At 39.8% G+C, this 72,089-nt stretch overlaps 1 long non-coding RNA gene across 1 annotated transcript; it reads left to right on the top strand.

Moving 5' to 3' along the window:
• Window positions 1-914: 914 nt before the first annotated feature.
• LOC131994207 (uncharacterized) lies at window positions 915-1,617 on the top strand. The gene is made up of 2 exons (XR_009396533.1): window positions 915-1,162; window positions 1,239-1,617. It is a non-coding gene; the product is annotated as an uncharacterized LOC131994207 (long non-coding RNA).
• The last annotated feature ends 70,472 nt before the right edge of the window (window positions 1,618-72,089 follow it).

The following is a 72,089-nucleotide window of genomic DNA, read 5'->3' as shown; positions in this document are numbered from 1 at the left end:
CACCCCTAAATCGGGCATATTTACCGACCATGTCAATGTGGAGCTTCAATGAAAGGTATTGGGGGATAGAGCAAGAATTGATACCCACTTTCGGGACCAATTTTCTGGGGGTCTACTCCTTTCCCAAAATACCCCACAAACAAATAAAGTATTTCAAGAATGTAGTACACCTTACATGCAAACTTAAATTCGTGGACCAATAAATATCATATGGGATTCAGATAAAGGCTCTTATATGGTTAAACTGTTAGTCGAGTTAGCATGGTATTTCACTAAAACATCTTTAATTGTCGAAAATAAATATTCCAAGGAATCTTTTGTTCCATATAAAGTAAAAGAAGGCGCAGCGGAGCGGGCCCGGGTCAGCTAGTAGTCACTATAAATGATGAGACGGCCCCCCTAATTATCGGGTCCCATGTTGCCGGCGCCATTCTTGTCGAAGGAACCCTGCTTTGCTTGGCAAAAAAACATAAATCAACCAACTAATGGAGTGACATTGATACCTACGAAAAATCACTACAAATAAAATCGGACATGCACACACTACCATGTTGACACCACTTGGTATTCGGCTGATGTCTGGATGCTCCCAATCGGCTGATGTCTGGTGGTATTCGGCTGATGTCTGGTGGTATTCGGCTGATGTCTGGTGGTATTCGGCTGATGTCTGGTGCTCCCTTGCGCCATATTTATGAGGACACTTCAAACACACATGTTCGATAAGTTCATCATGTTCATGTTCATTTTCATTAAAATATAAGACGGAAGTGTTCAACGTTGCAATACTTCTTACGATCTTAATTTTTTTGCATTTTGGCGATATTCAAATCTTATTAATCATACTTTCAACAAAATTAAAAATTAGGCAAATCAAAAAACAAACAATTCAAAATTCAATTCATAGATAAATCAATTTAAAAGTTTATATTTCAAATGTTATAACAGAGCCAAAAGAAAAATAATATACAATCTTTTCTGTTCAACGATCAATTAATCATTGGTTCTTCTTTCTCCAGGATTACGGGTCGTTGGATCTCTTTGAGGTCTCGCCTAGTGATGGATTGCTGTTGAAGCTGGTGTTGTCTAGCTGTAGCACCAGCCTTGGCATGTCATCGACCTTGTTTGTCGTTTACCTTATTTTCTGTCCGTCCGTCTGATAATGGTAAGTATAGTGTAGCTATAGTCTTATGTATGTATTCTTTAAATAAAAGTTGGGTCTTCTTTCTTTATTCTTATAGAACGTTGTTGGTCAACTCCTCAGCAAGGCAGATATCTATGCTGAAGCAAGGGCTCCCAAGTACTTTTACAAATACCGTCCTGGCCTAAGGGTGAGCTTATCCTAAAGCTGAAAGGGCGCTTCCTAACTTCCCGCCGCCAAATGAAATAAACGAAATGATGTCAGCCCTGAATCATCAACTATTTATTAATTGCTACTTTTTATTTTAAACCAGCTGACCCGGGCCCGCTCCGCACCGCCTTCTTTTACTTTATAAGGAACAAAATTTTCCTTGGAAACATTTATTTTCAACAATTAAACAGCTTTTAGTGAAATACCATGTTACGAAAATAGTATATCGCTTGACTAACAGTTTAACAATATAAGCGCCTTTATCTGAATCCCATATTTTCTTTATTGGTCTACGAATTTAAGTTTGGATGTAAGGTGTTCTCCATTCTTAAAATACTTTATTTCAGCCCGATATTCTCATGATATCTGAATTAGGGGTGTTTTCGGGGGTGAGTTGGTCCCCCAGATACTTGGCCCTGAAAAATATCAGCATCGTGCTCTTTTTTCAACTACCATTTATTTAAACCCCATATTGTCATTGGTTTAGGAGAGTTTACATGCGTCCCCCAAACACATGACCCCAAAAAAGGGTAATCAAATTAGGTTTCTAATCTCAAATACCTTTTATTTGAGCCACATATTGGCATGGTCGAAAAATTTTTACCCTTTGGGGGGTGTTTTGGGTAAGGGGTGATGCCCTAAATACATGGCCCTACATTTGGCTATTAAATTCGTATTTTCCTCCCAAGTACCTTTATTTGAGCCCCATATTGCGATGGTCAGTAAAAAATTGCTATTTGTGGGGTATTTTGGGAAAGGGGTATACCCCCAGAAAATTGGTCCCGAAAGTGGGTATCAATTCTTGCTCTACCCCTAATACCTTTCATTTAAGCTGCACTTTGACATGGTCGGTAAATATGCCCGATTTAGCGGTGTTTTGGGGATTGGGGTGGTCCCCCAAGCACTAAACCCGGAAAATATATCAGCAACGTGCTCTATTCTCATATAACTATATATCTTTTTCTAATCTCATTTTATTGCCCCTAAAAACTATAAATATTTAGTTCCACTCTCTTTAAGACCCAAATTGTCTTGGTGAGCAAAACCGTCCAATGGGGGGTTGTTATGGTGATGGGACGTCCCCTGAACAGTTGGCCCCTAATGTTGATATCAGATACGTGGTCTACTCCCAAATACCTTTAATTTGAGCTCCATATTTTCATAGTCGGCAAACATGACCGTTTTGGAGGTGTTTTGGGGGATGGGCGGCCACTCAGTGAGTTGGCCTTGAAAATATATATCGGATTCGTGTTCCACTCTAAAACCCTCTTATTTGAGCCTCATATTGCAAAAGTCAGCAAATACTTACTATTTGGGTGGTGTTGTGGGGGTGGGGTGGCCCCATAGACACTTTTCCCGAATATTGATATCAGATTCGTGCTTTACTCCCAAAGACCTTTCATTTGAGCCCCATATTGCTATGGTCGTAAATTTGTCCCCTTGGGGGGATGTTTTTGGGGAAAGGCGGCCCCCCAGAAACGTGGTCCCACATTTGGATATCAGATTCGTATTCTACTCGCAAATACCTTTCATTTGAGTCCCATATTGCCATGGTCGGTAAATATGTCCGATTTAGGGGTGTTTTGGGGGTTGGGGTGGTCCCCCTAGCACTTGGTCCGACACGTTTTCTTATCCTAAAGACCTTTCATTTGAGTCCCATATTGTCGTGATTGGTCTAAATATATGTTTGGTAGGTATTAGGGTGGGGCAGCCCCCCCTAGGTACCCCATCCGAAATTTGGATACCAAATTTTTATGTTTAGGGTACTGTATGAGAGCACATACAATTTCGCTTAAATCGCACAACCCATCTCCGAGATCTGGCATTTCTAAAAATTAGGGAAAGGGGTGGCTCTGCCCCCCCCTTTCAGATATCAAAAAATGTAGTACCCTATTTTTACCACGGGGTCATTATGCACCATCTGTGAAAATTTCAAGAAAATCGGTTCAGCCGTTTCTGAGTCTATAAGGAACACACAAACATACAAACAAACATACAAACCTACAAACAAACACAAATTGATTTTTATACCCTCCACCATAAGATGGGGGGTATACTAATTTCGTCATTCTGTTTGTAACTACTCGAAATATTCGTCTGAGACCCCATAAAGTATATATATTCTTGATCGTCGTCACATTTTATGTCGATCTAGCCTTGTCCGTCCGTCCGTCCGACCGTCTGTCTGTCGAAAGCACGCTAACTTAGCCGCTAAAGCTAGCCGCTTGAAATTTTGTACAAAAACTTCTTATTAGTGTAGGTCGGTTGGTATTGTAAATGGGCCATATCGGTCCATGTTTTGATATAGCTGCCATATAAACCGATGTTGGGTCTTGACTCCTTGAGAAACTAGAGTGCGCAATTCTTATCCGATCAGAATGAAATTTTGCACGACGTGGTTTGCTATGATATCCAACAACTGTGTCAAGTATGGTTCAAATCGGTCCATAACCTAGTATAGCTGCCATATAAACCGATCTTGGGTCTTGACTTCTTGAGCCTCTAGCGTGCGCAATTCTTATCCGATCAGAATGAAATTTTGCACGACGTGTTTTGTTATGACGTCCAACAACTGCGCCAAGTATGGTTCAAATCGGTTTATAACCTGATATAGCTGCCATATAAACCGATCTTGGGTCTTGACTTCTTGAGCCTCTAGAGTGCGCAATTCTTATCCGATTGAAATGAAATTTTGCACGACGTGTTTTGTTATTATATCCAACAACTGTGCCAAGTATGGTTCAAATCGGTAAATAACCTGATATAGCTGCCATATAAACCGATCTTGTGTCTTGACTTCTTGAGCCCCTAGCGTGCGCAATTCTTATCCGATCAGAATGAAATTTTGCACGACGTGTTTTGTTACAATATCCAACAACTGTGCCAAGTATGGTTCAAATCAGTTCATAACCTGATATAGCTGCCATATGACCCGATCTTGGGTCTTGACTTCTTGAGCCTCTAGAGGGCGCAATTCTTATCCGATTGGATTGGAATTTCGCACGACGTGTTTTGTTATGATATCCAACAACTGTGCCAAGTACGGTTCAAATCGGTTTATAACCTGATATAGCTGCCATATAAACCGATCTTGGGTCTTGACTTTTTGAGCCTCTAGAGGGCACAATTCTTATCCGATTTGAATGAATTTTTGCAAGAAGTATTTCGTTATGATATGCCAAGTATGGTTGAAATCGGTCTATAGCCTAATAGCTGTCATATAAACAGATCTGGGGATTTGACTTCTTGAGCTTCTAGAGGGCGCAATTCCTATCCGATTTGGCTGAAATTTTGCATAACGTATTTTATTTTTACTTTTAACAACTGTGTCAAATAAGGTTTAAATCGGTTCATAACCTGATATAGCTGCCATATAAACCGATCTGGCATCTTGACTTCTTGAGCCTCTAGAGGTCGCTATTATTATCCGATTTGCCTGAAATTTTGTACTTCGGATCCTCTCACGACCATCAACATACGTGTTTATTATGGTCTGAATCGGTCTATAGCCCGATACAGCTCCCATATAAATCGATCTCTCTATTTTACTTCGTGAGCCCCAATGGGCGCAATTCTTATACGAATTGGCTGAAATTTTACACAGGTCTCCAACATATAAATTAATTGTGGTCCGAACCGGACCATATCTTGATATCGTTTTAATAGCAGAGCAACTCTTTTCTTATATCCTTTTTTGTTTTGCCTAAGAAGAGATGCCGGGAAAAGAACTCGACAAATGCGATGGTGGAGGGTATATAAGATTCGGCCCGGCCGAACTTAGCACGCTTTTACTTGTTATATATAAGATGTTTTTATTCAGAGTATGTGGTCCAGTATCTGTCCGTCCGTCCGTGCAAGTCAATCGTATTGTTTTGTTTTAAGTATGGGAAAAAGGGATCTGATAGAGGGTACCTTAGGCGTCGGCTGACCTACTTTACCGCCTGGCTGACGGATTTTCCAGCGTTGGGACAGTGGAGGTGGAGCGTATGTCTGTGTAAGTATTTATATTTTTTATACACTACACCACTGCTGTGGTGCAGGGTATTATAACTTAGTGCATTTGTTTGTAACACCCAGAAAGAAGAGAGTGGACCCATTGATAAGTATACCGATCGACTCAGAATCACTTTCTGATTCGATTTAGCTATGTCCGTCTGTCCATGTTAATTTGTGTACAAAGTACAGGTCGCAGTTTTTATCCGATCGTCTTAAAATTTGGTGCATGCATGTTTTACCTATTGAATATATCAGTAATAATGCAATAAAATGGTCATTTGTTATCCGATTCTCTTAAAATTTGGCAGGAAGGATTTCCTTATGACTCTCGACATTACTGGTGAATTTCATAGAAATCGGTATATATATATATATATATATACATATATATCGCCCGATTTTCACTCCTAGAGCCACTGCAAGCGCATTTATTGACCAATCTCCCTAAAGCTTCGTACAAGGTACAGCTTTTCTTGACAACTTCCACAATGTCTATAAAGTTTGCTCGAAATCGGTTTAGATTTAGATATAGCTCCCATATATATGTTAGCCCGATTTTGAGAAATATTGCAGAAAGTGCTAATTTTTCAACCGATTCTCTCGAAATTTTGCAGGAAAGATTTTCTTATGACTCTAAATATTACCGTTGAATTTCATAGAAACCAGCACAGATTTAGATATAGCTGTCTTATATGTATATCGTCAGATTTTCATCCCAAGAGCCACTGCAAGCTCATTGTTTGCCCAATATTGCCAAAATTTTGCACAACGTTTTACTCGACCACTACCACATTATCTGAGAAGTATGTTCGAAATCGGTTCTTAATTAGATATAGCTCCCATATATACGTTCGTCAAATTTTAGGTAATTTGCAATAATGTAGTTTAAAATATTTGCTCGCCGAAGTACATCGAAATTGGTTCAGAATTGGATATAGCTCCCACATTGTACTTATAGGATACGCGTAGGGTATTATACGGTCGGCACCACCCGACTTTTGCCCTTCCTCACTGGTTTTTCAGGTAACTCTATTTTCCTCTTTTTTCAAGTTAATGTTTTTCTTTTCAGGTATTTAATGTTTTTCTATCTTTTCAGACTCTTAACTTTCCTTTTTTTCTTTACAGGTTTATAACAATTTTCGATATACTATATCTTTTAGAATTTTAAAGTTTTTTTCTTTTTCAGGGTTTTAAACCTTTTTGCTTTAAATTAGGGGTTAACTTCTTCTTCTTTTTCAGCGTTTGTTTAACTTTTCCTTGGATTTTAGCAACTTTTAATTATTTAATTTCCTTATATTATTTCAGGTTTTTACAACTTCACGCAGTCATTGCTTCAGCCTGTATTGCAGACTTCACTTCTTTCATTCTTCCAGCTTTAATTACACTTTTCTCTAATCGTACAATCTTTAATTGGCCCTTTGTCTGTTATGTACACAAAAGTATAGGTATTAAATAAAACGAACACTGTTTCACCGCAGTTTTTATTGTCTTTTTATTTCCCTCTTGGGGCTTGTTTCCACCTTCGATAACGTTTCTGTCCAGATCCAAAAAGGAAGCTTGGTCTCGAGGGCTCCAACCAACTTGGCTTTGGTTGACCTCCATCATGAATTTGGTCTTCCAGCCGGAACCAAAAAAAGATATGGGGGCAGCTATGATGGCAGGTTGTTGTTAGCTGGTTAACTTCCTCTGCTTGATGGGGCCAAATATGGACAGCAGATGTCGCTAGATTTTTATTAGCCAACAAAAGGCGGCGCTGTAGTGCCACTATTCGGCGCACACCACAGATAAAAACTGTGTTCGGGAACTCAAAAATGTGTGCAAAATTTCATTTCACCTTACTCCGTTATGGCCCGGCACCCAAGCGATGCGGACTTTGCCATTCTCAGAGAAGGCGTTAATCTCCTTCTTACACTGAAAGACTGTTCGTTACCTTTCCGTCATGGTTGTTATTGCCCTTATGGCAATTTTACTGTCGGTAAAGATGTTCACACACGACGTCCTCGCGTTAGCACCACACCAACTCACGCATTCCGCGATCGCCCGAATATCCGTCTGCAGGACTGTATTATGGTCAGGCAGTCTAAAACAGATCTCAGTCCCTGGGTTCTTAATATAGACCCCCAGGCCCACTTTGTCCTCTAGCTTAGATCCATCCGTGTAACATGATCTTCCAGATGGCAATACTAGGGTTCCGTCAATCCACGACTGTGCCAGTGGCAGCAGATGACTGACCTTGTCAGATATCGAAATCGTCTTATTGAGGAAACGTGGTGCGTTAAATTGGCCCACCTTCGTCTTCCTCGTGAACAGGCATATTTCAGTCTTCTCTGGGTTAACATTGAGATCTTTGCGTCTAGTCCAGTCATATGCCATATGCAAGACCCTTTCGGCCCTTCTGCATAGTTCGTTCGGATCCTTACCTTTCAGAAGTAATATAACATCGTCTGCGTAGCAGACGTGTTAAAATCCCTCCTCAGTCAGTATCCATAATAGGTCATTTATAGTGGTAACCCATAGGAGTGGCGATAAAATGTCCCCTGTGACGTGCCTTGTGCCACTTTCTCCCTTATATTTATGCCATGGGACACACAATTTATCCACCGGTTCCTTAGCATATGGGTCCACCCGGTACTGGTCTAAGGATTGGATCAGTGTGTCGGTCCGCACATTGTTAAAAGTCCCCTCTATGTAAATGCATACCGCCAGGGTGTACGTTTTGTAATCAAAGGATTTTTCTATTTTATGCACAACCTCGTGCAGGGCAGTCTCCACCTACCTTGCCTTGTCGGGCTTGGGTAAAAACACCATCCATGCCTCCTGCCAGGCTTTCGGAGCATATCAAAGTCCTAGGCACGCTGTGAGAATATTGGTCAGATGAGGCGCCAGTTAGTCTGTCTCTTTCTGTAGTAACGCCGGTCCGGGTGACTTAAATGGTTTGAAGCTCCTCGAGGATTCCTTCACCATAAATTCCGTAATTATAAACCTTCGATCAACGTCATTATTCCAAGATTCCGGTGTCTCCGTGGAAATGGGTTTTCATCAAAAGCTTCAACATGTCCTCCGTTGTCTCTGCTCTCACTCCCATGTCGTCTACTAAAGTTTCAGTTTGGACATGGGTTTTTGAGAGAAACGTTTTTATCTTGGCGGAGTCATTAACGCTATCGACCTGTTCGCAGAAAAGCTTCCAGGAGGCACGTTTTGCCGCTCTGGTAATCCTATTGTATTCCTTGAGCCGTATGTAATACACATCCTAATAAACTTCCGCTTTTTTACGACGTGATCTGTTAAAAAGTCTGCGGATTGCTTTCCCAATGTTGCGAATCTCCCCGGTCATCCAGAGCCTTTCTTGGGCTTACTTCCTTTCCCGAAGAGGACAACCGGCCGAGTACCAGTGTTGGCATAGAATAATTGGTTCGGTCCAGAAACTTTGTTCCGGGTCGTCTAAGGCTCCTGAATTAAGTCAATATGAACCTTGCCCTTCCTGATTTTCTCCATCAGAGTGTGTATAGCAGTCTCGCTTCGGTGGAGGTTTATCTGGATTACCTCAATCATTGGTCCTCCAGTAAATGGGCAGTCTGTTCTTCAGACTTCTTTGACTTTCCTGATGTCATCATTTTAGATCCTTTGCCTAGTCTAGTCTTTCGACTCTTTATAAAGTCGGTAACGGTTCCATCGTCGGGTCTTTGTTCGTTAGGCTGTATTGCTTGAACCGTTGAGTGGAGTGGACGTATTGTTATTTCACTCCGCAAGAATTTTCCTGTTACTCATAATAGGTCATTATTTTTGGGAGAAAAATTTATGACACTCAAAGATAGCTGCGATAGAGATATCCATTAGGCGGTTGATGATCTGCGTCTGTTTCCAGTGGAGCGGCAGATCTAGAGCCCGGGAGTAGGCTTAGAATGGACTTCAAAGACCAAACAGCTGCGGTGGTAGTATCAGGCCGTAGCATATTGTCTGCTACTGAAACCTCGACTGGTGGAGCGGCTGCTCCAGGCTTCACTAGCCGACAGACGACTGGTCAGCAGGGGCTTTTGACGAAGACACCTGGTTCCAGTCTAAAGTACAAGGCCGAACCTATTTCTTCTTCGCATGCCTATTATTTGGCGAGGCCATCGGCCTTTCCCGGCAAACCAACACGCTCTGTAAGAGGTTGGAATAATAGACGACGCGTCGCTCTCAGGTTTATTGAGAGGCTTGGTGCGAATGATGCTAAGATTCTCACTGATAGGGAGAGAGATTCCCCAAACTGGGCTTGGGAATTCGCTGCACAGGCTACCCCAAAGACTACACGTCTAGATTCGGAAACTGCACCGCAATCAGCCAAAAGGCTGCGGTCACCTGGAGGGCATCGCATGCCTAATAGAACTAGGGCGAACAACAGTAAGATGGGTCCAAGAACCTTTGCTAATGACGCTAGGGACAGTCTGGTGATGGCAGTAGTTGACAAAGGAGAAGAACAGGGCTGCATATCTAGGAATAATTGGAGTGGGATAGTCAATGGACTGTCATCAGTATACTCCGATGTCCTTGCGGAATTTCCTGCGTCTCTTCCAGTATGTGACGATGCAGGCTGGTATCGGGGCCAATATAAAATAATTGCCTTCGGCGATCAACGCTTAATTGAAAAGTATCGTTGTGCCCTAAAAAAGATTTGTGAGATCTGGCCAGGTGCAGCACTAGTTTTGGTCAAGAAGGAAGATATTCCGTCTCGACCAATGGCGCCGACTGTAAAATTGGTAGATTGGATGAGGCTGATGGTCACCGGAGACATGCAGTATTCGTACTAAACTCCGGCTGTCTCGCAGATCTCAACAAGTCTGAATCCTACGGATTCAACAAGTTGAAACTGAAGGTCTATAGAAGCGATGGGGTGGGGGAATCACGAGACGACTCAACAGTTGTTGCTGAACACTTGCCTGAGGAACTATCGACTACATAGCTAAAGTCGGGCGGATTGCTAAAGTCTGGCGGATTGCAGTAAACTGAGGTCTTCCTCAGGACTCTCGGCTCCATAGGTTCCACAGCTTTTTCACCTGCCCCTGGATGCGTACGGTAGCTCATCATGACAAGTTCTAACGAATCTTGTGAGGATGAACTCCTGGTGGAGTCAGAAGACGAGGATAACACAACAGTGGTGGAAGTTCTGAATCCTGACTATGGTCCGGTTTCTACAGATAAATCTCCACCATTGTAAGACCGCTTCGGCGGCACTAAAGGTCCTCCTGATGGCTGGGTGATTTGACGCGGTTATCCAGGAACCATGGGTGTGTGGAGGAATGGTACGTGAACTAAGAAATCCGGGATTTAAACTTCTCAAGGGTACGGGGAATGGAAGACACAGAGTCTGTGTTCTTGCAAAGGGTGGTGTAAATGTTTTTCTTCTTCCGTCGCTAAGCACTGAAGATTTAGTAGAAGCCAGCCTTATATATGGCACACGATTCAGAGATGCCGCCTTCAAACCTTAATTCGCTGGTTGAAGCTGCTTCTGTAGCGAAGAAAAGTTTCATTGTTGAAAGTGATGCTAATGCGCATAATGGGGAAGCTCGGATGTCAACGAAAGGGATGAGCTGCTTATTGTATCTTATGTATAAAAATCAATTGTTTGTTTGTGTGTTCCTTATAGACTCAGAAACGGCTTAACCTATTTTCCTGAAATTTTCACAGATGGTGCATAATGATGACAATAGGGTACTACTACCCATGGTGACAATAGGGTACTAAATTTTTTGATATCTGAAGGGGGGGCGGACCCTCCCCCTTACCCTAATTTTCAGAAACGCCAGATCTCGGAGATGGGTTGTGCGATTTAAGCGAAATTTTGTGTGCCCTCATATAGTACCCTAGAAATAAAAATTTGGTATCCAAATTTCGGATGGGGTACGTAGGGGGGCCGCCCCACCCTAAAACCTACCAAACATATATTTAGACCAATCACGACAATATGGGACTCAAATGAAAGGTATTTAGGATAAGATAACGTATCTGATATCCATTTGTCGAACCAAGTGCTAGGGGCACCACCCCAATCCCCAAAACACCCCTAGATCGTACATATTTACTGACCATGGCAATATGGGACTCAAATGAAAGGTATTTTCGAATCTGATATCCAAATGTGGGACCACGTTTCTGGGGGTCCACCCCTTTCCCAAAACACCCCCCAAACAGGACTTATTTACTGACCATGGGAATATGGGGCTTAAATAAAAGGTGTTTCAATGTAGAATACGAATCTGATATCCAAATATGGGACCAAGTGTTTGGGGGGCCGCCTTTCCCCAAAAACATCTCCCCAAGGGGACAAATTTACGACCATAGGAATATGGGGCTCAAATAAAATGTCTTTGGGAGTAAAAAACGAATCTGATATCAATATTTGGGAAAAGTGTCTATGGGGCCAGCCCACCCCCACAACACCACCCAAATAGTAAGTATTTTCATACTATTGCAATATGAGGCTCAAATAAGAGGGTTTTAAAGTGGAACAAATCCAATATATATTTTCAAGGCCAACTCACTGAGTGGCCGCCCATCCCTCACAACATCCCCAGCCGGTCATGTTTGCCGACTACGGAAATATGGGGCTCAAATTAATGGTATGTGAGAGTAGACCACGTATCTGATATCAACATTAGGGGCCAACTGTCTAGCGGACGTCCCACCACCATAACCACCCCCGAATACGACGTATTTGCTCACCAAGACAATTTGGGTTTTAAAGAGAGTGGAACTAAATATTCATAGTTTTTAGGGCCAATACCCCAAACCGGACATATTTGCTGACTTTTGCAATAAGGAGTTTAAATAAGATTTGAAAACGAATTTGATATCCAATTTTTAGGCCAATGGTAATATGAGGTTCAAATAAATGATATATAGATATATGATAATAGAGAACGTAGCTGATATATTTTCCGGGCTTAGTGTTTGGGGAACCACCCCAAACCCCCAAACCACCCCTAAATCGGGCATATTTACCGACCATGACAATGTGGACCTAAATGAAAGGTATTGGGGGGTAGAGTAAGAATGGATACCCATTTTCGGAACCAATTTTCTGGGGGTCTACCCCTTTTCCAAAATACCCCACAAACTGCAATTTTTGAGTGACCATCGCAATATGGGGCTAAAATAAAGGTATTTGGGAGTAGAATACGAATTTTATATCCAAATGTAGGACCATGTATTTAGAGCATCACCCATTCCCAAAACACGCCCAAAGGGAAAAAATTTTTCGGCCATGCCAATATGTGATAACATATTTTGGGGCCATGTGTTTGGGGGACGCCTCATCCTGTAAACTCCTCTTAAGCCAATGGCAATATGGGGTTTAAATAAATGGTATTTGAGAGAAGAGCACGATGTTGATATTTTTTCAGGGCCATGTATCTGGGAGTACACCTTACATCCAAACTTAAATTCGTAGACCAATAAAGATCATATGGGATTCACATAAAGGCACTTATATTGTTAAACTATTAGCCAAGCGATATACTATTTTCGTAGCATGGTATTTCACCAAAAAATCTTTAATTGTCGAAAATAAATATTCCATGGAAACTTTTGTTCCATATAAAGTAAAAGAAGCCGCAGCGGAGCGGGCCCGGGTCAGCTAGTATATTATAATGTGCAATCGGGCGATTAGTAATAAAGGGGATAAACCGACCTTTATTATCAGGAACGGGCAGGAGGTACTAGACATTACCTTTGTATCGAAAGATATAAGTGGAAGAATATACGACTGAATGACCACAGCTTCTCTGATCATCGTTATATTAGTTTTAGCCTTGGAGAAAATACTGGAGTAGTGGTCCTCCGACTAAATAGAAGAAAGGCGGATTGGGATAAATTTTGGCACAAATTCTGCACCATTATCCCTTCTAGACTAGAAAAGGAAGTGGAAACTACAGAGGATATAGATATAGTGGTCAAGCGGACCAGGAAGGCCTCGCATGTGTCAGCATACCCTAGTGCAAAGGGGCAAACAGCGACCACCATCGTGGACCCCAGAGCTGGTTGGTCTAAGGAAGGACTGCAGAAAACTCTTCAACAGACCAAAAGCCACAAGAGCACCACACGATTGGGACATCTACAAGGCTGAACTAAGAAAATATAAAGGCGAGCTTAGAAAGGCTCAGAACAAATTCTGGGTAGAATTCTGCAGCTCCGTGGAGGATACATCTGTGGCCTCTAGGCTAAGGAAGATTCTGTCCTCGAGACCTATTACGGTGGGGTATATCCAGAAGTCAGAGAATGTATGGACAATGTCTAGTGAGCAGAGATGGCCTGTCAGAAACAGTGACGTATATGACATACATTTCCGACGTATATTACATACGTCGAAAACGTCGTAAACCTAGCCAAAAAACTAGGTTTCTGACAGATAAAAAAATTCGAACGAAAATATGTCGAATTTTTGATCTGATTAACTAAAAATTTTGGCATAAGTAATTTTTTCCTCCTGGAGACGAACAATATTGAAATTGGAAAAAATCGGTTCAGAATTAGAAAAAGCTACCGTAGGTTTACACGATTTACCAATATTGCAATAATGTGGTCATTTGTTAACCGATCTTCACGAATTGTGGCACACGCAAAATCCCTCGCTAAATCCCTCTGGCTGTTGCGAGTTATTGGGTGGTTGCAACATTTTTATTTATTAATTATTTCTTATCCTTTTGCAAAATTATTTGTTTCTCCCGCTTTAATTTGCTTTTTGACAGCTGTTGACAACGACATATGTTATAAAATGAATGACATCTGAGGTAGTGTCAAGTGAAATGGTAGATGGCGTGTTAAGTATGCTAATGTGAGGTAATGTCAAGTGAAATGGAAGATGGCGTGTTAAGTATTTTATTGAATAAGTAATGTTATTTTTAAGTATTGTTATTGAATAACATAATTAACACTCCATGTGCCATTTCACTTGACACTTCCTCAGATGTCATGCATTTTTAACATATGTATGTCGTTTACAACAGCTTTCAAAAAGCAAATTAAAACGGGAGAAGCAAATAATTTTGCAAAAGGATACAAAATAATTGCAATTTCTAAATATAATTGATGAAAACTAATAATTTATTGATTTTTTGCTTCACAAGAAAATCCTTAAACGTTACTTTATAAATTGACTTGAAAATTGCGTATATTTCCAATTTATTGTGTGAAAAATGTAAATGCAAAAATTTAAAAAAAAAACTTAATATTTATTTTATTGCGAAATTTTTTTACATATAAACTCTTCTATATACAACAAATAAGTGACAATAATATTTGTTAAAAATCAAACTTTTACACTGAGTTATTAAGGTTTATGACGTTTGCGACTTTTTCAACGTTTTATACAAGTATACGACGTTTTCGACTTTTACAACTTTTTGACAGTCGGAAACCTAAAAAATCGTCTTACGGACCATCTCTGCTAGTGAGGAAACACTAGAACTACTCTTTGATACACATTTCCCGGGAAATTCTCCAACGGACAACGTGGCGCCAGAAGAGGTTGTCACTGATATGCATTCGTCGGAAGCCATTAGGGAAATTCTGTCAGAGCCGAAAATCCTTTGGGCGATAAGAAGTTTCGACTCCTTTAAGTCGCCAGGCCCTGATGATGTATCACCGGTTGAATTACAATCTGTGTCTGATAGACTCGTTCCTTGGCTTAGGGAGATATACTCTGCTTGTATAAGAATGTCATATATACCTGTTGGATGGAGGGACACGAAGGTCATTTTCATTCCGAAAGCAGGACAACCCTACCACAAAAGTCTGTCATCCTTAATGCTGAAGACTCTTGAGAGGTTGATAGAAACATATCTTAGGGCAAAGATCCCACTGAAACACCCCTTCACGACCTAGTCGGATACATATAGGGTTCTCTCGCTGCCAAGGAATATGCAATGGTAGCATTTCTTGACATTGGAGGTGCTTTCAATAACGTAAAACCGACGTAAATCATGAAGGAGTTGGAGTTTCTAGGCATCAACTCTACCGTAAGAAAAGAAAGTTTACTTACTTAAGGATGCATTACGGCTGGCTTGGGATCTGTGGATCTAAAAAGATGGGTCAGCATAGGAACACCTCTAGGAGGTGTACTGTCTCCTCTACTTTGGAATATAGTCATTAACAATATGGTATTGTTTTTGGAAGAAAATGGCGTAAAAGTGGTCGCGTATGCTGATGACGTGGCAATTGTGGTTAGGAAAAAGTTTCCCTGCACTTTAAGGGATATACTTCAGGAAGCTCTACGTGTAATAGCAATGTGGGCTACGGAAAGTGGTCTATCTATAAATCCGTGCAAGACAGAAGTAGTTCTTGCCATATACACCTGCAAGAGAGCCATTGGCATCTTATGAGAGCTTTCTCATTGGTCATGTGGCGGACACGGAAACTGTGTTATTGGAACTACGATATCCCTGGCAACAGAAGTTACATAGACTTCTATACGGATGGTTCGAAACTAAACAATCAGGACCAGACTTGAAGGGCAACGAATGGTAGATGGTAACAAAGAGGGGGCTGTGAGCATTCCAAAACTATGTGGCCTCATCTAGACTTGAAGAGGTCTACTGCTTTGCTGTCATTGGGTAGAACAGACGTCTCAATCATTGTATCCGTCATGACAGGTCCCTGTCTAATCGGAAACCATGCTGACAGACTGAAGCTGTTGGGACATCGAGGAAGAAAAGACCATAGAACACCTTCTGTGTGTGTGTTCCGCAATAGCAGTTAGAAGGAGTTCCACTTTAGGTTCTCATTTCTTTGAGAACCTGTCTGATTTAGCGGATGTGAACATTAGCAAGTAACTGGGCTTTTTTAAGCGATCTGGATGGTTCAACGGTAGGAACTAGAAGGCATCTTCCGTCCTCTGTTCCTGTGGTACCAAAATGGACGAAAACGTCTAAGTGAGTCTGATGGCAGACTGCCACTTGAACCTAACCTAATCTAGGCTGTATTGGGTTTCCATTCCTTGTACTGCCTGATGTTTTAATACTAGGATCTTTGGCTATCTTAGCCTTCCAAATCCTAAATAAATGGACTTCTTGGGAGTAGGTGATGGTATTATGATGATATTAAGATCTTTACCTATCCCAGTATTCCGAATCTTGAAGTCTGTGATGGGTTAGTTTTCCCAGAGTACTTGAAAGCGGGGAGCTCTTTTTCTTCATCAGCATTTTAGCAGTGTTATGGTTTTCGGGAGATCTGATTCTTTTTCCAGCTTCCCTAGAAGTGCTTGGAATGTCAGTTCCATCCCTTCCAGCACTCTGAACTTTTGCCCAATTGCGCTGCCGATACATACACATACATACCTCTGTCTCCTTTGTCGTGCACCGGATTGCTTTCTTGGTCTGCTTGTAAGCTTAGCAAAGCCATCGCTCACTTATGCCGTCATCCCGATGCCCTCATCCCTCGATTCGGCTGCGAAGACTGTTTTATTGACACCGTCGTTGTCTGAATCCGAGTCAGAAACACCACCTTTACTTAAAAGCTGGGGACGAACTGTGCATCCCTCTGGTTTATCCGTCTCTTCCTCATTAATTGGTCTGACGACTATTTGTGCACTTGAAGCATTACTCTCGACGACAGGTACCAAAGCACCTATAGGAGGGGAGGACAACACGCTACGGTCTGACGCCACCACCGCAAATGTTGAGTCTTTGGAGTCCATTTCTAGCCTACTCCTAAAGGCTTTAAAATTTTTTCGCAATAGGTAGTACCTATTCCGAGATACGGATATATTCTTTTTTATACCCTCCACCATAGGATGGGGGGTATACTAATTTCGTCATTCTGTTTGTAACTACTCGAAATATTCGTCTGAGACCCCATAAAGTATATATATTCTTGATCGTCGCGACATTTTATGTCGATCTAGTCATGTCCGTCCGTCTGTCCGTCCGTCCGTCTGTCTGTCGAAAGCACGCTAACTTCCGAAGAAGTAAAGCTAGCCGCTTGAAATTTTGCACAAATACTTCTTATTAGTCTAGGTCGGTTGGTATTGTAAATGGGCAATATCGGTCCATGTTTTGATACAGCTGCCATATAAACCGATCTTGGGTCTTGATTTCTTGAGCCTCTACAGTGCGCAATTCTTATCCGATCAGAATGAAATTTTGCACGACGTGTTTTGTTATGATATCCAACAACTGTGCCAAGTATGGTTCAAATCGGTCCATAACCTGATATAGCTGCCATATAAACCGATCTTGGGTCTTGACTCTTGAGCCTCTAGAGTGTGCAATTCTTATCCGATCAGAATGAAATTTTGCACGACGTGTTTTGTTATGATATACAACAACTGTGCCGAGTTCGGGTCAAATCGGTCCATAACCTGATATAGCTGTCATATAAACCGATCTTGGGTCTTGACTTCTTGAGCCTCTAGAGTGCGCAATTCTTATCCGATTAGAATGAAATTGTGCACGACGTGTTCTGCTATGATATCCAACAACTGTGCCAAGTATGATTTAAATCGGTCCATAACCTGATATAGCTGTCATATAAACCGGTCTTGGGTCTTGACTTCTTGAGCCTCTAGAGGGCGCAATTCTTATCCGATTAGAATGAAATTTTGCACGACGTGTTTTGTTATGATATTCAACAACTGTGCCAAGTATGGTTTAAATCGGTACATAACCTGATATAGCAACCATATAAACCGATCTTGGGTCTTGACTTCTTGAGCCTCTAGAGGTAGCAATTATTATCCGATTTGCCTGAAATTTTGTACAACAGATCCTCTGATGACCATCAACAAACGTGTTTATTATTGTCTGAATCGGTCTATAGCCCGATACAGCTCCCATATAAATGAATCTCTCTATTTTACTTTTTGAGCCCCCAAAGAGCGTAATTTTTATTCAAATTGGCTGACATTTTACACAGGTCTCCAACATATAATTTAATTGTGGTCCAAACCGGACCATATCTTGATATCGCTCTAATAGCAGAGCAAATCTTTTCTTATATCCTTTTTTTGCCTAAGAAGAGATGCCAGGAAAAGAACTCGACAAATGCGATCTATGGTGGAGGGTATATAAGATTCGGCCCGTATGAACTTAGCTCGCTTTTACTTGTTTTCTTCGAGAAGCGAAATAAAAACATGTCCGCTCCACTCAACGGCTACAATACAAACTCTTCCTGTCTTTAATCGCAAGGATTTCCGCTTGATACACACCATAGCGGTCGGGTAACCTTCTCGATATAACCAATCCAAGTTCTTCCGAGTACACCCAAAAGCCCACTTGGCCGTCTAGTTTGAATCCATTCATATAGAAGTCGATATAACTTCGATTACCAGGAATACTCGTATCGTAGTTCCAATCGGTTCTATCAAGAATAGTTGTACAGTACTTTTTGTCAAAAAGCGGGGTGTAATCCACATTACCTTGAACATCGGACATTAGCACAGTGTCCACAGCCGCTACAGTGCCGCTGAGATGCACAAAGTAGCTATTCTTTGTATCCGGCTGAGTATTCAACAGTAGGTGGACTTTTGAAGCGCCGTCCACCAGATCACAACATTATATGACATTAAAGATCTGAAAACTGCAGTATATACTAGTATATAACACGCGGTTTGCACTGGTTATACACTGCCAGTACAAACCGCGTTTTTGCCAAAGGCTCTTTTGCACGTGTAGAGGGCACAGTTGCCTTTGTTGCTCTTTTCGAAATGTTTGAAATGAAGCAGTGGTGCACAAAATGAAAAGGAGATTGTATGCGTGAATTACTCTTCATAAGCTTTATAATACTCTCGATGAATGAGGGTTAATTTATCTAACAAAAAAAATTGAAGTTTTTGAAAAGAAACCATAATATGAAAAAAAAAAAGAATTTTTATAATATCCACTAATTTTGCCATTCCGTTTGTAACTCATCGAAATATAGATCTGAGACCCAATAAATTGTATATATTCTTGATCGTTTTGATGTTAACGGGGATTGGGCTCACCCCACATTCTTTCAAAATTGAAAACGGTAGATATACCTAAATTTTTTTTTGAAAATTGTGGTCGCTTTTGGGTTCAGGAATTTAACCATAGGCCGTGGCATTTGGCCATAAAGTCAGAGCTCAATTTCGTACTGATTGCCAACACACTAGTTATAGGTTGATCCTCATCTTTCATAGATTTCAAAATGGGTGTCTTTGCGAATATCTTAGTTTTATAGAGAAACTAGCTGACCCGGGCCAGCTCCGCTGCCCCTCCTTTTACTTTATATGGAACAAAAGTTTCCATGGAATATTTATTTCCGACAATTAAAGATTTTTTGGTGAAATACCATGCTACGAAAATAGTATATCGCTTGACTAACAGTTTAACAATATAAGTGCCTTTATGTGAATCCCATATGATTTTTATTGGTCTACGAATTTAAGTTTGCATGTAAGGTGTACTCCATTCTTAAAATACTTAATTTCAGCCCGATATTCTCATGATGTTTGATTTAGTAGTGTTTTCGGGGGAGAGGTGGTCCCCAGATACTTGGCCCTGAAAAAATATCAGCATCGTGCTCTTCTCTCAAATACCATTTATTTAAACCCCATATTACCATTGGCTTAAGAGGAGTTTACAGGATGAGGCGTCCCCCAAACACATGGCCCTAAAATAGGTTATCAAATTCGTTTTCTAATCTCAAATACCTTTTATTTGAGCCACATATTGGCATGGTCGAAAAATTTGTTCCCTTTGGGGAAGGGGTGATGGCCTAAATACATGGTCCTACATTTGGATATCAAATTCGTATTCTACTCCCCAATACCATATTAGACCCCCATATTGCGATGGTCACTAAAAAATTGCTGTTTGTGGGGTATTTTGGGAAAGGGGTAGACCCCCAGAAAATTGGTTCCGAAAATGGGTATCAATTCTTGCTCTACCCCCCTAATATCTTTTATTTAAGCCCCACATTGACATGGTCGGTAAATATGCCCGATTTAGGGGTGTTTTGGGGAGTGGGGTGGTCCCCCAAATTCTAAGCCCTGAAAATATATCAGCAACGTACTCTATTCTCATATATCTATATATCATTTAATTGAACCCCATATTGCCATTGCCCTCAAAATTTTATATCAAATTCGATTTCTAATCTTCATTTCAACTCCTTATTGCAAAAGTCAGCAAATATGTCCGGTTAGGGGTATTGGCCCTAAAAACTATAAATATTTAGTTCCACTCTCTTTAAGACCCAAAAAGTCTTGGTGAGCAAATACGTCCTATTTGGGGTTGTTATGGTGGTGGGATGTCCGCTAGACAGTTGGCCCCTAGGTATGTGTGCCTACTCCCACATTCCTTTAATTTGAGCCCCATATTTCCATAGTCGGCAAACATGTTTTGGGGGATGGGCGCCACTCAGTGAGTTGGCCTTGAAAATATATGACGGATTCGTGTTCAACTTTAAAAACCCTCTTTTTATACCCACCACCGACGGATGGGGGTATATTCATTTTGTCATTCCGTTTGCAACACATCGAAATATCCATTTCCGACCCTATGAAGTATATATATTCTTGATCAGCGTAAAAATCTAAGACGATCTAGACATGTCCGTCCGTCTGTCCGTCTGTCTGTTGAAATCACGCTACAGTCTTCAAAAATAGAGATATTGAGCTGAAACTTTGCACAGATTCTTGTTTTGTCCATAAGCAGGTTAAGTTCGAAGATGGGCTATATCGGACTATATCTTGATATAGCCCCCATATAGACCGATCCGCCGATTTGGGGTCTTAAGCCCATAAAAGCCACATTTATTGTCCGATTTTGCTGAAATTTAAGACAGTGAGTTGTCTTAGACCCTTCGACATCTTCCGTCAATATGGCTCAGATCGGATCAGATTTGGATATAGCTGTCATATAGACCGATCCTCCAATATAGGGTCTTAGGCCCATAAAAGCCACATTTATTATCCGATTTTGCTGAAATTTGGGACAGTGAGTTGCCTTAGGCCCTTCGATATCCTCCGTCAATATGGCTCAGATCGGTTCAGATTTGGATATAGCTGCCATATAGACCGATCCGCCAATTTAGGGTCTTGGCCCATAAAAGCCACATTTAATATCCGATTTTGCGGAAATTTGGGACAGTGAGTTGTGTTAGGCCCTCAACATTCTCCGTCAATTTGGCTTAGATTGGTCCAGATTTGGATATAGCTGCCATATAGACCGATCTCTCAGTTTTTAGGTTTTGGAGCCAATAAAAAACGCATTTATTGTCCGATGTTGCCGAAATTTGGGACAAAGAGTTATGTTAAGCCCCATCCACATATTTCTGCAATTTGGTCTAGATCGATCAAGATTTGCATATAGCTGCCATATAGACCGATCTCTCTATTTAAAGTCTTGGCCCCATAAAAGGCACATTTTTACTCCGATTGCACTGAAATTTGATACACTGATTTAAATTATGCTCCTTCGACATCCGTGTCGTATATAGTTCAGATCGGTTTATTTTAAGATATAACTTCTAAAAAGTCCAATATTTTTGTTATATACAATTGAACAATAACTTTTACTTATTAGTATTTGGTCTAAATCGGAACATGTATTGATATAGCAGCTATGGATCATAAGGTATGCAATTTTCACCGAATTTTGATGAAAGGTGGTTTACATATATACCCGAGGTGGTGGGTATCCAAAGTTCGCCCGGCCGAACTTAACGCCTTTTTACTTGTTTGAGCCTCATATTGCAATAGTCAGCAAATATTCCTATTTAGGTGGTGTTGTGGGGGGTGGGGTTGGCCCCATAGACACTTTTCCCGAATATTGATATCAAATTCATGGTTTACTCCCAAAGACCTTTCATTCGAGCCCCATATTGCTATGGTCGTAAATTTGTCAATTGGGGGGAATGGTTTTGGTGAGAGGCGGCCCCCCAAACACATGGTCCCATATTTGGATATCAGATTCGTATTCTGCTTTAAAATACCTTTTATTTAAGCCCTTTATTCTCGTGGTCAGTAAATTAGTCCTGTTTGGGGGGTGTTTTGGGAAAGGGGTGGACTCCCAGAAACGTGGTCCCACATTTGGATATCAGTTTCTTATTTTACTCGCAAATGCCTTTCATTTGAGTCCCATATTTCCATGGTCGGTAAATATGTCCGATTTAGGGGTGTGTCCCGCTAGGGGTGGTCCCGCTAGCACTTGGTCCGACAATTGGATATCAGATACGTTTTCTTATCCTAAAGACCTTCCATTTGAGTCCCATATTGTCGTGATTGGTCTAAATATATGTTTGGTAGGTATTAGGGTGGGGCAGCCCCCCTGGTACCCCCATCCGAAATTTGGATACCAAATTTTTATGTTTAGGGTACTGTATGAGAGTACACAAAATTTCGCTTAAATCGCACCACCCATTTCTGAGATCTGGCGTTTCTGAAAATTAGGGTAAGGGGAGGGTCCGCCCCCTCTTCAGATATCAAAAAATGTAGTACCCTATTTTCACCACGGGGTCATTATGCACCATCTGTGAAAATTTCAAGAAAATTGGTTCAGCCGTTTCTGAGTCTATAAGGAACACACAAACATACAAACAAACAAACAAATCTACAAAACAAACACAAATTGATTTTTATATATAAGATACATAGATAGCTGAGCCCGGCCCGCATCATTGTGCCTTCACTTTCACCACGCGAAAAAAATGTTCCTTATTCTTACTCTAAAATGTTGACATTTTAACTAATAAGATTTTTCTGCAAAATTTTTTTCTTCTTAGAAATTTTTTTGTATTTATATCTACTTTTTTCTATGGCAAAGGTTGGCAATTAATCTACCTTAAACACCGTCTTGGATGGAAAAATAATACCGCAAACAACCGCAATGAAATTCCTATATTTTATTTTTCTTTATTCAAAAGACTGATAGGTTGTCTTAACAAAGATACACGCTAGATGATTAATTTTTACCACTCTGCCTTCTCTCTGTTCATGTTGGGTTCTCCATATTAGCGTCATATACTGGCTGTTTTCAATTGGATCATCTAAATCCAATTGTATCAAGTTAATCCAATTGGATCAAGTTAATCCAATTGAAGACAGTCAGATGGCGCTTATTTAAATGTTAGTGCTACTATCTTAGAGTGGATCATCATATGATGGTTGTCTATGAATAGTCATTCATAGACAACGACCATACCATATGCATACCTATTAAATAACCATCATTTTGTCATGATTGGTGTATACAGCCGTTTGGTGGAGGGCGTTTATTTGAGAATTGTGCACCACACTGCCACTTGAGCACAAATTTGAGTGACGCAAATTAATTGGTCAAATAACCTATTGGAAGCGATTTAATTTGGAGTAAAGCACCACCTAGATTCATGGACACAAAGTTTAATATCATATTCGTAATCTGCTCTCAAATGCCTTAGACATAATTTTTTATGTCATATTCGTAATCAACTCCCGAACACATTTCATTGGAGTCCCATATTTATATGTACGTCCAATATGTTTGTTTGGAGAACTTTTGGGGATGGAGTGTCCTCTGGGTTCCTTGGACTCAACTTTTAATACCATATTCGAATTCTACTCCCCAATACCTTTCATTTGATACACATATTGTCCCTATCGGACCACTTTTGATTTTAAGTTGTGTTTTTTTGGGTAACGGGGGAAGGTCCGCCCCCTTCCAATATCAAACTAACTAAAAACCCTTTTCCTCCTTCCTGACAATTTTCGTAATCTACTTCCGAATACCTTTCATTCGAGTCCCATATTGTCACTATCGTCCAATAAACCTATTTTAGGGGATTTTGGTGTCGGGGTGACCCTCAATTACTTGGATCCAATTTTTAATGTGAAATTCGTAGTCTACTGCTGAATACAAACAAACAAACACAAATTCATTTATATATATATATATATAGAAGAAGAAGATAGATGATAGATTTCAACATGTTGATGGCAACATTGTCAAATTTCGTATTAAATTGCGGCGGAAAGTAGCTGTTTACAATAAATTTTGGTTTAAATTTTTTAAAGGTGTTGTGGTTTTCGTATTGTTATTAGTTTGTGTAGAGATATCTTATATATAAAAATCAATTTGTGTTTGTTTGTAGGTTTGTTTGTTTGTATGTTTGTGTGTTCCTTATAGACACAGAAACGGCTGAACCGATTTTCTTGAATTTTTCACAGATGGTGCATAATGTGGTGAAAATAGGGTACTACATTTTTTGATATCTGAAGAGGGGGCGGACCCTCCCCCTTACCCTAATTTTCCGAAACGCCAGATCTCGGAGATCTCCAAATTTCGGATGGGGTACCTAGGGGGCTGCCCCACCCTAAAACCTACCAAACATATATTAAGACCAATCAAGACAATATGGGACTCAAATGAGGTATTTAGGATAAGAAAACGTATCTGATATCCAATTGTCGGACCAAGTGCTAGGGCGACCACCCCAACCCCCAAAACACCCCTAAATCGGACATATTTACCGACCAAGACAATATGGGAATCAAATGAAAGGTATTTGCGAGTAAAATACGAATCTGATATCCAAATGTGGGACCACGTTTCTGGGTGTCCACCCCTTTCCCAACACCACCCAAACAATACTTACTTACTGACCATAGGAATATGGGGCTTAAATAAAAGGTATTTGAAAGCAGAATACGAATCTGATATCCAAATATGGGACCAAGTGTTTGGGGGGCCGCCTTTCACCAAAAAATTCCCCCAAGGGGACAAATTTACGACCATAACAATATGGGGCTCAAATGAAAGGTCTTTGGGAGTAAAGCACGAATTTGATATCAATATTCAGGAAAAGTAGTAAGTAGTAAGTATTTTCTTACTATTGTAATATGAGGCTCAAATAAGAGGGTTTTTAAAGTTTAACACGAATCCGATATATATTTTCAAAGCCAACTCCCAGAGTGGCCGCCCATCCCCCAAAACACCCCCCAAGCAGGTCATGTTTGCCGACTATGAAAATATGGGGCTCAAATTAAAGGTATGTGGGAGTAGACCACGTATCTGATATCAACATTATGTAACCCACAACATTGTTGTATTCTACTTGTTGTAACCACATTTACGTGTGAAGGTAGCGCTTCTCGTCAAGTTAATATATTGGGTTGCCCAAAAAGTAATTGCGGATTTTTCATATAGTCGGCGTTGACAAATTTTTTCACAGCTTGTGACTCTGTAATTGCACTCGTTCTTCTGTCAGTTATCAGCTGTTACTTTTAGCTAGCTTTAGAAAAAAAGTGTAAAAAAGTATATTTGATTAAAGTTCATTCTAAGTTTTATTACTTTTGGGCAACCCAATAGCTCGTTCCAGTCCATACGACCGAGGGAACGTGATATTCATTAGTTACTTAAAGGCGCCAATAACTCATCTTGTCATATCGAGCATCATACACACTAAGTATTTAAGCAAGATTCGGTGCCGCCCGACTTAACGTTTTACTTTTTGCTGAAAGGACTCGTTGGCTATGTCTGCTAAAAGTGGGGCATGGCGATATGCATGAAAAAGGTCAGAGATTTCCTAATATTGTTGCAGTCATACGCAATGGCCACATTTTCGTAAACATCACAAGCGTGGATAACATAATGCATTGTGGGTGAAATTTTTAAGGTTATGGCATCAGCAGCACTTGTACATTCGGCTTCCAAATACATGTGAGTTTTTGTGCAGAAATAATTTCCTCAAGCACTGCCAATTCGGGATAGCCCACCGTGGTGACATCGTGTTGTATAACATCACAAGGTTCTGAATTTCTCCTTGCAATGCGGGATATAGGCAGAATTTCTCTTGTTTGCCAGGCAGGTCAATTTCTTCAGCTGTAATGTAATATTCAAGGATTACATGTACCCGTTAGCTGTTCACCGTATCCGTTTGTTGATTTTAATCTTCTTTAACACGGATAAGTTGTATAAGAATTAAAAAATTCCAATATTGTGGAAAAATTGTTTTTGTTTTGTTTGACAATCATATGGTCACAATGATGTCAACATATAACTGTTTACTATAAAAACAACGCTTTACAAGCCAAATATAAACGTTTAATTACAACTAAAGCAAGAAGTAAAATAGAGAGATCGATTTATATGGGAGCTGTATCGGGCTATAGACCGATTCAGACCATAATAAACACGTATGTTGATGGTCATGAGAGAATCCGTCGTACAAAATTTCAGGCAAATCGGATAATAATTGCGACCTCTAGAGGCTCAAGAAGTCAAGTCCCCAGATCTGATTATATGACAGCTATATCAGGTTATGAACCGATTTGAACCATACTTTGCACAGTTGTTGGATATCATAACAAAATAATACGTGCAAAAATTCATTCGAATCGGATAAGAATTGCCCACTCTAGAGGCTCAAGAAAATCAAGACCCAAGATCGGTTTATATGGCAGCTGTATCAAAACATGAGCCGATATGGCCCATTTACAATACCATCCGACCTACACTAATAAGAAGTATTTGTGCAAAATTTCTAGCGGCTAGCTTTACTCCTTCGGAAGTTAGCGTGCTTTCGACAGACAGGTATCAAATGAAAGGTATTGGGGATTAGAATACGAATATGGTATTAAAAGTTGGGTCCATGGAACCCAGAGGCCACTCCAACCCCAAAAGTTCCCCAAATAAACATATTAGACGTACGTATAAATAAGGGACTCAAATGAAATGTATTCGGGAGTTGATTACGAATATGACATAAAAAATTATGTCTATGTATTTGCGGGTCGCCTCACCCCCAAAAAGCCCCCCAAAAAGGAATTTTACTCGATCATAGCTATAAAAGCCTCAAATGAAAGGCATTTGATACAAGATTAGGAATATGACCATGAATCTAGGTGGTGCTTTACCTCCTAAAATCGCCTCCAATAGGTTATTTGACTTATTAATTTGGGTCATTCAAATTTGTTCTCAAGTGGCAGTGTGATACACAACCCTCATATAGACGCCCTCCACCAAACGGCTGTATAAACCAGTCATGACAATATGGGGTTAAATTAAAGGTATAAGGTTGTAAACTGCGAATCTGATCTCATTATTCTGCTCATATATCTAGCGGACCACCTCCCCCCAAAACAGTCGTTCAATTATAATGACCTAACGGAACACTCTATGATTTAATTAATGTGTGGGGACACAAATAAATGCAGGCGGCCACAGCCCCGAAATTGTGACATTCAGCATGATAACAGGAGTTGCAAACCTTAACGTTAAGGTTACAACCATTTTTAGCTCATCGATAGACAAGACCAAACGACGTGTTGATGTGCAAGATTTCTTTATTCAAAAGTTTTACATGTTTTAACAGTAAGAACTCTCGCCACCGCACCAAATATATAGACTGGCAAATTAGTTCTTTACTACAGAAAATCGTTTAATATGGCAATTTGATTTGATTAAAAAAAGACTAAATGATGACTATTTAATAGGTAGTCATATGGTATGGTGGTTGTCTATGAATGACTATTCATAGACAAACACCACTCTAAGAGAGTAGCAATAACATTTAAATTAGTGCCATCTGGCTGTCTTCAATTGGATTTACTTGATTCATTTGGATTTAGTTGATTCAATTGAAAACAACCAGTAAATGGCACTAATTTGGAAAAGCCAACATGAACAGAGAGAGGGCAGATTGATAAAAATTAATCATCCAGCATGTATCTTTGTTATGACAACCTATTGGTCCTTTGAATAAAGAACAAATAAGATCGTGCTAAGTTCGGACGGGCCGTATCTTATATACCCTCCACCATGGATCGCATTTGTCGAGTTCTATCACCGTTATCTCTTTTTAGGCAAACAGAGAATATTGAATAAGAACTGTTATGCTATTGGAGCTATAGCAAGTTATAGTCCGATTCGGACCATAAATGAATGCTGAACATTGTAGAAGTCATTGTGTAATAGTGTAATATTTCAGTTCATTCGGATAAGAATTGCGCCATTTCTTGAGCGCCTAGCTCAAGAAACACAATCGGGAGAAAGGTTTATATGTGAGCTGTATCAAGCTATTGATCGATTCAGAGCATATTAGACACGTATGTTGAAGGTTATGAGAGAAGCCGTTGTACAAAATTTCTGCCAAATCGGATGAGAATTGCGCCCTCTAAGAGCTCAAGAAAATTGAGATCCCAAATCGGTTTATATGGCAGCTATATCAGTTTATGTACCGATTTGCACCATACTTAGCACAGTTATTGAAAGTCATAACAAAATACTTCATGCAACATTTCAGCCAAATCGGATGAGCATTTTTAGGTCTATTGGCTCAAAAAGTCAAGATCGGTTTATATGATAGCCATACCAGATTATGAACCGATTTAAATCATACTTGGCACAGTTGTTGGAAGTGATACCAAAACACCACGTGCAATATTTCAGTCAAATTGGATAAGAATTGCTCCCTCTAGCGGCTCAAGAAGTCAAGACCCAAGATCGCTTTATATGGCAGCTATATCAAAACATGGACAGATTTGGCCCATTAAAAATCCAAACAGACCTTTACAAATGAGAAGTATTTGTGCAAAATTTCAAGCGGGCGGCTAGCTCTACTCCTTCGAAAGTTGTCGTGCTTTCGACAGATAGACGGATGGACATGGCTAGATCGACTGAAAATGACATGAGGATCAAGAATAAATACTTTATGGGGTCTCAGACGCATATTTCAAAGTGTTACAAAGGAAACGACGAAATTATTATACCCCCATCCTATGGTGGAGGGTATAAATATAACCGCCTGAACCGATTTTCTTGAAATTTTTTGCTGGTGGCGCATAACGATCCTGTGCTGAAAGTAGGGTACTACATTTTTTGATATCTGAAGGGGGAGCAGACCCTCGCCCTTACCTTAATTTTCAGAAACGTCCGATCTCGGAGATGGGTGGTACGATTTAAGCTAAATTTTCTGTGCTCTCTTAAAGTAACCTACAAACAAAAATTTGGTATCCAAATTTCAGATGGGGTACCTAGGGGGGCGACCCACCCCAAAAACCTACCAAATATATAAATAGACCAATCATGACAATATGGGACTCAAATGAAACGTACTTAAAAGTAGAAAATGTATCTGCTATCCAATTGCCGGACTTAGTGTTTGGGGGACCACCCCTACCGCCAAAACACCCCTAAATCGGACATATTTACCGACCTTGGCAATATGGCATTCAAATGAAAGGGTATTTGCGAGTAGAATACGTATTTGGTATCCAAATGTGGGACCAAGTTTCTGGGAGTGCACCTTTTTCGCAAAATACCCCCAAACAGGACTTATTTACTGATCATGGCAATATGGGGCTCAAATAAAAGGTATTTAAGTGTAAAATACGAATCTGATATCCAAATGTGGGACTCCCTTTCAAAAACAACCCCCAAAGAGGATAAATTTACTACAATAGGGGGCTCAAATGAAAGGTTTTTGGGAGTAAAGCACGAATCTGATATCTATATTCGGGAAAAAGTGTGTATGGGGCCACTCTACACCCATTACACCACCGATATAGGACGTATTTGCTGACCATTCCAATATGGGACTGTAATAAGAAGTATTTTAGAGTAGAACACGAATCCGATATATATTTTCAGGGCCAAGTCACTGAACGGCCGCCCCATTCCCCAAGACACCTCCGAACCCGGTCATTTTGCCGACTATAGAAATATGAGGCTCAAATGAAAGGTATGTGGGAGTAGACCACGAATCTGATATCAATATTCGGGACCAACTGGGACGTATTTGCTCACCATAACAATTTTGGGTCTTTAAGGGAGTGGATCTCGATATTGATAGTTTTTAGGATCCATACCCTATACCGGATATATTTGCTGACTTTTGCAATACGGGGTTTAAATGAAAGGTATTTGAGATTAGAAAACGAATTTGATATCCAATTTTGAGGCCAATGGCAATATGGGGTTCAAATAAATGATATTTGAGAGTAGAGCATGATGCTGATATATTTTCAGGGCCAAGTGTTTGGGGGCCACAAACTCCCGAAAACACCCCCAAATCGGGCATATTCACCAGCCACGTCAATGTAGGGCTCATATGCAAATATTTGAGGACGCCTCATCCCATAAACTCCCCTTAAACCAATAGCAATATGGGGTTTAAATAAATGGTATTTGAGAGAAGAGCACCATGCTGATATTTTTTCTGGGCCAAGAGTCTAAGGGACCACCTCACCCCTGAAAACACCCCTTAATCGGACATCATGACAATACACAAACGTTAATGATTCTAAACCCTGCGAGCGAATTCATAAACCAGTAAAGATCATATGGGATTCAGATAAAGGCATTTATATTGCTATGCTTTTGAGATATACAAATATTATTTTCGTAGCATGGTATTTCACTAAAAGTTCTTTAATTGTCGAAAATAAATATTCAAGGATAATTTTGTTCCATATAAAGTAAAAGAAGTCGCAGCGGAGCGGTCCCGGTTCAGCTAGTAGGATATATAATCGGAAAGAGTAGGCAGGAGAACTCAATAAAACCGAAAAGACAAATGTTAAATTATCTCAGTGTACCATTTATTATCAAGCTGACCGAGAACAGAACTCTTAAACAAATGATAACAACAACTAACATTGCGCGAACACGAATCAGATATCAGAAAAGGAAAAGACAGCACAGCATTGGCACATCACATTAATGATGTGCGGATTTAAAGAACGTAAACATACTGGACAAAGAGGGGATTGAAAACAAACGATATATATTGGAAAGCTTACTGATTCAAGAAAGAATACAAATGTCAATCAACACCGAAGTGGACAAAGAAAACGCCAAACTAAAGGGTGATTTTTTTGAGGTTAGGATTTTCATGCATTAGTATTTGACAGATCACGTGGGATTTCAGACATGGTGTCAAAGAGAAAGATGCTCAGTATGCTTTGACATTTCATCATGAATAGACTTACTAACGAGCAACGCTTGCAAATCATTGAATTTTATTACCAAAATCAGTGTTCGGTTCGAAATGTGTTCATTCACCGTAACGTTGCGTCCAACAGCATCTTTGAAAAAATACGGTCCAATGATTCCACCAGCGTACAAACCACACCAAACAGTGCATTTTTCGGGATGCATGGGCAGTTCTTGAACGGCTTCTGGTTGCTCTTCACTCCAAATGCGGCAATTTTGCTTATTTACGTAGCCATTCAACCAGAAATGAGCCTCATCGCTGAACGGTGAATGAACACATTTCGAACCGAACACTGATTTTGGTAATAAAATTCAATGATTTGCAAGCGTTGCTCGTTAGTAAGTCTATTCATGATGAAATGTCAAAGCATACTGAGCATCTTTCTCTTTGACACCATGTCTGAAATCCCACGTGATCTGTCAAATACTAATGCATGAAAATCCTAACCTCAAAAAAATCACCCTTTACAATACTTGATTGCAATTGCTTAAAGTGAAAATACATTCTGTGATACTACAATAGATTAAGTTTATTTTCACATTTAATTATTTATTTATTTATTATACCCACCACGGAAGGATGGGGGTATATTCATTTTGTCATTCCGTTTGCAACACATCGAAATATCCATTTCCGACCCTATAAAGTATATATATTCTTGATCAGCGTAAAAATCTAAGACGATCTAGACATGTCCGTCCGTCTGTCTGTTGAAATCACGCTACAGTCTTTAAAAATAGAGATATTGAGTTGAAATTTTGCACAGATTCTTTTTTGTCCATAAGCAGGTTAAGTTCGAAGATGGGCTATATCGGACTATATCTTGATATAGCCCCCATATAGACCGATCCGCCGATTTGGGACCGATCCTCCGATTTGGGGTCTAATGCCCATAAAAGCCACATTTATTATCCGATTTCGCTGAAATTTGGGACAGTGAGTTGTCTTAGGCCCTTCGACTTCCTTCGTTAAATTGGCCCAGACTGTTCAGATTTGGATACAGCTTCCATATAGACCGATCATCCGGTTTAGGGTCTTAGGCCCACAAAAACTACATTTATTATCCGATTTTGATGAAATTCGGGACAGTGAATTGTGTAAAGCCCATCGACATGCTTTGTTAATTTGGCTCAGATCGGTCCAGATTTGGATATAGCTGCCATATAGATCGATCCTCCGATTTATGGTGTAAGGCCTATAAAAGCCACACTCATTATCCGATTTTGCTGAAATTTGGGACAGTATGTTATGTTAGGCATTTTGATATATTTCTTTAATTTGGTCCAGATCGGTTCCGATTTGGATATAGCTGCCATATAGACCGATTTCTCGATTTAAGGTTTTGGTCCCACAAGAGGCGCATTTATTGTCCGATGTCGCCGGAATATGGAACAGTGAGATGTGTTAGGCCCTTTGACATATTTCTTCAATATCGCACAGATCGGTCCAGATTTGGATATAGCTGCCATATAGACCGATATCTAGGTTTTAGGTTTTGGGGCCATAAAAGACGCATTTATTGTCCGATGTCGCTGAAATTTGAGACAGTGAAATTGGTTAGGCTCTTCGACGTCCTTCTTCAATTTTCGGTCCAGATTTGGATATAGCTGCCATATAGACCGATCTCTGGATTTAAGGTTTAGGGCCCATAAAAGAGGCATTTATTGTCCGATATCGCCGAAACTTGGGACAGAGCTTTGTGTTGGGCTCTTCGACATGTTTATGCAACTTGGCCCAAATCGGTCTAGATTTGGATATAGCTGCCATGTAGACCGATATCTCGATTTAAAGTCTTCGCCCTATAAAAGGCGCATTTACAATCCGATTTCACTGAAATTTGACACAGTGACTTATGTTCGGCTTTTCGACATCCGTGTCGTATATAGTTCAGATCGGTATGAGGTATATAAGTATAAGGTATGAAATTTTCACCGAATTTTGATGAAAGGTTGTTTACATATATACCCGAGGTGGTGGGTATCCAAAGTTCGGCCCGGCCGAACTTAACGCCTTTTTACTTGTTTTTTATATAAAATGTGTGTTTGCGCAGTCCCATTTTTATACCCTCCACCATAAGATGGGGGGTATACTAATTTCGTCATTCTGTTTGTAACTACTCGAAATATTCGTCTGAGACCCCATAAAGTATATATATTCTTGATCGTCGTGACATTTTATGTCGATCTAGCCATGTCCGTCCGTCTGTCCGTCCGTCCGTCCGTCCGTCTGTCTGTCGAAAGCACGCTAACTTTCGAAGGAGTAAAGCTAGCCGCTTGAAATTTTGCACAAATACTTCTTATTAGTGTAGGTCGGTTGGTATTGTAAATGAGCCATATCGGTCCATGTTTTGATATAGCTGCCATATAAACCGATCTTGGGTCTTGACTTCTTGAGCCTCTAGAGTGCGCAATTCATATTCGATTGGAATGAAATTCTGCACGACGCATTTTGCTATGATATCCTACAACTGTGCCAAGTATGGTTCAAATCGGTCCATAACCTGATATAGCTGCCATATAAACCGATCTTGGGCCATGACTTCTTGAGCCTCTAGCGTGTGCAATTCTTATCCGATCAGAATGAAATTTTGCACGACGTGTTTTCTTATGATATCCAACAACTGTGCCAAGTATGGTTCAAATCGGTCCATAACCTGATATAGCTGCCATATAAACCGATCTGGGGTCTTGACTTCTTGAGTCTCTAGCGTGCGCAATTCTTATCCGATTGAAATGAAATTTTGCACGACGTGTTTTGTTATTATATCCAACAACTGTGCCAGGTATGGTTCAAATCGGTCCATAACGTGATATAGCTGCCATATAAACCGATCTTGGGTCTTGACTTCTTGAGCCTCTAGAGTACGCAATTCTTATCCGATTGGAATGGAATTTCGCACGACGTGTTTTGTTATTATACCCAACAACTGTGCCATTAAATCGGTCCATAACCTGATATAGCTGCCATATAAACCGATCTTGGGTCTTGACTTCTTGAGCCTCTAGAGTGCACAATTCTTATCCGATTTGAATGAATTTTTGCACGAACCAACAACTGTGCCAAGTATGGTTGAAATCGGTTCATAACCTGATATAGCTGTCATATAAACAGATCTGGGGATTTGACTTCTTGAGCTTCTAGAGGGCGCAATTCCTATCCGATTTGGCTGAAATTTTGCATGACGTATTTTATTTTTACTTTCAACAACTGTGTCAAATAAGGTTCAAATCGGTTCATAACCTGATATAGCTGCCATATAAACCGATCTGGGATCTTGACTTCTTGACCCCTAGAGGTCGCAATTATTATCCGATATGCCTGAAATTTTGTACGATGGATTCTCTCATGACCATTAACAAACGTGTTTATTATGGTCTGAATCGGTCTATAGCCCGATACAGATCCCATATAAATCGTTCTCTCTATTTTACTTCGTGAGCCCCAATGGGCACAATTCTTATACGAATTGGCTGAAATTTTACACAGGTCTCCAACATATAATTTAATTGTGGTCCGGACCATATCTTGATATCGTTTTAATAGCAGAGCAACACTTTTCTTATATCCTTTTTTGTTTTGCCTAAGAAGAGATGCCGGGAAAAGAACTTGACAAATGCGATCCATGGTGGAGGGTATATAAGATTCGGTCCGGCCGAACTTAGCACGCTTTTACTTGTTTATAAATATAAGTGAAAATGAACTAATTGTAAGTAAAAAGCTTATTCATGAAATTTCAGCCAAATCCTGAACTCATGAGAAATTATTAGTTCCATAGCCTACTTTGTTTTCCAATAGAAATTCAATACAAACACCCCCTGAAGAAGTCGGAAATAAACTGACGAAACGTTGGGAAAAAAATAATGAATTAAATTATTTTTATTCATTACAAAAACATGACCATAAAGCCCATGAAAACTGTCTATTAAATAACATGAAACTATTGGTCAATTACGAAAATAACATTAATTGGGGTTGAGTTTCAGACTGTATCTATTCAGTCTGTCAAGTACCTTAGTGGGATTTTTATACCCACCACCGAAGGATGGCGGTATATTTATTTTCTCATTCCGTTTGCAACACATCGAAATATCCATTTCCGACCCTATAAAGTATATATATTCTTGATCAGCGTAAAAATCTAAGACGATCTAGACATGTCCGTCTGTCTGTCTGTTGAAATCACGCTACAGTCTTCACAAATAGAGATATTGAGCTGAAACTTTGCACAGATTCTTCTTTTGTCCATAAACAGGTTAAGTTCGAAGATGAGCTATATCGGACTATATCTTGATATAGCCCCCATATAGACCGATCCGCCGATTTTGGGTCCTAGGCCAATAAAAGCCACATTTATTATCCGATTTTGCTGAAATTTGGGACAGTGAGTTGTTTTAGGCCCTTCGGCATCCTTCGTCAATTTGGCTAAGATCGGTTCAGATTTGGATATAGCTGCCATATAGACCGATCCTCCGATTTAGGGTATTAGGCCCATAAAAGCTACATTTATTATTCGATTTTGCCACATTTATTATCCGATTATGCTGAAATTCGAGATAGTGAGTTGTGTTAGGCCCTTGGACATCCTTCGTCAATTTGGCTCAGATCGGTCCAGATTGGGATATAGCTGTCATATAGACCGATCCGCCGATTTAGGGTCTTAGGCCCATAAAAGCTACATTTATTATCCGATTTTGCTGAAATTTGGGACAGTGAGTTGTGTTAGGCCCTTGGGCATCCTTCGTCAATTTGGCTAAGATCGGTTCAGATTTGGATATAGCTGCCATATAGACCGATCCTCCGATTTAGGGTATTGGCCCATAAAAGCTACATTTATTATTCGATTTTGCCACATTTATTATCCGATTATGCTGAAATTCGAGATAGTGAGTTGTGTTAGGCCCTTGGACATCCTTCGTCAATTTGGCTCAGATCGGTCCAGATTGGGATATAGCTGTCATATAGACCGATCCGCCGATTTAGGGTCTTAGGCCCATAAAAGCTACATTTATTATCCGATTTTGCTGAAATTTGGGTCAGTGAGTTGTGTTAGGCCCTTGGGCATCCTTCGTCAATTTGGCTCAGATCGGTTCAGATTTGGATATAGCTGCCATATAGACCGATCCTCCGATTTAGGGTATTGGCCCATAAAAGCTACATTTATTATTCGATTTTGCTGGAATTTGGGAGAGTGAGTTGCCTTAAGCTCTTCAACATCCTTCGTCAGTTTGGCTCAGGTCGGTCCAGATTTAGATATAGCTGCCATATAGACCGATCCTCCGATTTAGGGTCTTAAGCCCATAAAAGACGCATTTATTGTCTGACGTCGCCAAAATTTGGGACAGTGAGTTAAGTTATGCCCCTTGACATACTTCTGTATTATGGCACAGATCGGTCCAGATTTGGATATAGCTGCCATATAGACCGATCTCTCGATTTAATGTTTTGGGCACATGAAAGGCTCATTTATTGTCCAATGTTGCCGAAATTTGGGACAGAATGTTAAGTTAAGCCCCTTCAAATATTTCTGTAATTTGGTCTAGATCGATCAAGATTTACATATAGCTGCCATACAGACCGATATCTCGATTTAAAGTCTTTGCCCCAAAACAGGCGCATTTATAATCCGATTTAACTGAAATTTGACACATTGACTGATGTTAGGCTTTTCGACATCCATGTTGTTTATGGTTCAGATTGGTTTATTTTTAGATATAGCTACTAAAAAGACCAATATTTTTGTTATACACAATTGAACAATGACTTGTATCTATTAGTATTTGGTCCAAATCGGATCATATTTCGATATAACTGCTATGGAACATAAGGTATGCAATTTTCACCCAATTTTGATGAAAGGTAGTTAAGGTGGTGGGTATCCAAAGTTTGGCCCGGCCGAACTTAACGCCTTTTTTACTTGTCATTATGATGTTATGGTGAAACTACATCCAAAAACTATTACGTCATCTACATAAAGAAATGCTTAAGATTCTAAACCAGACAAAGCTATCGTTACAAAGCTATTATGAGATCAAAAGGTGATCTAGAATACTGATAATGACCATCAGAAGTCGAAAATGCCGTTAGCGGTCTTGATTTAGTATCAAGTTTAAACTGATGAAAAGAACAAGTCATATCAAACGTCAAAAAGTACTTAGCTCTACCCAGTCTTTTTTTGTAACTAATAGCAGTGGTGCATTATAAGGACTAACAGAAGGTTCAATTACTTTACTTTTTAAAAGATCTTGAATATGAGAATTTATTTCTTCCTTATGTTTGCGTGGCAATCTAAAATTCTTAATATATACAGGATTTCTGTCTTCTTAAGTTAATCTTTTGCTTATAGAAATCGTTTGTCGTTAAATATTCATCGTCAGGATGGAATGTCGACTGATATATTCTCAATATAGCTATAATGTCTTCTCAGTATAATAATCTTCCAAAACGTTGATCCGTATAACCATTACTATTCACACTGTTAACTGAAAGTACATCGTAATTACTTAAAGAGACTGTTTCTATTTTCATATGATCTATTGCTATGTCCTGTCGGTAACGTTCAATAATTTAATTTCCATTCCTTTCCAATTTTTCTCTCGGAGTGCACTGTCTGTCGACGAGTTTTGGTTGTGTGTGTGTGTATTGTAGTTAAGCACCACACACACATAAATGACGAAAAATGGCGCGAACTAGTAGCATACACAAAATCAGAGTTGCACTTATAACTGATTTTGACAGATAGTGGGCTCAATATTTTGTTGTTGGGCAACTGCCACTACCTGTAAATAAATATATCTTGACTATTGCTGTTATTGTTATCAGTGTTGCCACTCAAGAAAATTATTTTGTACCAAAATTTAAGAAACATCCTACCAAATGTTCTAAAAGCCAAAAAACCGTGTATGTATTTTTACCCACTATCGTAACGTTGTCCATTTCGTCATTCCGTTTGCAACACATTAAATTCCCCATTGTCAATTCTACTATGTATACGTACTACAGTTATGTGCGAAAAAATAGAGACCACAACTACACAGAGAAGTAAAGATGAAAGCTAAATTTATGCCAAAGTCTCAGCAAACCCCAAGTACACCGTATAATCCGTCAAACTTTTCGTTGAAAATATCATGTTTGGGGAATGTTTCTATACAATAGAGTCGGCCTATTGTATCGTATATATGACATCGTAGTATCCACAAATTACGTTAAAATTTTACAGAATGGTATCCTTACATTATCTGAAGAGTATAGGGAAGTCAGATTCATTTTCTTAATGCAGATAACCTTGATATCGGAGCAATAAAATATCTGTCCTGGAAAATGAGTGGAATATTGTATAAACTCAAATAAGAGAACTGCTTCCGTCCAACTTAGATAAATTTTGGTTGAACATTTAAGCTTCGGAGGTACTTACACACGTTTCGGTTCGTCGGAACTGAACTGGTTCTCGGCAGATCTGAACCGGTTCCTAGGATGATTTAAGCCATTTTTCGTTTGAAACCTAAAGCGTCCCTATTATTTTAACGTGTGAATTTCGATATTGTTTTAAAATGAATAACAAATAAAAAAAAATTATAAACCATCGACTTCGCTATCATTTTACGAGATTTAGAATCCTTTATTTGTTTGTTTATCCACTGTCATTATTTGTTTGCATATAATCGAATATCGTCGTAATATTCATAGATTATCTAGCCGTGTCCGCCCGTCTGTCTGTCTGTGAAAATCTATCTACAGTCTATAGTTCAAAGATGACCTATATCTGGAAAAAACAATCCTTATACCGATTTCCTTAATTTTTAAGTTCATAAAATCATATTTTTGCCTCGATTTCAATGAACAACGGTGGCTAATTGGGAAAGGTCAAAATGAGCATTTGCTACCTCTTTCCGCCGTAACATTGAACTGCATGGACCCCTCAACATCTGACTATCAATCAAATCTGACCTCATTTGTAGGTGCCATGTAGCCCTATTTTACGCATTTCTTACCCAGAAAGCTAAAATTAAAAAAATTGGAAGAAACCCCTTGATACTCGTACCACATTGTAACGGTTTTAGGCCACACATCATTCGTCCACAACAATTAAATTTATTTTTAAGCTATTGAAATCACTATTTCTATTTTTTTAACTTACATATCTAAATGAGAAACAAAACACAAACAAAAACTTTATAGATATGCGACCATCTTCAACAGTCGTTGTCTGCTTTGCTACTGTTTTGTAGTTTTTATACCCTCCACCATAAGATGGGGGGTATACTAATTTCGTCATTCTGTTTGTAACTACTCGAAATATTCGTCTGAGACCCCATAAAGTATATATATTCTTGGTCGTCGCGACATTTTATGTCGATCTAGCCATGTCCGTCCGTCTGTCCGTCCGTCCGTCCGTCTGTCTGTCGAAAGCACGCTAACTTCCGAAGGAGTAAAGCTAGCCGCTTGAAATTTTGCACAAATACTTCTTATTAGTGTAGGTCGGTTGGTATTGTAAATGGGCCATATTGGTCCATGTTTTGATATAGCTGCCATATAAACCGATCTTGGGTCTTGACTTCTTGAGCCTCTAGAGTGCGCAATTCATATCCGATTGAAATGAAATTTTGCACGACGTGTTTTGTTATTATATCCAACAACTGTGCCAAGTATGGTTCAAATCGGTCCATAACCTGATATAGCTGCCATATAAACCGATCTTGGGTCTTGACTTCTTGAGCCTCTAGAGGGCACAATTCTTATCCGATTTGAATGAGTTTTTGCACGAAGTATTTCGTCATGATATCCAACAACTGTGCCAAGTATGGTTCAAATCGGTTCATAACCTGATATAGCTGCCATATAAACCGATCTTGGGTCTTGACTTCTTGACCCCTAGAGGTCGCAATTCTTATCCAATTTGAATGAATTTTGACACGTAGTATTTTGTTATGGTATCCAACAACTGTGCCAAATATGGTTCAAATCGGTTCATAACCTGATATAGCTGCCATATAAATCGATCTGGGATTTTGACTTCTTGAGCCTCTAGAGGTCGCAATTATTATCCGATTTGCCTAAAATTTTGCACGACGGATTCTCTCATGACCATCAACATACGTGTTTATGATGGTCTGAATCGGTCTATAGCCCGATACAGATCCCATATAAATCGTTCCCTCTATTTTACTTCGTGAGCCCCAATGGGCGCAATTCTTATACGAATTGGCTGAAATTTTACACAGGTCTTCAACATATAATTTAATTGTGGTCCGAACCGGACCATATCTTGATATCGTTTTAATAGCAGAGCAACTCTTTTCTTATATCCTTTTTACCCTAAGAAGAGATGCCGGGAAAAGAACTCGACATATGCGATCCATTGTGGAGGGTATAGAACATTCGGCCCGGCCGAACTTAGCACGCTTTTACTTGTTCTTATTGGGCTTTGTTCACTCGTTGTACCAACAGTCTATTGTCGCTCGAGCATACCTCTGTGCCTGCTTTGTAATTCATGCGTTTTGTTGTTGTCGTGTTGGTGATGTGTAGCGTTTCTAGTGTTAGTCTCTTGTTGTAATTTATCTCGTTATCTATTATTCTTACTCTCTCTAAGTCTGGCTCATGGTGTTCTGTTGCACAGTGTTCTGCTAAAGCCGTTATTTTGTGTGTATTTCTACTCCTTAATTCAATGTCAGATTTATGCCCTGTCAGTTTAGTTTTTAGTTTATTTTTGGTTGTTCCGATATATAATTTTTGACATCCGGTAGTTCCATCTCCATTGCGTTTGATCTGGTATACTCCATATTTTCTAATTTCGTCTTTGTGTCAGTAAATAGGGATCTAACTGTGTTTGTGGTTTTGTGTGCGATTTCATATTTTGATTTGTCTATGCAATTTGCGTTTTCATATTTCTCTGACAGTTTTGGTACATATGTTATAGATTTGTATGTTATTGGATCTCTCTCTTGTGGCTTAATGTTCATTATTTTTTTTAGTAATGATGCAATGACTGTTAATGGAAAACTATTATATTAAAGGATATTGATGATTATTCTTGTGTGTTTTAAAGTGGAATCTTTCGTCGCTTATATTGTTAACTCTATTAATAAGATTTAAAGCTGTATTTAAAATAATTCTTTTTGGATGGTTTTAATGATAATTTAATATTCTGCCTGATGATGAAGGCTTCTGGTACCAGTCGTTTAAAATATTGCCGTTTTTTCGTATTAGTTGCATATCCAAGTATGGTAAACTATTGTTTTCTTCTTTTCTATTGTGAACTTGATGATTGAATTAAAACTAGTGAATGTTGTCAATATTTGTTCTATTGCACTTGTTTTGCTTATCACATAAAGGTTGTCCACATATTTTGTAAAGATCCTAGGTCCAATATCAGAGTTTGAAAGACATTCATTCTGCAGCTCCTCCATTACAATGTCTATCACGATTGGTGATGCTGTCGATCCCATAGGCCAACCTTTCTTTTGCATATATAGCTTGTCATTATATTTAAAATACCGATTTTCTTGGATGCAGAAACGTAGTACTCTCAGGAAAAAGCCCTTCGTCATGGTTGTAACATTTTGAAGAATTGTCCACTTACTTTCTACAATCCTTATTGCATAGCCCATTGATATACTAGCAAAGAGGGGCACTACATCGAGTGAAAACATTATTTCGTCGGTATTTTTCGAAGTATTCTGCATTTTCTTTTTAAGTTTTGACGTTGTACTTAGATTCTTTTGTCAGATTAGATAAAATTGAAGTAATTTATCTGCAAAGTCCACAAGCAGGTGAGCTTACCGGAGAGCAAATCGGTCGAAGTGGGTAATCCTCTTTGTGAATTTTGGGGAGACCATAAATTCTGGGTGCTATAGGCGTTTCCGTCCTAAGTTTCCTTTTCTCAACTTCATTGGTCAACTTATTTTTCCTCTGTAGAGCAGAGGTACATCAGTCGTCGATACATCATCATATCGTTTACCATTCTGTGCATCCGTTCATAGTATTCTTCCTTTTCCATTGCCACTGTTACATTGCATTAGTCTGCGCCTAATATCGTTATATTGTTGTTTTCTTTCAAAAATCTTTGGGTTTGTCTCGCTGTTCTGAGAATGTATCTATTTTTTGGTGTGGACTGGTGCTTGTTAATGTGGCTTTTTATCATCGAAGTTAATTTATTTCTCCCGATCTCCTGTTCCTCCTTTGTCTCCAATGTCTTTATGCATCTGCAATATATTGTAGTAGTGGAAAATTTGCCTTCGTCTGCGGTAGTGCAAACTTTTTCCCATGTGACAAAATCCACTTCACGTCGTCTGGTATTATTGTTTCCATTCTCGTTGAGTCTTATATCTGGTTCCCTTTTCTGTTGTTGCTTCAAATTTATAAATTTCTTCTTGTGTCTTGACTTAATGATCACCTTCGCCTTCTTCTCCACGATACTTTTACAGGGTAGTAGTGCGGTTGCTTCATCTGGTGTTATTGTTTTCCTTATGTTTTATTTTCATGTTTCAGTTTGATCAGTAGATTAAGAACTTTTTTTATGAAAATTGTAAATATGTGTCTGTAGAGATTTTTTTGAACGTACCCCTAATTGCCGACTTCGTTTCGAAAATCTTGTCTATATTCTGGGTTGCATTCTAATGAAGTTTGGGGTTATACCATATTTTCTGCATCTAATAAGGAATAGTATTGTTAATGAAGAGTGAGAAGAGTTGGTATTTATATATTGGAAAACTCTACCAAAAATTGAGGTTAGCCTACCAACCTACCAAGAAAACAAAAAGCAACCAATTTTGGTAGGAATCTACCAAAAAGGGCAACACTGATTGTTATACCCATTACTGTTGTAATTATTACCATTATTATTCCTGGCACGTCTGTTGTTACCATTATTGTAAATTTTCCTCGTATTACGTCCATTGTTCCAATCCGAATTATGGTACATAACATATTTCTGTGTAGTACGAGATACGTATATATCTGGTCTACTTTTAAATTTTTAAACAGTATTTGCAACTCCTATGTGCCCTTAATGTCTCCTTCAACTAAAAATTCTTCAAAATCTGACTAATTTTTTTATCTCCGATAACATTGCATTTACGGTTTCTGGCGTGTTTGCATTACAAAACGATTTCGCGTTTGTTACTAAAGTCTCTAACGCCTGAATCACCTTATCCATTTTTGAAAAGTTAAAATCTGTTTAAAATATTTCTATTTATTGTTATTATTTTTATTGTATAATAATCTGTATATTGCTAATTGAGCACGCTAATCTTAGCCTGTTGCTTAGGTATTTGTTTTTTTACATTCGTCCTTAAGTACCTTATAACTGCCACTATCGTGGTTATTACACACACCAGCATGATGACCTCATAACTACTACACTAACTGCCGTCGATATATTAGCCGTAACCTGGATTACCTAATTGATTTTAGTCCGGGGGACATCTTTTTAAGTTCATTAAAAAAAGTGTTTTTATTTCTTTTCTTACAAAAAAAAAATATATATATATAAACAAGAGCGCGATGCGCTTACTGGTTCTGCAGTGTAGATTTTTGCACCTCTTTATAAGTTAAAGATTATTGTTATTATACCCTCCACCATAAGATGGGCGGTATACTAATTTCGTCATTCTGTTTGTAACTACTCAAAATATTCGTCTGAGACCCCATAAAGTATATATATTCTTGATCGTCGCGACATTTTATGTCGATCTAGCCATGCCCGCCCGTCCGTCTGTCTGTCGAAAGCACGCTAACTTCCGAAGGAGTAAAGCTAGCCGCTTGAAATCTTGCACAAATACTTCTTATTAGTGTAGGTCGATTGGTATTGTAAATGGGGCATATCGGTCCATGTTTTGATATAGCTGCCATATAAACCAATCTTGGGTCTTGACTTCTTGAGCCTCTAGAGGGCGCAATTCTTATCCGATTGGAATGGAATTTCTCACGACGTGTTTTGTTATGATACCCAACAACTGTGCCAAGTATGGTTTAAATCGGTCCATAACCTGATATAGCTTCCATATAAACCGATCTTGGGTCTTGACTTCTTGAGCCTATAGATGGCACAATTCTTATCCAATTTGAATGAATTTTTGCACGAAGTATTTCGTTAGGATATCCATCAACTGTGCCAAGTATGGTTGAAATCGGTTCATAACCTGATATAGCTGTCATATAAGCAGATCTGGGGATTTGACTTCTTGAGCTTCTAGAGGGCGCAATTTCTATCCGATTTGGCTGAAATTTTGCATGACGTATTTTATTTTTACTTTCAACAACTGTGTCAAATAAGGTTCAAATCGGTTCATAACCTGATATAGCTGCCATATAAACCGATCTGGGATCTTGACTTCTTGACCCCTAGAAGTCGCAATTATTATCCGATATGCCTGAAATTTTGTACGACGGATCCTCTCATGACCATCAACAAACGTGTTTATTATGGTCTGAATCGGTCTATAGCCCGATACAGATCCTATATAAATCGTTCTCTCTATTTTACTTCGTGAGCCCCAATGGGCGAAATTCTTATACGAATTGGCTGAAATTTTACACAGGTCTCCAACATATAATTTAATTGTGGTCCGGACCATATCTTGATATCGTCTTAATAGCAGAGCAACTCTTTTCTTATATCCTTTTTTGCCTAAGAAGAGATGCCGGGAAAAGAACTCCACAAATGCGATCCATGGTGGAGGGTATATAAGATTCGGCCCGGCCGAACTTAGCACGCTTTAACTTGTTTTCTTTTTAAAATGTTTGGCTTTATCATTGACACTGGCTTCAATAATCGGGGTTATGACAATTCTCCTCTTCATAGTAAGCTATTTACTCAGTGGTGCAGATCTGGTCTTCTAAACATCATTATTTTGACAAAATTCTAATTTTTCTTTCAATGGTTCATCCTTCGTGCCTTCAGTTTTTAGACTTCAGTGTACTTCTTCCTTCCTTCCTGGAGTAAATTTATTCCACGGTCCTAGGCTGGACCCGACTACCCATATAGTCTTAGCAGTATCTCTTGTTAGTTTGGATCTTCCGCTGGAACCCTTCCTTCTTGAAAAGTTGAGCAAGTCATGTCGGTTTTTAAAGCAAGTTGTGCGGAATTTAGAGCGATTGCTTTGACGAGTCAGGTCTTTTGACAAGTCTGATTTCTTTATTTTTCTCCAGCACTATTTATATAATAAATCTAAATCTAACATCAAATTCTTAAATCTACGATTGAGTATAAAATCTTATATATAAAAATCAATTTGTGTTTGTTTGTATGTTTGTGTGTTCCTTATAGACTCAGAAACGGCTGAACCGATTTTCTTGAAATTTTCACAGATGGTGCATAATGATCCCGTGGTGAAAATAGGGTACTCAATTTTTTGATATCAGAAGGGGTAGCGGACCCTCCCCCTTACCCTAATTTTCAGAAACGCAAGATCTCGGAGATGGGTGGTGCGATTTAAGCGAAATTTTGTGTGCTCTCAGTACCCTAAAAATAAAAATTTGGTATCCCACCCTAAAACTTACCAAACATATATTTAGACCAATCAAGACAATATAGGACTCAAATGAAAAGTATTTAGGTTAAGAAAACGCACCTGATATCCTATTGTCGGACCAAGTGTTAGGGGGACCACATCAACCCCTAAAACACCCCTAAATCGGACATATTTACCGACCATTGCAATATGGGAATCAAATAAAATGTATTTGCGAGTAGACAATGTTTTTTTTTGGGGGTCCACCCCTTCCCCAAAACACCCCCCAAACAGGACTTATTTACTGACCATGGGAATATGGGGCTTAAATAAAAGGTATTTGAGTATAGAATTCAAATCTGATACCCAAATATGGGACCAAGGGTTTGGGGGGCCGCCTCTCCCCAAAAACATCCCCCAAAGGGGTCAAATTTATGACCATAACAATATGGGGCTCAAATGATAGGTCTTTGGGAGTAAAGCACGAATCTGATATCAATATTCGGGAAAACTGTCTATGGGCCACCCCACCCCCACAACACCACCCAAATAGTAAGTATTAGCTGACTTTTGCAATATGAGGCTCAAATAAGAGGGTTTTTAGAGTGGAACGCGAATCCGATATATATTTTCAAGGCCAACTCACTGAGTTGCCGCCCATCCCCCAAAACACTCCCCAAGCCGGTCATGTGGCCGATTATTGAAAAAATTAGGGACCATCTGTCAAGGGGACGTCCCACCACCATAACAACCCCCAAATAAGATGTATTTGCTCACCAAGAAAATTTGGGCCTTAAAGAGAGTGGAACTAAATATTTATAGTTTTTGGGGCCAATACTCCAAACCAGACTTTTGCTATAAGGAGTTTGAATGATATTAGAAAACAAATTTAATATCCAATTTTGAGGACAATGCCAATATGAGGTTTAAATAAATGATATATAGATATGTGAGAATAGAGCACGTTGCTGATATATTTTCCGGGCTTAGTGTTTGGGGGATCAACCCAATCCCTAAAACACTCCTAAATCGGGGATATTTACCGACCATGTCACTAAGGAGGTGTTGGGGGGTAGAGCAAGAATTGATACCCACTTTCGGGACCAATTTTCTGGGGGTCTACCCCTTTCTCAAAATACCCCACATACAGCAATTTTTTACTGACCATCGCAAAATGGGGCTCAGATAAAGGTTTTTTTGGGAGTAGAATACGAATTTGATATCCAAATGTAGGACCATGTATTTAGGGCATCACCCCTTCCCCAAAACACCCCCCATAGGGTAAAAATAAAAGGTATTTTAGATTAGAAAACGAATTTGTTAACCTTTTTTGGGGCCATGTGCTTGGGGGACGCCTCATCGTGTAAACTCCCCTAAACCAATGGCAATATGAGGTTTAAATAAATGGTATTTGAAAGAAGAGCACGATGCTGATATTTTTTCAGGGCCTGGGGGACCACCTCATCCACGAAAAAACCCCTAAATCAGATATCATGAGAATATCGGACTGGAATAAAGTATTTTAAGAATGGAGTACACCTTACAACCAATCTTAAATTCGTAGACCAATAAATACCATACGGGATTCAGATAAAGGCACTTATATTGTTAAACTGTTGGTCAAGCGATACACTATTTTCGTACCATGGTATTTCACTAAAAGCTCTTTGATTGTCGAAAATAAATATTCCAAGGAAAATTTTGCTCCATATAAAATAACAGAAGGCGCAGCGGAGCAGGCCCGGGTCAGCTAGTATTCAATATGGGTGAACTCTTGACAAATGGGAAAAGAGTTCACTCACATTTTTAAAAATCGAAAATTGCCAAAATTCTTCTTTTACTGTGAAATTGGTTAAGATACCAATTTTTTTATACCCTCCACCATAGGATGGGGGGTAACTAATTTCGTCATTCTGTTTGTAACTACTCGAAATATTCGTCTGAGACCCCATAAAGTATATATATTCTTGAACGTCGTGACATTTTATGTCGATCTAGCCATGTCCGTCCGACGTGTTTTGTTATGATATCCAACAACTGTGCTAAGTATGGTTCAAATCGGTTCATAACTTGATATAGCTGCCATATAAACCGATCTTGGGTCTTGACTTCTTGAGCCTCTAGAGTGCGCAATTCTTATCCGATTGGAATGAATTTTGGCACGACGTGTTTTGTTATGATATCCAACAACTGTGGCAAGTATGGTTCAAATCGGTCCATAACATGAGATAGCTGCCATATAAACCGATCTGGGATCTTGACTTTTTGAGCCTCTAGAGGTCGCAATTATTATCCGATTTGCCTGAAATTTTGTACGACGGATTCTCTCATGACCATCAACATACGTGTTTATTATGGTCTGAATCGGTCTATAGCCCGATACAGCTCCCATATAAATCGATCTCTCTATTTTACTTCTATAGCCCGCAACGGGCGCAATTCTTATTCGAATCGGCTGACATTTTACACAGGTCTCCAACATATAATTTAATTGTGGTCCGATCCGGACCATATCTTGATATCGCACTAATAGCAGAGCATTCTAATATCCTTTTTTGCCTAAGAAGAGATGCCGGGAAAAGAACTCGACAAATGCGATCCATGGTGGAGGGTATAAAAGATTCGACCCGGCCGAACTTAGCACGCTTTTACTTGTTTTTATTTAATTTATTTATCAATATTTCAATGAAATGAATTTTCAAGATATGAACAACAAAACACGATTTTTATATACGACATTTCGAAAAATAATTTAAATAAAAACAAAAAGACCTCGAGTTTGAATTTAAAATCAGCTAAATTTAATACCACAGTCCACTATAAATATAACATTTTATTTGTTTTTTCTAAAAATTTTTTAGAAATTAATTTTTATGTTGCAACATTTTATTTAAAATTTTTTCTTAAGATAAAATTTTTATAAAAAAAAATGATATTAAATTATTCCTAAATACTACATTTTAATGAATTTTTAAGGCTATCTTTCAGCGAAAAACTCTCTAAAGACAACCTAGCCTCGGGATTATTTTTTTGGGACTAAAATTTAAATTTTACCTAAACATTTTAGAAGTTTTTTTATTATGCATCTGTCCCAAACAACATTTTCCTAAAATTTTTTCTATAGACAATTTTCAATAAATATTTTTAAAGATTCCGTTGTCCGATTTTGATTAAATTTTATCTCTATATATAAAAGAAACGCGTGATTGACTGATCAACGCCCAGCCCAAACGGCTAAAGCTGGAGTCATGAGATTTGGTACAAATATGGGTCTTTGGTCGTAGGTTCGCTATAAGACGGGATACGTTTAGGCACTAAAAAGTACGAAATGGTGACTTTTTACCCAGCGCGAACTGATTGGGCTAGAATTATAATTTTGGGCTCAAATTAAAGAGCGTTTCGAAAAAATAGCATTTGGTGACAAAAATTTCCCAAAATAGTACCGTAAGTGGGAATATGGTACGTTTAGTACCGCAATTGGAACTTTTTTGTTACCTTGTTTGTTAATTAAGCTAGAGCTTTGAATTTTGGAATTTAGGTACACTATGGCAACTTAAATTGGGATGCCAAAAGAGTTTTTGGATGTTTAGAAACAAAAAAGGAACGAACTAGGTGAACTTTGCATAGGACGATCGGGTAGAACTCGAACTTCGAAATTTGGATTAAATGATTATTGTTGCAAAATAAAGGCGGTAGATAGAAAAAAAATATGAAAAATCATAATGGAAAAGGAAGAAACGTACATTTAGTGCCGTATTTTGTAAAATTTCATACTCTCTTTATTTGGTATTTGATACCATTTCATATCTCATGTAGATTCTACTAAGAAATATATGTTGGCTGACTTAGTTATTTTTTAACATATCATACATTTTGGTACCAGAAAGGATGTCATAGCTTATTTACTTTTAAGTGAACAGAGAAGGGTAAAACAAGTAAAAGCGTGCTAAGTTCGGCCGGGCCGAATCTTATATACCCTTCACCATGGATCGAATTTGTCGAGTTCTTTTCCCGCCATCTCTTCTTAGTCAAAAAAGGATATAAGAAAAGATTTGCTCTGCTCTTAGAGCGATATCAAGATATGGTCCAGTTTGGACCATAATTAAATTATATGTTGGAGACCTGTGTAAAATGTCAGCCAAATTGAATAAGGATCGCGCCCTTTGGGGGCTCAAGAAGTAAAATAGAGAGATCGATTTATATGGGAGCTGTATCGGGCTATAGACCGATTCACAACATAATAAACACGTATGTTGATGGTCATGACATGGATCCGTCCTACAAAATTTCAGGCAAATCGGATGATAATTGCGACCTCTAGAGGCTTAAGAAGTCAAGGTCCCAGATCGGTTTATATGGCAGCTTTATCAGGTTATGAACCAATTTGAACCTTATTTGACACAGTTGTTGAAAGGAAGAATAAAATACGTCACGCAAAATTTCAGCCAAATCGGATAGGAATTGCGCCCTCTAGAAGCTCAAGAAGTCAAGTCCCCAGATCTGTTTATATGACAGCTATATCAGGTTTAAATCCGATTTGAACCATACTTGGCACAGTTGTTGGATATCATAACAAAACACGTCGTGCAAAGTTTCATTCCAATCGGATAAGAATTGCGCACTCTAGAAGCTCGGGAAGTCAAGACCCAAGATCGGTTTATATGGCAGCTAAATATATCAGGTTATGAACCGATTTAAGCCATACCAGGCACAGTTGTTGGATATTGTAACAAAACACTTCGTGCAAAAATTCATTCCAATCGGATAAGAATTGCGCCCTCTAGAGGCTCAAGAAGTCAAGACCCAAGATCGGTTTATATGACAGCTATATAAGGTTATAGACCGATTTGAACCATACTTGGCACAGTTGTTGTATATCATAATAAAACACGTCATGCAAAATTTCATTCCAATCGGATAAGAATTGCGCACTCTAGAGTCTCAAGAAGTCAAGACCCAAGATCGGTTTATATGACAGCTATATCAGGTTATTGATCGATTTGAACCATATTTGGCACAGTTGTTGGATGTCATAACGAAACACGTCGTGCAAAATTTCATTCCAATCGGATAAGAATTGCGCACTCTAGAGGCTCAAGAAGTCAAGACCCAAGATCGGTGTATATGGCAGCTATATCAAAACATGGACCGATATGGCCCATTTACAATACAAACCGACCTACACTAATAAGAAGTATTTGTGCAAAATTTCAAGCGGCTAGCTTTACTCCTTCGGAAGTTAGCGTGCTTTCGACAGACAGACGGACGGACGGACAGACGGACGGGCATGGCTAGATCGACATAAAATGTCACGACGATCAAAAATATATATATACAAAGTAGTTACAAACAGAATGACGAAATTAGTATACCCCCCATCTTATGGTGGAGGGTATAATAAAACAAGTAAAAGCGTGCACAGTTCGGCCGGGCCGAATCTTATATACCCTCCACCATGGATCGCATTTGTCGAGTTCCTTTCCCGGCATTTCTTCTTAGGCAAAAAAGGATATATGAAAAGATTTGCTTTGCTATAAGAGCAATATCAAGACATGGTCCGGCTTTGACCACAATTAAATTATATGTTTGAGACCTGTGTAAAATGTCAGCTAATTCGATTAAGAATTGCGCCCTTTGGGGGCTCAAGAAGAAAAATAGAGAGATCGATTTATAAGGGAGATACAGCTCCCATATAGACCGATTCAGACCATAATAAATACGTATGTTGATGGTCATAAGAGAATCCGTCGTACAGAATTGCGATAAGAATTGCGCACTCTAGAGTCTCAAGAAGTCAAGACCCAAGATCGGTTTTTATGTCAGCTATATCAGGTTATGGACCGATTTGAACCATACTCGGCACAGTTGTTGAATACCATAACCAAACAAGTCGTGCAAAATTTCATTCCAATCGGATAAGAATTGCGCACTCTAGAGGCTCAAGAAGTCAAGACCCAAGATCGGTTTATATGGCAGCTATATCAGGTTATGGACCGATTTGAACCATACTCGGCACATTTGTTGAATATCATAACAAAACACGTCGTGCAAAATTTCATTCCAATCGAAATTAGTATACCCCCATCCTATGGTGGAGGGTATAAAAATTAAACAAAAATGATCGATGTCTTGACAATAAGTTTTACCAAATAAGAAATGTTGAAATCATACCAGGAGTAGAAAAAAAGTATTTAAGTGAAATTTGGGACACAGGCACATCTTGCAGTATGTACCGGACGAATAGAAGATTTTTGTTGATATTATCACATTTTGGTACTAAAACGTACAATATTGCAACTTCTTTACGGATTGAGCTACAGCTCTGAAATTGGGAATGCAGTTACATCTAGGCACTAGCCAGTTACATCTAGGCACGACTAGAAAATTTTTATACTCACCACCGAAGGATGGGGGTATATTCATTTTGTCATTCCGTTTGCAACACATCGAAATATCCATTTCCGACCCTATAAAGTGTATATATTCTTGATCAGCGTAAAAATCTAAGACGATCTAGACATGTCCGCCCGTCTGTCCGTCTGTCTGTTGAAATCACGCTACAGTCTTTAAAAATAGAGATATTGAGCTGAAATTTCGGACAAGTTCTTTTTTGGTCCATAAGCAGGTTACGTTCGAAGATGGGCTATATCGGACTATATCTCGATATAGCCCCCATATAGACCGATCGGCCGATTTAGGGTCTTAGACCCATAAAAGCCACATTTATTATCCGATTTTGTTGAAATTTATGACAGTGAGTTGTGTTAGGCCCTTCGACATCCTTCGTCAATTTGGCTCAGATTGGTCCAGATTTGGATATAGCTGCCATATAGACCGACCTCTCGATTTAAGGTTTTGGGCCCATGAAAGGCGCATTTATTGCCCGATGTCGCCGAAATTTGGGACAGTGAGTTAAGTTATACCCCTTGACATACTTCTGCAATATGGTACAGATCGGTCCAGATTTGGATATAGCTGCTATATAGACTAATCTCTCGGTTTTAGGTTTTGGGGCCATAAAAGGCGCATTTATTGTCCGATTTCGCTGATATTTAGACAGTGCGTTGTGTTATACATTTTTTGACATTTTTCTGCAACTTAACCCAAATCGGTGCAGATTTGATTATAGCTGCCATGTAGACCGATCTCCCGATTTAAAGTCTTGGCCCCATAAAAGGCGCATTTATAATCCGATTTCACTGAAATTTGACACAGTGACTTATGGCTTAGGCTTTTCGAAATCTGTGTCGGATATGGTTCAGATCGGTTTATTTTTAGATAAGCTACTAAAAAGACCAATATTTTGATATACACAATTGAACAATGACTTGTACTTATTAGTATTTGGCCCAAATCGGAACATATTTCGATATAACTGCTATGGGACATAAGGTATGCAATTTTCACCGAATTTTGATGGAAGTTGGTTTATAAATATACCCAACGCCTTTTTACTTGTTTTTATTTTTTTTCATGTTGGTACTAAAACGAACAAAGTGGTACTTTATTTACAGACTGAGTTAAATCTGTGAAATTAAAGGTACAGGTACATCTTGGCAGTACGTAACGGATGACTAAAAGATTTTTTTTAAAATTGTACATTTAGGTACTAAAACGTATAAAACGGTACTTTATTTACGGATTGAGCTAAAGATCTCAAAATTGGGATGCAGTTACACCTTGACAGTATTTATCGACTAGTTTTTTTTGTGAATTCGGTACATTTAGGCACTAAAACTTCCAAAATGTTTTTCCTTTACGGATAAGGCTAAAGCTTTTTAAACTGCGATACAGTTACCCCTTGATATTGGGTATTTCATCGGGGGCAGCGAAGCGACCGTGCTTATGCTGGCATATTCATTAATTTAGGTTTTGAAAAAATGCGGGGTGGCCTCCCCCAAAATAAAATCCTGGCTACGTCCCTGATGCCAAGTAATTGGTGAAGAAGACATTAGTTGAACATATTTTTAATTTTACCAATTAAATTGTTATTGAATAATACAAATTGTGAGTATCTTTATCTGCATTCTGTTGTGCCTTCTTTCACACTTATGTAATGGGAAGAGCCAAATATATGTCTAGTTTCTATCATATACAGACGCATAATGGCGTGGGTAGACAAAAAAAAAATATCAAGAGCAAGTAAAAGCGTGCTAAGTTCGGCCGAGCCTTATATACCCTCCACCATGGATCGCATTTGTCGAGTTCTTTTCCCGGCATCTCTTCTTAGGTAAAAAAGGATATAAGAAAAGAGGATCCGTCGTACAAAATTTCAGGCAAATCGGATAATAATTGCGACCTCTAGAGACTCAAGAAGTCAAGATCCAAGATCGGTTTATATGGCAGCTATATCAGGTTATGAACCGATTTGAACCTTATTTGACACAGTTGTTGAAAGTAAGAATAAAATACGTCATGCAAAATTTCAGCCAAAACGGATAAGAATTGCGCCCTCTAGAGGCTCAAGAACTCAAGACCCAACATCGGTTTATATGACAGCTATATCAGGTTATGAACCGATTTGAACCATACTTGGCACAGTTGTTGTATATCATAACAAAACACGTCGTGCAAAATTTCATTCCAATTGGATAAGAATTGCGCACTCTAGAGGCTCAAGAAATCAAGACCCAAGATCGGTTTATATAACAGCTATATCAGGTTATGAACCGATTTGAACAATACTTGGCACAGTTGTTGAAAGTAAGAATAAAATACGTCATGCAAAATTTCATTCCAATCGGATAAGAATTGCGCACTGTAGAGGCTCAAGAAGTCAAGACCCAAGATCGGTTTATATGACAGCTATATCAGGTTATGGACCGATTTGAACCATACTTGGCACGGTTGTTGGATATCATAGCAAAACACGTCGTGTAAAATTTCAATCCAATCGGATAAGAATTGCTCACTCTAGAGGCTCAAGAAAATCAAGACCCAAGATCGGTTTATATGGCAGCTGTATCAAAACATGGACCGATATGGCCCATTTACAATACCAACCGACCTACACAAATAAGAAGTATTTGTGCAAAATTTCAAGCGGCTAGCTTTACTCCTTCGGAAGTTAGCGTGCTTTCGACAGACAGACGGACGGACATGGCTAGATCGACATAAAATGTCGCGTCGATCAAGAATATATATACTTTATGGGGTCTCAGACGAATATTTCGAGTAGTTACAAACAGAATAACGAAATTAGTATACCACCCATCCTATGGTGGAGGGTATAATAATATTGAATTGAAACACAAAATTCATTCCAAATGTATTTAAATAATGTATTCTATTAAATAAATTATATAATGATTTCTTGGAACATATAAAAAGAACTTATTCTTTTCCTAGGACATCTCCCACGTTAGGAATAACGTATTCTGGAATCGACAACTAATTAATGAGAGCGAAGAGCGATTGTTATGTGAACTTGACCAGAGAATCAGCGACATTCAAAGTGAAATTGCATCCGTTAAAGAACGTATTGTCAGTATGGAAACAGTGGCAGACAAAATAAATGTGATTGAAAAAGATATTTTTGAACTTATATCAGCAAAATAGTGAGCTTCGAAATGAAATTAAAATCCTTTTAGCACACTCGAGTAGCCTCTGAATTAAGAATAAACGGCATTACTTTTTACAACGGCGAAAACTTAAATATATAACTTAGCAATATTTGCAAATGTTTGAATATTCCTACACCTACAGTAAAATTAATCTGTCTATATGTATAAAAATTAATTTGTTTGTTTGTATGTTTGTTTGTGGGTTTGTAAATTTGTTTGTTCCGAATAGACTCAAAAACGGCTGAACCGATTTCTTTCAAATTATCACAGATTATGGGGAATGATCCGGAAGGAGCAATTGGCTATATAATTTATTGATATCGGTTGGGAGGCGGACCCTCCCCCTTACCCTAAAAGTACGACCCCAAAAATAAAAGTGAACCGATCGGACAATATTGGATTCAAATAAAGTTATTCTGGATTAGACTACGAATTTCACATTAAAAATTGGATCCAAGTAACAGGGGGGCCGCCCCGACACCAAAACCGCCTAAAATAGGTTTATTGGACGGTAATGACAATATTGGACTCAAATGAAAGGGATTCGGGAGTAAAATACGAAAATGGTCACAATTCTCCTATAGACGCTCCCTATCAAACGGCTGTGTACACCAATTATGACACCAATTAAAAGTTTAAGGTTGTGAACTGCGAATGTGATATCTTTATTCTGCTCATATATCTAGCGGACCACCTCAAAACAGTTGATCAGTTATAATGACCTAGCAGGACACTGCCGCCATACCCTCAAAGTTATGACGTTCAGTGTGATAGGAGCAGTTGCAAACCTTAACGACAAGGTGGCCTCCAGTTTTAGCTCATCGACAAGGAGCCTTCTTTTCCTAGACAATTCCAAACAACATGCTGCTGGGCAACACTTTTATGTTCAAAAGTTGTACACAGTTAAATTACTAAGAATTGTCGCCACCGCACCTACTATAAATACCGGCAAATCATTTCTTTACCACTGAGAATCGTTTAATATGGCAATTTGATTTGATTAAAAAAGACTAAATTATGACTATTCAACAGGTAGCCATATAGTCAGTTATAGACGACTATCACATGATGATCAATGCTATAGGCGCTAAGCCGCTTCAAGCGAGTAGCAGCATAGACAAAGGAAATCTATAAACTCATAACAATATGTTCAAAAAAGCTCTAAGATGGGAGAAGTGTCAAGTTATCAGTCGTTTATATGTGATTGCGCAAGGATCCGGGGCAAAATGGAACGGATAACTTTTAAGTTGTTTTATTAACCTTTTTGGGTATTAAGGTATTAACCTTTCCCTTATCGATGGCAGCACTAAAATTTAAATAAGCGCCATTTATTCTATTTGCAAATGGATGAACTGAATGGAGACGCCACCACGAGCAGAGAGAGGGCAGAGTGGTAAAAATTTATCATGCAGCATTTATTTTTGTAATGGCAACCTATCGGTCCGTAAAATAATGAAAAATAAAGTATAGGAATTTCGTTGCGGTTGTTTGAGGTATAATTTCCCTCCCTAAGACGTGCCTTAACAATAGGTGTTTCAGGTAGTTAAGTGGCTATCTTTGCCATAGATAAAAATTTATTTAGTAGAGTGCGAATATCCAAGTTTGCGTTAAACTGTTAGAGCGAAAGGCTCAACGAACGTACACAGAATCAGAGCTATTGGAGAGTAGGTTACGTTACAGAGGTGACATTTTTCTACGTCTTGAAAGCAGCTCAGTAGAGCGGGTTTGATTGAAAATTTAGCTCAAAGATAAGAAGTCTCCTTTTTATAGTCGAGCCCAAGTGGCGTGCTGATAAGCACACATTTTTTTCGTTTTGTCGTTTTTTTTCGTTCGCCAAGTCATTGAAAACAGCTGATTTTATAAATGGAAAACAAGTAAAAGCGTCAAAAGTCCAGCCGGTCCGAATTTTACATTCCCCTTTACCATGGATCTCATTTGTAATTTTTTTGTCCGATATCTCTTCATAGGCAAACAAAGGATAATGGATAAAAACTGCAAAGCTATCGGAGCTATTTGAAGTTGTCAACAATCCGGACCATGCTTGGTTTGGCTGTTGGAGACCATAGTAGATGTCATTGTGCAAAATGTCTGCCAAAATTGGATAAGAATTGAGGCCTATAGTGGCTTATGAATTAAAATCGGGAGATCGGTTCATATGGGAGCTATATCAAGTTATGGACCCATTCAGATCATATTTAACTCGTATGTGGAAGGTCATAGAAGTCGTCAAAATAATGTTTAGCCAAATCGCATAAGAATTGCGCCCTCTAGAGGCTCAAAGAGTCAAATCAGGAGATCGGTTTATATGGGGGCTATATCAAGTTTTAAACCGGTTTGAACCATACTTAGCACAGATGTTGGAAGTGATAACAAAATATTTTATACAAAATTTGAGACAAATCGGATAAGAATTGCGGCGTTTAGAGTCTCAAGAGGTCAAGATCCAAGATTGGTTTATATGGCAGCTATATCAAAACATAGACCAATATGACCCATTTGCAAATTATTTGAATAGCAAAGCCAACTCGAACAAAAAAAAAAAAAAAAAAACGCGAGAGAGACAGGAGAGTGTGTTCAAAGTCGATCATATGATTTTCACTACTGTTTTGACAAGTTGTCTGTCCTTCGAATAAATTAAATAAAGGAACTAACCTTTGACTGTTTTCAGTATTATTTTTTTAATACTCTTACCCTGAGACAAGCTTCCATAATAGTCTCAAAGTTCTATAAAAACATGGCCGAAAAATATACGTAACTTAGTGAATGCAAAGAAGAGTAATTGAAAAGAAAGTTATATTCATATGGTGTAAAAGGAAGCGCAGCGAAGCGGGCCGGGTTCAGCTAGTCGTATACATATATATAAATATATAGATTTTAAATGCTGGCAATATTTTATTAATTTGATTCTTTCAATTGAATACGTTTTAGTTTTCTTCCATTGTGGTTTTTTGTTAATTGTTAACGCGAGAAATGAGAAATTCAATTTTAAATTTAGTGGTCGATTATGGATACTTGCTCAACTGTGTTTGCATTGCCAGGAGATTAAACCATGAAATTAAAATATGTTCAAAATTATAAATTTTTCTCGCTTCCATTCACTATTACTGTTTTGAAGGTTCAACTGCTAAGTAAATTGTAAAAATATGTAAATGTAAATGTAAATTTTCTACAATATTACAATTTGCTTGATGGAAATACAACTGGAGTTGGGTTGTAATTCATAATCGACCATTGAACAATATTATATTTAGACATGGGTATGGTTGCCGATTAAGTTCACTCTTGTGACAACGGAAGTCGCTGGCTCGTTTCCGTCCACACTCTGTGATGTCCCATGGGTGTAGAATTAGTGTTGTCCCAATTTGTGTTGAATTTGCAATGAATTGTTAATGAATTTTGGATTGTTAAATGATTGAACTAGTTTAACTATTAATTAATGAATTATAATTTCGCTCAGTGTACTCATTTAATGTCAATTAATTTTCGCAGTGTAGGTACTTATTTCAAAGAGGAATTTTTTTACAGTGTATGTTTTTAACTGCACGGAATTATTGTTCACAGTGTACCTTGTCATTTCAATTACTTCTATTTTTCTCCCAACCGATCTTAGAACGTATATATCTATATAGTGAATTTTACCATGTACCTTAACTAGACTTTATGCAGGCAGTGATTTCCCGAAAAAAAGTGAATGGCCCTCATACTTGTTTACAATTCTTTTCAAAAGTGATCAAAACAAGTTACCGTAGGTCCACCAACAAATATCACAGCCAAATGCAGTGATATACACAGCAGCCAGACTCAACGACTCCACTTGGTATGTAACCAGCAACGATAGTCAAACAACCGTAAATACATTAGTGGTAAGTACAAAGGCTATGCTTGTGCGGTGGTCAGCCGGCAGCAGCAGCGAATATACGCACATCTGCGGGTATGCTGCAAGAGAGAATATTCTGTGTTGGACTAGAGCTGCCGTGGTGAATTGGAAAATATGTTGCGATGAGTATGAGCATGTAAAAGAAGGGCAAGGACAGGCAAAGGGGATCAGAAGTCAAGCATCGGAAGCGAAGCCAAGTCGAAGCCGGGAAGCCAAGGAAATATCGGTTAGTAGAGTGAACAAGTGATTAGTGACATAGACAAAAGCAAAAGTGACAGTGTTCGCGCGCCGTCTAATATTCGTTAAACTTGGCCGTGTTACCCCCGTAAACAGTGAACTTTCGTGGTCACTGCTCCGTACAAGCTTCGGTAAATTTTGCCGTTCGAACCCCGGAAACAGTGAACTTTCGTGGTCACTACAACGTAAAAGTTTTAGTATACTTTGTCGTGGGAGCCCCGTAAACAGTGAACTTTCGTGGTCACTGCAACGTAAAAGCTTTGGTAAACTTTGCCGTGTGAGTCCCGAACACAGTGAACTTTCGTGGTCACTGCAACGTAATTGCCCTGATAAACTTTGCCGTTTGAGCCTCGTACATGGTGAACTTTCGTGGTCACTGCACCGTAAAAGCTACGTTATACTTTGCCCCGGTATTCGTGCACCATAACCACCTAAGACAGCTCCCGACCGTTCGTACTCTGACTCAACATCCGACGGAACCTGACCTCGACTTTCTCGACGGATAACCCTGACGAACCCCGCAACGCCACCGTTCCGCCTGGAAGTGCTGACTCCGGCTGCCCCGTAACCAAACCATTGACCGATGAGCTCAACCTAGCATCCGTGTAGGAAGTACTGTACCAGGTCTTCCACTTCGTCCGCCTGCACCACTCAGCACCGACCCGCGCTGCTGCCCAAATCACAGCGCCGTGAGTGCCGTTCCCGATTTCCACTGTGGTACCCTACCGCAGGCAATAACCGCCGCCCAGCCAAGTCCCAGCCGTGAACTGAGCGTCTTTGTTCGGAAAGTACGGCGTAGCTGTGGGCTAACACATCTCGGAGATTGGAGGACCGTTCCAGGTCTCCACCGACATCAACCAACCACTACCCATTTTGGCCCTCATTTCCGAGTATCGTCCCAGGCCTCGGCGTTAAGTATTCGCCTTTATACACTAAATATTGTTAAAGCTAACACATCTCGGAGATTGGAGGACTGTTCCAGGTCTCCACCGACATCAACCAACCACTACCCATTTTGGCCCGCATTTCCGAGTACCGTCCCAGGCCTCGGCGTTAAGTATTCGCCTTTATACACTAAATATTGTTATAGCCCAAATTCAAATAAACAGATTGTGGAATCCCAAACAAACTCCGTGTTCTCTACTCTAGTCTCGGCAAATATAAATTTCTGTGACGGACCCTTCCCCCGCGAGTTATACCCCAGCACACGAGGGGAAACCTGTCGTTACAGTGGCGCCCAAGCAGGGACGTGAATAGAGAAACAAACAACCGCAATAGTGAAAGGTGTACTATAATCTGTTTAGTCAATCACTACTGCAAATTGAGTTCATAAAACGACGACTACTCTTCGCACATCTTGGGTATACAGCCTGCGAAAGGTGGAACTGTGAAACCACCTCAGCGAATTAGGCCTGGAAATCGGCGAAACCGTTGATGAACTGCGGCGGCTTTTTAGCCAGTTCATAGCAGCACGAACCAAACGTCCTCACACGACTACTACAGCTGCAAGAATTCCATGAGACCACATCTTCCAAGCGGGACAACAAGACGGATTCAACCCTAGGTCAGAAACTAGTAATCACGATTACGGAGGTGATCGACCCAAAGCCGACTGGGGCCCAAGCAACCGGCCACACAGCTACGCTTAGCGCTTCCCCGGATCATGGTAGTTCTAGCGTTGAGACACCTTCGCGGCCTCAGATATCTAATGCAAGAACGCACCCGTGGTCCCAAACCCCGGTACCATCCGTCGATATTCAAATTGTAGCGGACCAAGTGCGAAAATGGAACGTACATTTTGATGGGGAAAAGGAACCCTTGGAATTTATTAAGCGAATAGAGGAGCTTTCGCAGATTTACGACACCGACATCAATGTCCTCTCAAAGATGATCCCCGAGGTGTTACGAAACCGAGCGTTGGTATGGTACCGAAATAACAATCGATCATGGCGTCATTGGGAAGGTTTTAAAGACGATTTCCTGAGATTTTTCCTCCCAGTTCGGTTCTTCGAACATCTAGAGGACGACATACGTAGGCGACGGCAAAAACAAAGGGAGTCGTTCAAAAACTACGCGCTGAGCATGCAAAACCTGATGAGGCATACTAATTATACGGAGGAACAAAAGGTCGAAAGGATCTTCCGTAACGCCCTGCCAGAGTACTTGTGGTACATTCGCCAACGTGATTTTCGCACACTACAAGATCTGTTAGAAATGGCTGACGATCTGGAGAGCTTGCCTGCTTTGCCACCGCCTGCGCGAGAGCAACACCGGAGGATGGAACCAGAGGAATCTCGTGAATTCCAGAACGCCCGCATCAACCCACACACAGCGTGCCGGCGGTGTGGTCAAAATGGGGACTTCCCAGTCCATTGCCGAAACGAACCCGTTCTTTTCTGTTGGGACTGTGGGCAGCGTGGCATCCGCTCTATCCATTGCTGTCGGGAAAAACTCGGGAAACGAGAGTCGGACCCGCCAAGAACCGGGGGAGATGGGTCTCCACACAACCTCCAGCCCCCGCGATTAAATACCACTTTGCATGTAGAGCCTACCCGACTTGTGGCCACCATCGGCATAGGGTGCAACCCGTTGCTTTATCAGCGAATCATTTGCGCAGGCTATAGAGGAATTCTATCCCAGGATCCCATACACAACGACGGTGCTGCTGGCAGACGGCTCCCAGTGTCAGGTGCAGGATTCAATCGAGGCCGACATCGACCTTTGAAGCCAACGAGTACCAATCAGGCTTCTAGTTATGTCGGATGCCACCGAGAAGGTTATTATAGGATTGGACTTTCTCGCTAAAATTGGAGCGCGCTTCACCCTAGCCGGCATGTCTTGCATATTCTCCGCCCTGGCATCAGGACTAGATACAGCTCTAATTACCGAACAAAATCCTTTGATCAGCGTAGTTTGCCCATGCGGAATGCCGGATTTACATTGCCGCCGAACCTCCGAAATCCCATCTCTAGATCACCCTTCCCCCGTCATAGTCAGAGTGCGTGGACGTGCCAAAGGAGACGTCGGAACAGCCCATCTCAGCGAGATAAAACCTTTCACTACAGCGGACAAAGTTGACCAACCCATTGACTCGAACCAAGTGGTAGAGCATTGCTTAAATATTACCTCTCCAATCGTTTCTCTCCCGTCTGTAGATACTTCACCTTTAGCGACACAGCCACCAAAAGCAATGAACCCCGAACAGACACCTTTATGTACCAAGGCTTACTATAAACAGCAGTGACAGCTGCAAGCGACTGAGAGAAGCAGCCAAGACTCCGGCCAATCTAGTTCTCGTCGAAAGTATCCGACCCAATCCCGCAGACGGCCTTCTGAAACACCGAAGACGCCGATGGTGCAGTTACCCCCGTGCTACGTAATGCTGGAGAGGATGGTGGTTGAACCCGTGCGGCGCCCAGTGGTAGTAGTGCAACCTATGCGAAGGCCAACCACTCCAACAGTCGCAAACAGGGTGGCTGAACAACCAGCCCGAAGGCCAACAGCACCATCGGTACGCGACCTAGTTGCACCACGACTAGTGAGGATACCAGCCGTCCCCCCGTCATAGATACCATCGTCCTTTCATCGGACTCTGAGGAGCCATCGACAGCCATTGTTAATGAATTTTGGATTGTTAAATGAATAATTAATGAATTATAATTTCGCTCAGTGTACTCATTTAATGTCAATTAATTTTCGCAGTGTAGGTATTTATTTCAAAGAGGAATTATCTTTTTTTTCACGGTATATGTTTTTAACTGCACGGAATTATTGTTCACAGTGTACCTTGTCATTTCAATTAATTCTATTTTTCTCCCAACCGATCTTAGAACGTATATATCTATTTATATAGTGAATTTTACCATGTACCTTAACTAGACTTTATGAAAGCAGGCAGTGTTTTCCCGAAAAAAAGTGAATGGCCCTCATACTTGTTTACAATTCTTTTCAAAAGTGATCAAAACAAGTTACCGTAGGGCCACCAACAAATATCACAGCCAAATGCAGTGATATACACAGCAGCCAGACTCAACGACTCCACTTGGTATGTAACCAGCAACGATAGTCAAACAAACGTACATACATTAGTTTTACGTACAAGGGCTATGCTTGTGCGGTGGTCAGCCGACATCAGCAGCAACATCTGCGGGTATGCTGCAAGAGAAAATATTCTATGTTGGACTAGAGCTGCCGTGGTGAATTGGAAAATGTGTTGCGATGAGTATGAGCATATAAAAGGAGGGCAAGGACAGGCAAAGGGGATCAGAAGTCAAGCATCGGAAGCGAAGCCAAGTCGAAGCGGGGATGCCAAGGAAATATCGGTTAGTAGAGTGAAAAAGTGATTAGTGACATAGACAAAAGCAAAAGTGACAGTGTTCGCGCGCCGTGTGATATTCGTTAAACTTGGCCGTGTTACCCCCGTAAACAGTGAATTTTCGTGGTCACTGCTCCGTACAAGCTTCGGTAAATTTTGCCGTTCGAACCCCGCAAACAGTGAACTTTCGTGGTCACCGCAACGTAAAAGCTTTGATAAACTTTGCCGTTTGAGCCCCGTAAACAGTGAACTTTCGTGGCCACTGCAGCGTAAAAGCTTTAATAAACTTTGCGTGTGAGCCTCGTGCACAGTGAACTTTCTTGGTCACTGCAACGTAAATGCTTTGTTAAACTTTGCCGTATGAGCCCCGTAAACAGTGAACTTTCGTGGTCACTGCACCATAAAAGCTTTGGTAAACTTTGCCGTTTGAGCCCCGTACACGGTGAACTTTCGTGGTCACTGCACCGTAAAAGCTATGCACCATAACCACCCAAGACAGCTCCCGACCGTTCGTACTCTGACTCAACAACCAACGGACCTCGATGACGTCGACTTTCTCGACGGATAACTCTGACGAACCCCGCAAAGCCACCGTTCCGCCTGGAGGTGCTGACTCCGGCTGCCCCGTAAACAATCCATTGACCGTTGAGCTCAACCTAGTCTTCACCTAGCATCCGTGTAGGAAGTACTGTACCAGGTCTTCCACTTCGTCCGCCTGCGCCACTCAGCATCGCCCCGCGCTGCTGCCCAAATCACAGCCCCGTGAGTGCCGTTCCCGACTTCCACTGTGGTACCCTACCGCAGGCAATAACCGCCGCCCAGCCAAGTCCCAGCCGTGAACTGAGCGTCTTTGTTCGGAGAGTACCGTCCTAGGTCTTCACCCGCACGGCGTAGCTGTGGGCTAACACATCTCGGAGATTGGAGGACTGTTCCAGGTCTCCAACGACATCAACCAACCACTACCCATTTTGGCCCTCATTTCCGAGTATCGTCCCAGGCCTCGGCGTTAAGTATTCGCCTTTATACACTAACTATTGTTATAGCCCAAATTCAAATAAAGTCTCGGAAAATATAAATTTCTGTGACGGACCCTTCCCCCGCGAGTTATACCCCAGCACACGAGGGGAAACCTGTCGTTACACTCTGCAATCTTTTATTTTTGTTCTTGCAATTGATGAGATTAATAGCCTCTTTGTGGATGTCGATGCTGGCGTTCGAAAAATTTAATTCCACATACACAAACCGAACAAGATTCGATTTTGAGCGATTGGTGTTAGTTTGTGATGATTATTATTCGACATCCATCTTGGCCTTGAGGGACTTGAGCCTTCATCTTGGCCTTGAGGGAAACGGACATCTTTTCTGGTGTAGGACGAAGCAAAGGCATGGTGACCATGACACCATCTTAGATGAACCACATTCAGCGCGGTAATTGGAAGCAAAATGTCTGTAAATTTTATAGCATGTTATAAGTATGCATATGTTTTGTATTAGAAAACAAAAACTCACTGTTACAACATTTCAATGGTCTTTTCACAGGCATTGTTGTTGTAATTTGACAAAATTTTAGTTAGTGATTAACAACATGTTATATAAAAAAATTTTCAACATTTTTTAAATAATATTAAAAAAAATTGAGCATTTAAGTCAATAATTTTTTTTTTAAGTAATATTTAAAAAAAAAAATGCGACCATTTCAATCAATCAAAAAGCTAGTTTTAAGAAAAATAAGATTTTGACACCATTTTTTATAAAATTTGAGCGTATGGTCAAAAATAATAATTCGATTATTTTAAATATCAAGAAGAAAAATGCAAACAAAAACACAAATGACTCATACTTATTAACTTTAATTGGCAATGACAAAATTTGTTCCACTAGCCGAGTATAGAATAGCGTGCCAAGTGCCTCGATCTTCTGCGCTAATTCTAAAATCTCTGACACCAAGTTTCGAAGTGTCTCCCACTACTTGACCTTCCATCGAGCTTTTGGTCTTGCCGGTTTGCGTGTACCACTGTGTTTGCCTTCAAAAGACTTCTTTGCTGGAGTTTCTTCATCCATTCTGACAACATGACCTAGCCAACGCAGCCGTTGTATTTTGATGCGTGTAACTATGCTATCGTCGTCATACAGCTCGTGGTTCATACGTCGCCTATATTCTCTATTATCACAAACTGGTCCATATATTTTTCGAAGAATCTTTCTCTCAAATAATCCAAACACTGCCTCATCTGCTTTCACAAGTACCTATGCTTCAGAACCATATAATAGCACGGGTAGTATCAGTGTCTTGAATAGTGTAATCTTCGTCTGTCGAGAGGTGGCCTTGTCTCTGAACTGCTTGCTTAGTCCAAAGTAGATAAAGTTACTGACTATCTCAAAGTTGTGGTTCCCAACTTTCTCCATTTTCTTTATCAGCTCGGTTGTACAAGGCGTTTTGGGAGTTGAAACCATCCATTTCGTCTTATTCTCATTTACTGCTAGACCCATTTTCACTGACTTTTTTTCTATTCTTTCAAAGGCTGCAGTTACTACTTCCGGTGACCGACCTATGATGTCGATGTCGTCTGTATTGGCGAGTAGCATGTGTTGTCTTGTGATTAGTGTGTCATATCTATTCACATCTGCATCTCATATAATCTTCTCCAGCAGGATATTAAAGAGATCACACGATATGCTGTCTTCTTGTCTGAAACCTCGTTTGGTATTAAATGGTTCCGAGAAATTCTTTCCTATTCTTACTGAGGAACGCGTATCAGCTAGTGTCATCCTGCAGAGTCTTATTAATTTTGCAGGGATACCAAACTAATACATGGCTTGAAATACCTTTGAACGGAAAGGGGTATCGAAGCCGGCTTTGTAGTCAACAAAAAGATGGTAGGTGTTGATTTGTCCTTCTCGGGTATTTTCCAGGATTTTGCGCAGTGTGAATATCTGGTCCAGGGTGGTTTTACCAAATCTAAAGCCGCATTGATAGGGCCCAATTATCTAATTGACTTTAGGTTTTAATCTTTCACACAGTAGGCTCGAGAGTATCTTGTATGCGACGGGGAGGAGGCTTATTCCTCTGTAGTTGACACATACCGTCTTGTTTTTTTTCTTGTGTACGGAACATAGTATGCTGAGGTTCCAATCATCGGGTATGCGTTCTTCTAGCCAGATTGCGAAGATAAGATGATGCATACGCCTTATCAGCGTGTCGCCTCCGGTCTTAAATAGTTCAGCGGGTAACCCGTCGGCTCCTGCTGCCTTGTTGTTCGTTAGTCAGGTCACTGCCACTTGGACCTCATTCTGACTAGGAGGTAAACATTCATCGTAATTGACGGGTTCTGCGGTATCCTCTTCGCCGCCATCGTCGGACAGTAGCAGTTGGGTAAAATGTTCTTTCCATATCCTCATCTTGGGGGAGGCTTCCGGTACCCAAGTACGGATTTCACGACATTTTCCATGGTGTGAGCAATAGTTTGCCACTGCGCCATTATATCATCGGAACAATACTAAAATATCAGGCGGCGAGAGACCCAACACAGCCTAGCAAACAGGAACCCGACGACGGACCCATCACCGACTTAAAGATTCGGAATACTGGGATAGGTAAAGATCCTAATATTGAAACATTAGGCAACGCAGCTACAGGAGGCTCAATGCAACCCAACGAACAGGAAGCCGATGATGGTACCATCAACTACTCCCAAGAAGCCCATTTACTTAAGATTTGGAAGGCTAAGATAGGCAAAGATCCTAGTAAAGTTAAACGAACAGGGACCCGACGATGGAACCATTACCGATTTTATAAAAAGTCGGAAGACTAGACTAGGCAATGAACCTAAAACGACATCAGGCAGTGCAGTGACAGGAAAGCCAATGCAGTCTAAAGAACAGGGAGCAGACGATGAGATAATCACCTACTCCCAGGATGCCCATTTACAGGAGGACCAATGATTGAGGAAATCTACCGGAGCGAGACTGCTTTACTCTGATGGTGAAAATCAGCAAGGGCAAGATTCATATTGTCTTAATTCAGGAGCCATGGACGACCCGGAACAAAGTTTCTGGACTGAACCATATCAACTACCAATTATTCTATGCTAACACTGTTACTCGGCCGAGGACCTGTGCTATTTGCCATAAAAATTTGAATTTATCCAGGGGGGGTCTCAACCCTGCCACCATCAGCCCTAGGGGTCAAACAATAAATTTCACACAAATGAAGGCATTTACAAATACAAAATAAAACGACAATACACTACACGGCCATGACTCGGGAACTTGGTGTTTCTTGTTCCCACAGTTTGCTCGCCCGCGGTGAAATCTCCTAGCCTCAACCCATTACTCGACATTATCTCGTGGAGGCTAAACTTTCCGACTGTTGGACCAAAAATGTCTCCCTTCCCTATCGCATTAAAATTTCCCAGAACGATTTCAATATGATGAGCGGGGCAGCGGTCATATTCTCTCTCTAGGCACTCGTAGGAAATATCCTTGGTCTGCTCGTCCATGTCTTCCGTCGGAACATGGACACAAATAAGGTTGATGTTGAAGAATTTGGCTTTTATGCGGAGTAAAGCTACAGACAAGGTGTTTCAGTCTGCGACTAACCACAAATCTATAGCCAAATTCATGCTTCGTGTTATGACAGCTATAGTATAGTTCGTCAGCGTTTGGTGTTGTAGTGACGCCATTCCCAGTCCATCGCACTTCCTGTAAGGCGTTTATATCTGCCTTGTACTTCTCTAATACATCCGCCAGCGCGTACGCTGCACCTTCTCTAAAAAGGGTGCGGACATTACAGGTGCAGATCCAAATGGGTCATGCATTAGCGAAATATAGGTTATTACAATATTTCTGCTATGACCAAAACAAGTCTTCTAAAGTCGAAATTTTAAGTAATGTCCCAAATATCCTAATCCAACCATCTAAGAAAAACTAACATATTTAGGTGTTGGGGAAACTGTCGGCTCCTTAGTTAATTTTCAATCATTTCAGCGTGCGAGAATAGCCGCTCCAATAGAACAGAGGTGGCTAGGATAGCTTGCCATTTTGTAGCCACTTTAAACACAATAGGGTATTCATTTTCGATAACCTTCCACGCTGAAAAGGGGTTCTTATAAGATTTACGGCTTAAAGTTGACGAACTTAAATATTGGCGTAGCTGAACGGAATTCCGGCTTCTACATTGGGCTGCTTCTTACATAAAAGTACTGAGCTTTGTAGAAAGTGCCAAATTGATTCCGGATCTGAAACTGTGAATCAGCTACTCCCTCTTCAAGAGTTTTTAGTAGTTTTCCGGGACATTCGATGTTCCTTTTTGACTTTATCAGCTGTAAAGTAAAAAATTTAATTCAAACAAGTAAAAGCGTTCGGCCGGGCCGAATCTAATATACTCTCCACCATGGATAGCATTTCTCGAGTTCTTTGCGCGGTATCTCTTTTTAGGCAAACAAAGAATAATGAATAAGAACTGTTATGGTATTGGAGCTATATCAAGTTATAGTTCGATTCGGACCATAAATGAATTGAATGCTGAACATTGTGGAAGTCATTGTGCAATATTTCAGTCCATTCAGATAAGAATTGCGATTTTAGGGGCTCAAGAAGCAAAATCGGGAGATAGGTTTATATGGAAGCTGTATCAAGCTATAGATCGATTCAGACCCTATGCTAAAGGTCATGGGAGAAGTCGGTGTACAAAGTTTCTGCCAAATCTGATGAGAATTGCTCCCTCTAGAGGCTCAAGATGTCAAGATCCCAGATCGGTTTACATGGCAGCTATGCCAGGCTATGAACCATACTTAGCACAGTTGTTGGAAGGGAAGGCAAAACACCTCATATAAAATTACAGCCAAATCGGATAAGAATTGCGCCCTCTAAAAGCTCAAGAAGTCAAAACCCATGATCGATTTATATGGCAGCTATATTAGGTTATGCACCGATTTGCGCCATACTCAGCACAGTTTTTGGAAGACATAACTAAACACCTCATGCAAAATTTCAGCCAAATCGGATGAGAGTTGCGCCCTCTAGCGGCTTAAGAAGTCAGGATCCAAGATCGGTTTATATGGCAGCTTTATCAAAACATGGGCCGATTTGGCCTATAACAATCCCACACTACACTTATAAAAAGTATTTGTGCAAAATTTCAAGCGCATAGCTTTACTCCTTCGAAAGTTTGCGTGCTTTCGACAGACAGACGGACGGACATGGCTAGATCGACTTAAAATGTCATGACGATCAAGATTATGTATAATTCATAGGGTCTTAGACGCATATTTCTAGGTGTTACAAACAGAATGAAGAAATAAGTATACTCCCATCCAATGGTGGAGGGTATAAAAAGGTAAACAAATAAAAATGGCATTTCATTACCAATCATATGGTTGCCCAAAAAGTAATTGTCGGTAATATAGTAGTAATATAGTCGGCGTTGACAAATTTTTTCAACGGCTTGTGACTCTGTAATTGCATTCTTTCTTCTGACAGTTATCAGCTGTTACTTTTAGCTTGCTTTAGAAAAAAAAGTGCGCGAAATTTTGTTTACATTTGTTTGTTTGGCGTCAATTTTAATATGGGTACCACATGTATTGAAAGAAATTCATTTTACAAACCGAATCAACGCTTGTGATATGCACCTTAAACGCAATGAATTCGATCCGTTTTTAAAACGAATCATAACTGGAGATGAAAAATGGATTGTTTACAACAACGTTAGTCGAAAACGATTATGGTCCAAGCATGGTGAACCAGCTCAAACCACTTCAAAGACTGATATCCACCAAAAGAAGGTTATGCTGTCTGTTTGGTGGGATTGGAAGGGTGTGGTATATTTTGAGCTGCTTCCAAGGAACCAAACGATTAATTCGGATGTTTACTGTCAACAATTGGACAAATTGAATACAGCCGTCAAGGAGAAGCGACCGGAATTGGTCAATCGTAAAGGTGTCATATTCCACCAGGACAACGCTAGACCGCAGACATCTTTGGTCACTCGCCAAAAACTGAGTGAGCTTGGCTGGGAACTTTTGATGCATCCACCATATAGCCCTGACCTTGCACCATCAGACTACCATTTATTTCGATCTTTGCAGAACTCCGTAAATGGTAAAACTTTCGGCAATGATGAGGCTATAAAATCGCACTTGGTTCAGTTTTTTGCAGATAAAGGCCAGAAGTTCTATGAGAGTGGAATACTAATTTTGCCAGGAAGATGGCAAAAGGTTATTGAACAAAATGGCAATTATATATTTGATTAAAGTTCATTCTAAGTGTTATTAAAATGCATTTACTTTCTTTTAAAAAATCCGCAATTGCTTTTTAGGCAACCCAATAGATATGGCTCAGGCACTAGGTGAACTTTGCATAGGACGATCGGGTAGAACTCGAACTTCGAAATTTGGATTAAATGATTATTGTTGCAAAATAAAGGCGGTAGATAGAAAAAAAATATGAAAAATCATAATGGAAAAGGAAGAAACGTACATTTAGTGCCGTATTTTGTAAAATTTCATACTCTCTTTATTTGGTATTTGATACCATTTCATATCTCATGTAGATTCTACTAAGAAATATATGTTGGCTGACTTAGTTATTTTTTAACATATCATACATTTTGGTACCAGAAAGGATGTCATAGCTTATTTACTTTTAAGTGAACAGAGAAGGGTAAAACAAGTAAAAGCGTGCTAAGTTCGGCCGGGCCGAATCTTATATACCCTTCACCATGGATCGAATTTGTCGAGTTCTTTTCCCGCCATCTCTTCTTAGTCAAAAAAGGATATAAGAAAAGATTTGCTCTGCTCTTAGAGCGATATCAAGATATGGTCCAGTTTGGACCATAATTAAATTATATGTTGGAGACCTGTGTAAAATGTCAGCCAAATTGAATAAGGATCGCGCCCTTTGGGGGCTCAAGAAGTAAAATAGAGAGATCGATTTATATGGGAGCTGTATCGGGCTATAGACCGATTCACAACATAATAAACACGTATGTTGATGGTCATGACATGGATCCGTCCTACAAAATTTCAGGCAAATCGGATGATAATTGCGACCTCTAGAGGCTTAAGAAGTCAAGATCCCAGATCGGTTTATATGGCAGCTTTATCAGGTTATGAACCAATTTGAACCTTATTTGACACAGTTGTTGAAAGGAAGAATAAAATACGTCACGCAAAATTTCAGCCAAATCGGATAGGAATTGCGCCTTCTAGAAGCTCAAGAAGTCAAGTCCCCAGATCTGTTTATATGACAGCTATATCAGGTTTAAATCCGATTTGAACCATACTTGGTACAGTTGTTGGATATCATAACAAAACACGTCGTGCAAAGTTTCATTCCAATCGGATAAGAATTGCGCACTCTAGAAGCTCGGGAAGTCAAGACCCAAGATCGGTTTATATGG

The sequence above is a fragment of the Stomoxys calcitrans genome, chromosome 1 (genome assembly GCF_963082655.1).
Source record: "Stomoxys calcitrans chromosome 1, idStoCalc2.1, whole genome shotgun sequence".
NCBI classification, from domain to species: Eukaryota; Metazoa; Arthropoda; class Insecta; order Diptera; family Muscidae; genus Stomoxys; species Stomoxys calcitrans.
This window is presented reverse-complemented; position numbering and strand designations above follow the sequence as displayed.